General features: G+C 42.9%; 1 protein-coding gene across 1 annotated transcript; it reads right to left on the reverse strand.

Moving 5' to 3' along the window:
* Window positions 1-7,757: 7,757 nt before the first annotated feature.
* ZC3H15 (zinc finger CCCH-type containing 15) lies at window positions 7,758-33,240 on the reverse strand. The gene is made up of 10 exons (XM_007529546.3): window positions 33,028-33,240; window positions 24,016-24,117; window positions 17,780-17,891; window positions 15,965-16,117; window positions 15,085-15,176; window positions 13,255-13,437; window positions 11,918-12,064; window positions 11,635-11,736; window positions 10,453-10,576; window positions 7,758-8,559 (listed from the first exon to the last, which is right to left on the reverse strand). The coding sequence occupies exons 1-10, from the start codon at window positions 33,100-33,102 to the stop codon at window positions 8,369-8,371; spliced, it is 1,281 nt and encodes a 426-aa protein (XP_007529608.1). The 5' UTR covers window positions 33,103-33,240; the 3' UTR covers window positions 7,758-8,368.
* Window positions 33,241-72,089: the final 38,849 nt, after the last annotated feature.

Raw genomic sequence — 72,089 nt, forward strand, 5'->3', positions numbered from 1 at the left:
CCCTGGAATTCTACTCAAGAAGAATGAGCAGTGATGTCTCAGTCTGTGCACTGAGAAATCTAACTGAAACCTAAGAAAATCTATGCTTATCTTGAAATAAATGGTAGTGTTCTGGACAACACACAAAACCATTTCATCTGAATAGGTATCGTGGCCCGGGAGGTGGCACAGTGGTTATAAAGCACTGGCTCTTCAAACATTGATTCTGAAGTTCAAAGCCCACCACTGCACGTGCCAGTGGTGATCTGGTTTTCTCTCATTAATAAATAAATTAAATTTAAAAAATCTTTATTTATTTGATAGAGACAACCGGAAATTGAGAGGAAGGGGGAGATATAGAGAGAAGAAGATAGAGAGACACCAGCAGCCCTGCTTCACCACTTGTGAAGCTTTCCTCCTGTAGGTGGGGACGGGGGACTGGAACCTGGGTCCTTGCGCACAGTAACATGTGTGCTCAACCAGGTGTGCCACCACCCGACCCCTAAATAAAACTTTGTTGAGGTATCATTTCTAATAAAATTAGGTGATAAAGGACTTAAATGCTTTGACTACAAACTGTTACTTAAAGTTGCTAAGTCAGAAAGATCAAGACGAGGATGGGATGATCCCACTCATAAACAGAAGTTGAGAAAGAAGAACAGAGAGGGAAACTCAAAGCAGGATTTGACTGAATTTGGAGTAGGGCACCAAAGTAAAAACCCTGAGTTGAGGGTGACGGTGGATGTTCGGCTTCATGGGGTGGGAGGTGTGGGGGGGTGAATGGTGGGGGTAGTGGGATGGGACACAGTTGCTGGGAGCTGGCCCCGGTGAAAGTAATTCAGAGTCCCTGAAGGAAAGGAAAGGGGAAGCTAGCAAGATAAATGAAGCAAGAGACACCTCAGCTGTTTTAAGTGCAGGAGAGGCGTCTCTGTCCTCTGTCTGCAGAGGTTTTATTATTTCAACACTTTTTGCCCGGATATAGTTGACATTATGTAAGATTATTTTAATTAACATCAAGGACAGATGACATGTCTAATTGTCTTCATTATCATCAGGAATAACCTTAAACGACATTATTATTATTATTATAGGTATGTTTCCCTTAGAGAATTCCCTAGGTCTGGGGCATCCTGATCTCCCCTTGAAAGTTTCTTGGGTCTGGGGTAAGTCTAAATCTACCCTGGAAAGTTTCCTTGGTCAGGAGTAGTCTAAATTTTTCCTTGAAAGTTCCCTTGAAATGATCAACTGTGTTTTGACCATCTCCCTGCTCTGACCTTCCATATGAATAAACACTTTTCTCTGGAGCTAAGTCTAACAGCTTTTCTTCTTAACCCATTCTTGGCTGGGCCTAACTAGCTCATAGTGGGCTGTCCATCTGAAGAAATCCTCCGCTGCTAAGTAAGCACATGCCATGGGGGCTCCCCCCGGCCAGCTCCCACACATGTGAAGTTCACCAATCCCCAGATAATGAAAGTTCACTTACCTCTGCCCACACATCCCAACATTAGTTATTTAACGACACAACCCAACACTCATCACGGATGCCTGCAAGTGGAAGCAGGGTGTTTGTGGGTGAGGGCAAGCAACGGGGCCTCTTCACATCTAAATAGAGACCCCAGTCAGCCACTCATGGCGCAAGCCGCCCATAATTCTGGCTTTTGGTCTGAATCCAGCTGATTGAGAAGCTGTAGTGGAGATAAGTAGCTCCTTCTCTGAAAGCCTTTCAATGGGTACAGCAGCTTCTGCTCCTAGGCCATTTTAGTTTTGTGACACTCACTGCCATAATTGTTGTCACAATGTACTTCCCCCAGGGATCTCCTCTTATTGTCCCCAGGTATATTTGTGCCTATCTGTTGTTAAAATTTCTGAGGCTCTTGCCGGGCCGGCTAGCTTCACGGTGGTGAACAGAGACGCGGAGACAACGGCTGGGCAGGGAAGCTGTATTTCTTTATTCAGGAGAAACTATTCATAAACTAAGACAAACTAATCACCAAACAGAACTCTGCTGTCTCTTTGCGGCGGCGCAAGCACTCTTTCTTTTACTCTGGAACTCAGGAACCCTCTCCCTTTACAAGGCATTGTCGAAAGGGCCCATCAAACACTGAAGGCTCAACTAAATAAAGATAAAGGAGGAACATATCCCCCCAATATCCAGCTAGCAAAAGCCTTAACTACGTTAAATCTCTTTAATATTTACAATAACTCAGCCTTACCCCCTATTATTCTTCACTGGCAAACACCATCTACCCTCCCATCTATTAAGGTGAAATGGAGAGACCCACTCGATAAAGTTTGGAAAGGGCCTGACCCATTATTGACCATGGGAAGGGGTTTCGCATGCATTTTCCCTCAAAATTTCTCTAAACCTGTCTGGGTTCCTGCCCGCCATGTCCGACAATACCCGCAGGATGGCGCTGTTATTCCTGAAGAACAAGAAATACTACAAGAGGACCAGATGCAGGATACATCCCAGGACCCGTAATACGACATGGCAGAACCTGCAAATCTGGCTCACAGAGGGCTCTCAAGTACGAGAGTTTCAGAGTTCCAGAGTAAGAGAGAGTTCCAGTGTGCCAGAGTTTCAGAGGGTTCCCGAGTACGAGAGTTTCAGAGTTCGAGAGTAAGGGAGAGGGTTCCTGAGTTCGAGAGTGCCAGAGTTCCTGAGTTCCTGAGTTCGAGAGTTTCAGGGTTACAGAGTAAGAGAGAGTGCCAGAGAGACAGAGTTCCTGAGTTCCGGAGTTCGAGAGTGCGAGGGTGCGAGAGTTTCTGAGTTCGAGAGTAAGGGAGAGGGTTCCTGAGTTCCAGAGTAAAAGAAAGAGTGCTTGCGCCGCCGCAAAGAGACAGCAGAGTTCTGTTTGGTGATTAGTTTGTCTTAGTTTATGAATAGTTCCTCCTGAATAAAGAAATACAGCTTCCCTGCCCAGCCGTTGTCTCCGCGTCTCTGTTACCCGCCGTGAAGCAAGCCAGCCCGACCAGAGCCTTCCGAATTTTAACAACACCTATCTGATATAGCCAATAGGTCTTTAAATGATCAATGTAAGGAAAAATAGCTTCAGTTTAGTCCTGGGCTCCCTGCTTTGTAGTTAGCCCTAGCCCTAGTTTGGGAATGAGGAAGTGAGATTATCAGCAGCAAATGGAGAGAGAATGAGAGAGAGAGAGAGAGAGAGAGAGAGAGAGAGGAAAGGGGGGAGTCTTTGTGTGATGGATAGTCTGACAGGGGGACAGAATCCTGGAGACCGAGACCCCCTGCTCGACCCCTGGTGGGGGAGATGGACGGGTGACTATACCTCCAGGCACCCGTTTTTCCACAGACGGTCTGCACCACGCTCAATCTCAGCCTCACAGTTCCCTGCGGCCTGACTTTGCTCCTGCCGCACAGTCTTTTAGTGCTGGGAATAGTGTACAAAAAAAAAAAAATTGCCAAATATAGGAAATCTTTAGTTTTCTATTTTTGTTTCTCCTTCTCAAGTGGCATTTGGGGTCAGGGCAGAAGGTGGTACTGGTCCTAAATGTTTCCCATAATTCCTGTCTTCTCTCAACTATTAATGGTTTTCTATGAAAAATTCTAGGGTGCTGGCTAACACAAATCTTTTTTTTTTTTTTAATTTTTTATTTATAAAAAGGAAACATTGACTAAACCATAGGATAAGAGGGGTACAACTCCACACAATTCCCACCACCAGATCTTCGTATCATCCTCTTCCCTGATAGCTTTCCTATTCTTTATCCCTCTGGAAGTATGGACCCAACCAAGGTCATTGTGGGATGCAGAAGGTGGAAGGTCTGGCTTCTGTAATTGCTTCCCTGCAGAACATGGGCATTGACAGGTGGATCCATACTCCCAGCCAGTCTCTCCCTTTCCCTAGTGGGGCAGGGCTCTGGGGAAACAGAGCTCCAGGACACATTGGTGGGGTTGTCTGTCCAGGGAAGTCTGGTCAGCATCCTGCTAGCATCTGGAACCTGGTGGTTGAAAAGAGTTAACATACAAAGCCACATTGTTGACCAATCATGAACCTAAAGGCTGGAATAGTGCAGATGAAGAGTTGGGGGGAGCTCCTCCATTTTGTAGATAGCTAGTAGGCATACTTTAGTTATATTCCAAAGGGCCTGTGCCTATACTAGTGTTTTTGTTTGTTTGGCCTGAGCCTAGAATCTGATATGCAGGTGGATCCAAGTTATTGTCTGGGGAGGTGATGTCATGGCTGGCAGGACCAGAAAGCTGGATCAGGGGAGAGAGTAGCTCCCAAATATGGGAAAGGTGTATAAATATTGTTGACAATAAACCCCATTGATTTGATGTGATCTGGGGCCCATATTCAGCTTAGGGGCCTATGTGACCTCTGTCTCCCTGTAGATCTGAGCTCACATTCTGTGATCATGAGTAGGAACATTCCAAGCTGCCCCAATATCCACTTTACTACCCTGAAACTGATTCCTTTGAAAACTCAAACTTCCAAATTGTGATGAAACATTACCTGGTATTCTTTCTTCAACAAATGTGTACCCTATCTTAACCACTATTTCTTTCAATACTTGTGCATATATTATCAAATTGCGTGAAAGGGAAGAGGAGAAACAAAGATATTTGAACAAGGTACATTCAGGTCTTGTAATTTTGAAAACATTATTATTGTTTACTCCTCAGTGCAGACAGCTGATTAAAATGGCCAATTATTTTTGGTGATACTCCGTACATGTACTCTACTACTGAGCTAGCTGCCTTCCAAGCCCAAAACTCTTTTAAAGATTTTATTTATTAGTGAGAAAGAACCAGACATCACTCTGGTACATGTGCTGCTGGGGACTGAACTCAGGATCTCATGCTTGAAAGTCCAATGCTTTTATCCATGGTGCCACCTCCTGGACCACCCCAATTAAAAAAAAAAATTATTTTCCCTTTTGTTGCCTTGTTTTTCATTGTTGTTGTTATTATTGTTGTTGTTACTGATGTCATTGTCGGATAGGACAGAGATAAATGGAGAGAGGAGGGGAAGACAGAGGGGGAGAGAAAGACAGACACCTGCAGACCTGCTTCACTACCTGTGAAGCAACTTCGCTGCAGGTGGGGAGCCGGGGGCTTGAACCGGGATCCTTACGCCGGTCCTTGCGCTTTGAGCCTCATGCGCTTAACCTGCTGAGCTATCACCCTAGTCCCTATAGTCAGCATTTTACACTAATATCCCTGTTATCCCTCCTCAATACTAAATACCTTATTAGAGACAACACACCTGAATTTATACTTGTCACTTTTAAGATTCTGCTTTTTTTGGGTGGGTATTACCACTTTCATTCTTCATATGTATTTTTGACTTTGATAGAGACATTAGCCAGTGAAAATCTGAGCAATAAACCTACCCACTAAACAATCTTTTCCGTTATTACTACTGTTGCACAATTAAAAAGAATTCAAGGACTGGACTGTAGTGCAGTGGGTTAAGCGCATGTGGTGCAAGGCGAAAGGGCCTGCGTAAGGATCCTGGTTCGAGCCCCCAGCTCCCCACCTGCAGGGGGTTGCTTCACAAGTGAGGCAGATTTGCATGTGTCTATCTCTCCTCCTCTCTGTCCTATCCAGCAACAACAGCTTGACAACAATAACAACTATAAGCGCAACAAAATGGGAAAAAAAGGCCTCCAGGAGCAGTGGACTTGTAGTGCAGGCACTGAGCCTAGAGGCAAAAAAAAAAAAAAAGACAAAAGCATTCTTTACTGACAGAAATCTTCCTACAAGTGAAGAAAGGTGGTTGGAGTTTTCTGTAGACAAGCTATTCCATACACCTGAAGGTTGTTGAAGGATTCCTATTACATAGCTGTGGCTTTCTCGCAACTGAGGAAAAAAAAAATTCTCAGGGAATAAAAATATTCACAAAATCTCATTAACATTGGTTTGCAAAATTTTCACATCTCAAGAGTACAGTTTCACAACTATATAAATACATGTGCACGTGTACAAGTCACTGCACACACCCACTAGCAGTGTACTTGTTTTCCGAAATTCAGAAATAAATTTTGTTACATTCTGAAGAACAAGTTGGACCCAGAAATTTCTAAATGAGTCTGGAAGTCAGGGAGACTGACATTTTAGTGTTTTTATACTTGCTGCCTTAATATCCATTTATATTTGCAAATTGAAAGCACTGCATTTCGTCTGAAAATATACTTACAGAAGTGATAAAAAGTACAGTGAGGGTTGACTTGTGGCAGGCTGGGTTGAGCGCACACATTACGATGCACAAGGGCAGTTTAAATTTCCCATCCCTACCGGCGGGGGGGGGGGGGGGGGGGGGGGACGGGGAGAGGGGTAGCATTCCCAAGTGGTGAAGCAATGCTGCAGGTGTCTTTCTCCTTCTCTCTCTCCCTCCCCTCTCAATTTTTGTCTCTATCCAATAAATCTCTCTCTCTCTCTCTCTCTCTCTCTCTCACACACACACACACACACACACACACACACACACACACACACACACACACACACACACACACACGGTGTTTAATTACTACACTAATACTATGTCATTAGCATGTCCATTTGAAAGGTATCAACGTCAAAATTCCTCAGCTCAGTTTTCTGGTAGAATTCTTTACTGTACGGACCATTATAACACAGGTCTCTACAATGGTATTAAGTAGCACTTTGGCTTAACTGAAGATATTTAAGTTCATAATCTATCAATTGCCTTTCACGTCCTTATTTCACTAAGCACGGTCACTGCTCGGCCCTCCACTAGTCTCAAAGGTCACGTTATAGTCTTTTTCCAGTTGCTGAGTAATACTCCACTGAGCCTCCGTCCCATGATTTTTCTTTGTATTTCTGACTCAAATGACTGCTACTTTCATCCTACTGTTACAGGATTTCCCCACCTCCTAACTCAAAGTATTCCCCAGAGGCTCCCTCTATTTGAAACTTTTCATCAGGAGAATGAACCGGCGCACACACCAGAGCAGCACATGGGCCGCCTGGGCAGATATGGCTGACGCCTGACTTTCCTCACTTCTACGGCCCTGCCTTTACTTCCTTTCTAAGCCACACGAACGACTCCACAACTTCCAGGTGTCCTTCCCTTTTCCTTTTTCTTTGCTGCTAAGGGAAACAGCCCTGACTTTCTTGGGTGTTTTCCAGATTCTCTTCTCTCTCAGTGAGGGTGCAAAAAACGCAAAGATTTCTGGTCACAGAAGTTCTGGGTCCTGGTGGAATTGGGGTTTACAGCTCTCTTAAAACATTTCCCCATCTGGGAGTATGAAGCAAAAGTCTTTTAGGGTGCAGAGGAAGGGGCTTTTTTTTTTTGCGCCCCCAGGGTTATTGTTGGGGCTCGGTGCCTGCACCATGAATCCACTGCTCCTAGAAACCATTTTTTCCCCCTTTTGTTCCATCATTGTTGTGGTTATTATCATTGTTTTTGCTGTTGTTGGATAGGACAGAGAGAAATCGAAAGAGATGGGGAAGACGGGGAGAGAATCTGCTTCACTGCCTGTGAGGCGAATCCCCTGCAGGTGGGGAGCAGAGGGCTCGAACCGGGATCCTTATGCCGGTCCTTGTGCTTTGTGCCACGTGCGTTTAATCCGCTGCACTGCCGCCCGACTCCCAGAAGGGGCTCTTTTTAAGGTGAAGCATTAGTATTACTAAGCTCATCAGAGCACTGCCATTACTCTAGGCAGTTCTGTAATGACTGAGAACCCTCTGCCTGTGTCTTCTGTCATAGTTACATGCAACAGACATTTAAATCTTCAAACTAGAAATACTAAGATAGCTTTCACAGAGAAACTTAAAAAAAAGAGGCCTATTTGGATTGTAATGTTTGATGTTCTTTATTTACAACTTTATTGGCAAAAGGGGAAAGTTTTGAAACAATTTAACACAGGGCATAGCAGCTGATCCTGCTGAAGTAGAGAAGCTTCATTATCAACGTCCACCTAAATGCCCAAAGATAAACTTCCTCTGTGCAGGACAGCGCTGACTTTAGGCAGCCTTTTACACGTATAAATACAGAGGAACTGAAACCACTTACTGAAAACTGCATCGAATGATTCCTATTCGATTAAACAATTTATGTTGTCCTTGTCGTTAACACATGCCCAGTGGAAATCAAACGGTTGGATAAACAATTACACTTCCTACTTGAGTGAAGAGGTACATCGACCAATCATTTACTGCAATGACCATTATATTTTCAATTTCTCATGAACTACTCTGTCCGAACTTACTATGAGATATAGCCAAAGTCAGAAGACAAGACATAGGGAGAATTTTTGGTGGGAGAGTAAGCCCTCCAGAATCAGCATGGGAAATAAACATCTGTTGAAGAATTCTAGGTGGGGGGGAAAAAAAAAAATCAACGTAGTCAATTTCAACTCGTGCTGAGCTGCCTTAATTTTTTCACTGCCTTGCCGGGCGTCATTCCTCTAGGTCAAGTGTGTTTAACTCTTCTTCTAGCTCGTCCAAGTCTTCCCCAGTGAAAAGGTTCTCGTCCACAGGAACAGCATCCACAGCTCCAGTTTCCTGTTCCTCTCCTCCGCTGTCCTCTTCCAGATCACTTCTTTCACCATTTTCAGCCCTGCCTCCAGAAGCTTCACTTAATTTGTTTTCTAAAAACAAAAATGAAAATCAACATGGCCTAGAAATAGGGAACCCTCTGCCATGAGCAACTGACAAGCACTGACTGGTGACACACGCTCTCTCCCTCTCCCTTTAGCTGTAAAAAGCGCCCTCCTCCCCGTTTAGCCCATGTGACTTTGGGTTCTATATATGACCTGGCAATTCCTCTCCAATAGACTATTTTGTTTGGATCCGAAATAAAAACAAAAACTGTTTATAAGCAGCTACTTAGTATCTGGTTCTGTGAATGAGTCGAAGTCTATGACTTCTTCTGTGACACTTTACATGAGTGTATGTTCAGAACCAGGGTCTGGTGAGTGTTGATTCTCATCATTCCTGCGTAGCCTTTTGTCCAAACAGAGACACTGAAAACCGGGAAGACAGCAGAGCCGGGCTGCGTATGGCAAAGCCAGTGCCCCATCTAGTGACCGCCTCGCTTCCTAGCCCTCCAACCTCAGATCCTCTCTTGAACCTGCAGACATATTTAGGGTTTCAATATCCAAATTCCTTCCCACACCGTGTCTCCTCCACACACAGACAAGTTCTTGAGAACTCTGAAAGATCTATTTCTCCGACTCTTCACACTGCAGTGCTGATGAAGACTGGCACCCTGCTTCCACAACTCCTTTCCCAGCTGCAACCAAGAAATCACCTGTGACTGTAACTACGTGTGATTTTTCTTACATTTTTGTTCTTAAAAAATTCTCTCTCATTCACAGCACTTTTCCCACAAGTTTTCCCTTTCCGTCTACTCTGACATACTGATGCTCACGGCTGGGTGGCGGCCCATCGGGTACAGTGCACGTGTAAGAACGCACAAGGACTCTGGGTCAGGCTCCTGGTCCCCACCTACAGGGGTAAAGCTTCATGAATGGGGAAGCAGTGTTGCAAGTGTAGCTCTTTCTTTTTTGTATTTCTCTCTCTTTATTGGATAGAGACAGCCAGAAATCCAGAGGGAAGGGGGTGATAGGGAGAGAGACAGAGAGACACCTGCAGCCCTGCTTCACCACGTGTGAGACCTTCCCATTGCAGGCGGGGACCGGGGGTTCAAACCCGGGTCCTTGCGCGCTGCATCATATGTGCTCAACCAGGTGCACCGCCACCCAGCCTTCTACCTGCTCTTCTTTCTCAATTTCTGTCACTAGCCAAAACAAATAGAACAAAATTCAAAATACTGATGCTTGCACTGTGTTCTAGTATGCTCTCAGCTACCCACTGGGTCTGGCTGAGCTAGTCACCACTCATTCTCAGTTCCCAAGGCCGCTGAGTCTTTAAATGATTTCTTGGGAGTCGGGCGGTAGTGCAGCGGGTTAAGTGCATGTGGTGTGAAGCGCAAGGACCGGCATGAGGACCCTGGTTCGAGTCCCTGGCTCCCCACCTGCAGGGGAGTCACCTCACAAGTGATGAAGCAGGTCTGCAGGTGTCTGTCTTTCTCTTCCCCTCTGTCTTTCCCTCCTTTCTCCATTTCTCGCTGTCCTATCTAACAACGATGACAACAATATCTACAACAGTAAAACAAGGAAAACAAAAGGGAATAAATAAAAAAATATTTAAAAAAATGATTTCTCCCGCAAACATGTCTAGCATCCTAGAAAAAAAAATCACTTATGTGAAACATTAATTTCCCAATAAAGAAATTAAAAAAAAAAATCACTTTTGATAGCCGAAATATCTAAACTTCATGAGGGCCTGAATTAAACCCATCAGCTGTAACTCCAAAGTCATTTGTTCTCTTCTAGTTAAGTTAAGGGCTCCACTAGCTCCTTTCATAAAAGGTCACATCACACAAGTAAAACAGACTGGGGTCTGAGTATGCCCAGGCGGACCTAACCAAAAAGGATCTGATTATTTTCTTATGATCACACACAAGTCAGCATACTCACCGTCCTTTGCTGAAGCGCACACGCTGAACCGTTCAAGACTGGCTACAGTGATACCTGTCTCGTCTACGTCTCTGGGGACGTAGAGGCTTAGATCTATGTCATTTACGTTCACTGAGTCGTCAACCTTGACAAACATAGAACAGAAAGTTATTATCCAGTAAGTTTTCATAAACTGCTAGTCTCTTACCTCTGACCTACTTTCTTTTTTCATTAATGATTTAATAGAACTTTACAACATCACAAGATTTCAGAGGTGTCATTTCAGAGGTGTCAATGGTCAGTATAAATCACTATACCTGCCACCAAAGTTCTGTGCACACCTATGTCTGACATCTTAGTGAAACAAAATTATTATTAGTGACAAGAGAAGCTAACCAACTATGCCAGATTTCACTTCTCCTAAGTATGAAAAACAAAACAAACAAAATAATGCCAGCTGAAGCTTCTTCCTCTAGCATTAAATTTTTAGAGTACAATCTCACCATTCAACTCAAAGACAAAATTTAATTTTAGGGGGCTTGGTGTTAAGTGTGCATGGTGCAAGGTGCACGGACCGGCCTAAAGATCTCCCAGTTTGAGTCCCTGGCTTCCCACTTGCAGGTGTCTGTCTTCCTCTCCCCCTCTCTGTCTTGCCCTCCTTTCACCATTTCTCTCTGTCCTACCCAACAGCAATAACAATAAATACAATGACAAGGGTGGTCCAGGAGGTGGTGCAGTGGCTAGGGCACTAGGCTCTAAAGCATGAGGTCCTGAGTTCAATCCCCGGCAGCACATGTACCAGAGTGATGTCTGGTTCTTTCTCTCTCTCTCCCCTTTCTAATAAACAAATAAATAAAATATTTAAAAATAAACAAACAACAAAGGCAACAAAAAATGGGGAAAAAATGGCCTCCAGGAGCAGTGGATTTGTAGTGCAGGCACCGAGCCCCAATGATAACCCTGGAGGCAAAAAAAAAAAAAGTTACTTTTATAAATCTATATATGACAGTTATTTATTCGCTATTACTCAACTGGCCTACAGCTAACTGCTGTCGGCCTACTTCCCCCATATATGCTATCCTCATTGCCGGGCTAGCGTGAAGGCTCAACAATTCATCAGGAACTAGTTTTTTTTTGAGAGTAAAAGTGTTTTAAGGGTTGGGCTGAATAATACAGAAGAGCTGAGGCTACAGGCCCTCTTACCTCGTCACCACCTGTGCCCTGGACATAACGGGTGTCATCGGCCTCCTCATCATCATCGTTAACCAACTCAGGACGAAATTCAAACACCTCACGACCACTGATCTATAAAACAAACAAACAAAAAACCAAACACACACAAGCTTATCAATTCAGTACGAAATTCAAATGTTTCTGGGCCACTGATTTTTTCTGGGTGCGCATGTAATTAAGAGTAACGGGACACATAAATTATGAAACGAAGAAGGAATAATAGAAATTATTTGTGTAAGAGTCTGGGACATACCACGAGCGCTTTCCCTGCCTTGAAGTCTGCTTTCCTTCTTTCCATGTCTTGTTCAAGTTTCTCAATCTTTTCTTGTCTTTTCCTTTTTTTCCATGCAAGAAAAGATTCTAACGTGATTTTGGTAACATTTGGACCTAAGGCAGACCGCTGCAAAATGAAAGAGTTAATTTTTTCCCCTTAATAAACACAGTCATTTATAACTACATTTAATAGATTTCTCTTAATGTAATCAAGTCCTTGCCCTGTGACTATTATTACGAAGTTCTTTAGAATAAACGGATTAAGAAGGTTTTTTACATGCAAGGCACAAAAATGAGTGTTCAGAGATCAGAGTATTTCTAAACATAGTTAAGACTTAATCTGAGACAGACTTCACTTCAAAACTGAAGGTGAGTTAAAACTTGTCCCAAGAAATGAACATCAAACAACTACTGAGAATAATAAACATGAAGAATGCCATGACACACACAAGTTTCATGGGGATTTCTCAGGGGACAGGAATTGAAGAAACCCCACTTGCTTTTCCGGGCCCATAATAAACATACAGAAAGTCAATGCTGCTCAACACTGTCAAGTGTTGATTGCAGGGGCGCCACCACCGTGACTCACACAAGTAAGGGGCCGCTAGGCAGCCACCGCGCGGCAGAACCAGGATGTTATCTGACCCCGTGGTCTGCGTTTCAGTCCATGCACACCGCCTCTTGCATACCAACAACGCATCTGCTTAAGAACGGGTCTTATCATCCCCTCTCACCAGGATGCTTTGAATTCGGTAACAAGAAAACAAAAATCAGAAGAGCTGTAGGAGTTGTCTTCTCCACACATGAGTGACAAAACAGGGAAAGCACCTCAAACTTCAAGTTCGGCGTCTGAGACACGGGTCAACTGGTACGGAACAGAACTTACATGTCTGAGGCTCTTGGTTCAATCCCCAACACTGCACGTACTAAAGTGACACTATGGCTTCCCTCTGTTTCTCCCCGTATCAATCTCTCTCCCTCTCTTTCATACGAAATAAATAAACTAAACTTCAAATTCAAATTCATAGCGATAAAGTGTTTTCAAGACTGGTATACTAGTATATCCATCTTCTGTAAGCAATTTCTTTTCTAAGCCAGGGGCTGGTACTTTAAAGGAGATAATATTCTACAATCCTAAAGATCAATGCCATGATTGGTTAGTGGTTGAGAACTAGCTTTCCATTACAGAAAAGTAAGAACGATGCCCACAAACGATCATCCTCCATTCACAGCAACAATACTGCCCCCAAGTGGTAAATGCTAGAGTTCCACAATAACTGATCTGGGTTCTTACAGTGGGGAAAAACAATCGTTTACCTCTCTCTCAATTAGATCTTCTAATGAAATTTCATCCTCTTTCTCTTCTTTCTTCTTATCTTTTTTCAATACAAATCCAGGGGGAAGTGCATGGCGATACATGCAGTTATCACCCCCGCCGGGGCAGACCCAGAACCAGCCGTATTTGTTGTTTTCAATGGCCTCAAGGAAATGCTTGCAAACCTGCAGAGACAGTATTGATCACAGGTGAATACGTCCACATACGAAAAAAGCACCTTCTTATTCGCATGCCCAGGATAACCACAAATACATACAGAGCACACTTCTATGCGAAAGTGTACATATAAATTCATTTAAAATACACAACACAATGACAAATTCTCTTTAGGAGGATCTAAATGTCTATTTTCACTACTGTTCTCAATTCTTTTCTTTTAGTTCTTAACTATAATCCAAAAATGAGTTCTGTCAGTTTAGTCTGTGTAATTATAATTCTAAAGAGAGATTTCTTAGTGAGAAACCGTAAACTGATCATGAAAGGTAAAAACCAGTAATTTGGTTTTGATCTTTCCTTACAAGTAATCACACAGAGTGATGACATAAACACTATTTCAACTACCTGAAATTACAGGCAATTGCTCAGTTCTACGGAGCAAAAGGAATACCAAGTACAGAGACCCTTCAAAACAAAGGTGGGTAACAACATGCAGTCGTACTGGAGCTTTAGACGATTTTTGCAAACTGAAGGGAAATTAAAAAAAAAAGTTACTTTCTGGAAAAGTATAACAGACACTAAATGAAATTAGGGTTCAGAATTTTCCCTCATGTGACGATGATCTTGCAAACCACCACTTCCCCCTAGTGCAGCAAGCTTCTTACTTCAACTGCAGTACAGGTTAAGCACAAAGCCACGAAAGCAGGGCAGGAATAAGGCAACCCTTTTCAAAAACACACTTCCTAGGATATTAAGAACCTCTTCCGGGCGGGGGAGACAGCATAGTGGTTATGCAAACAGACTCGCATGCCTGAGGCTCCTAAGTTCCAGGTTCAATCCCCCGCACCACCAGAAGCCAGAGCTGGGCGGTGCTACGGTGTTTCTCTGTGTGTCTCTTTCTCTGCATCTCTCTCAAAAGTGAAATTAATAAAATAAAAAGAATCTCTCCCATACCATTACAACAGAATCCTAGGATATTAGGAATCTCTCCCTTACCATTACAACAAAATCATCGAGTGAGTGACTTTAATAATTGTCGCCTGGAAAAATAGCTCACTGGGCAGGGCGCTCGCACCAGCACCCAGCATGGCACAGGAAAGGCTATGCTGGCCTGGGGCAGCTCTGCGGCAGTGCCTTCTGTCTCTATTAACTACAAAGCTGGCTGGGATGGCTTATCTACACAGGTGCAAGGCCACTAAGCAAGTTCTTTGGAGGTGTGGTTATATCCACCCGTATCGAAGACAAGCTCGCCTCACAAAATGGCATCTGAGAACTTGTCACAGAGGATTTTTTTAAAAAAAGATTTATTTTTCTTATACTTGATGTAGAAGAGAGAAATTGAGAGGCGAGAGGAGACAGGGAGACACCTGCAGACCTGCTGGTGAAGCTTCCCTCTTGGAGGTGGGGACTTGAACCTGGATCCTTCTGTGTGGTAACGTGTGTGTCAAAGTGTTCCACTGTCCGTGCCTGCGCACCCCTCCCCATAGTTTTTCGAACACAAATCAAATTTTGCATAACTCACACTTGCAAACTACAAATGCAATGCTCGATGCACCGTATTAATCATGAAAAGATCCAGTGACTCCAAATACCTTGCCACACAACTGACCCTAATGATAACTATCACAGCAACTCGATTCAAGAAAAGGACATACTATTTGAGTTTTTGGTTTTTTCTTTTCCGCCTCACCGTGCTTCTTGTTCACTACTTCTTCCAGTTTTTTCTCATCCCAATTATCCATAGTGTCTGTAAACAAAGAAATCTATATGAAGACATGATACTGTTCACAAAATATTCTACACATCCCCTCAGATACTGGGAGCCTCGTGGGCTGACTTGTTTACGTGAGTCAGAAGACCCAAGACGGGGACAAATAGTTCTGTGAAATTATTTATCAAATTCCTGAGAAGCCACAGCAAGTAAGAAAAGCAGTACTAGGGGAAAGGTGAAGAGACAAATCCAAAATAAGTCATGAGTTTAAGCATTTTCTTTGCTCGCTCTCTGTCTCTCACCACAGCATTGTTCATCAGCTCTGGCTTATGGTGGTGTTGGGGATTGAGGCTGTGAGGTCAGAGCCTCAGGTATGAAAAGTGGTTTGCCTAAACATTATTGCTGGGTTCCTAGCCCAAGTTAAGCATTTTTACTTACAATTAATCCAAGGACCTAATGTAGTAAATTCAGACCTGACTGAAAAACAATTACTTTTGGTGTACTGCTCCAGAATAAAAGACTCTGGGGTGGGTGGGATGGGGTTCAGGGTTCAGGTGCTGGGACACCATGGCAGGGGAGGGCCCAGTGGGGGCTGAATGGAAATGTGGAAACTGAGAAATGTTACTTACACATGTACAAGCTACTGTATTATACTGTTGACTGTAAACCAGTAATCCCCCAATAAAGAAGTTAAAAACCAGCCAACAAAAACAGTTATTCTTTGTAAATATAATCCCAAGACTAAGATATCCTTCAAACTACCAAATATCTCAGAAGTAAAGCAAAACAGGCATCTATTTTTAAGCAAATCTTTGTAAGAATACCCTTTTCAAGTTCTTCATCTCTCGCATCGATGTAAACACTTCGCTTTTCACACTTTCTCTCCAGAGTCAAGTCGTGAGAAAATTTGCACTTATCTCCTTTAGTGCACTGTCCTTGCTTGAAGAACGCACATACCACAGACTTGGGGTCTGCACCTGTAGCAAACGATATGTGGGATTTTCATTACAATTTGCTCTATCACCCAATATAGTCTCTGAGACATAATTAATCGCCTTAGGCTAGCTAGTGATTGATTTCGCATTGTGCCATTCACAGATTTGAGAAAACTATCACTGGTGATGTACACATTTAAAGTCCCTTCGATAGCATTTTATACGTACTGCTGTTTATTTACTTATTGTTTATTGCCGCCAGAGTTATCCATAAGGGCTCAGTGCCCGCAAGATGAATCCACTGCTCTTGGGGGGCCATTCTGCCTTTTCTTCCTCTTTATCAGACAGGACAGAGAAAAGTTGGGAAGGTGAGGGGAGACAGAGAAGGAGAGACACCTGCTCCCGAAGCTTCCTGAACCCTGCAGGTGAGGAACAGGGGTTCAGACTGGGTCCTTGTGCAAGGGAATATGTGAGCTCAGCTGGGAGTCCCCATACTGTTGTTTATTTTGCCAACAAAATGGGGAGGATGGGAGCCTGGTTGAGAGCATATGTTAACGAACACAAGTAAACGGATTTAACTCCCTGGCCCCCACCTGCAGGGGAAACTTTCAAAGAGAGGTATCTCTCTCTCTCTCTCCCTCTTCTTTTTTCCTCTAGGGTTATTGCTGGGGCTCAGTGGCTACAAATCCACCGCACCCGGCGGCCATTTTTTCCATTTATTTTTTTATTTGATAAGACAGATTGAGAGGGGAAGAAGAGACAGAGAGAAAGACAGACACCTGTCGACCTGCCTCATGATACCGCTCATGAAGTATCCCCGCTGTAGGTGGGGAGTGGAGGTTTGAACCTAGGTCCTTGTGCACAGTAGTGTGTGTGCCACCGCCAGGTCCCTCCCTTTGTTCCCTTCCCCTCTCAATTCCTGTCTCTATCCAATACAGTAAAAATCACATAAGTAAATAAATGAACGAAGGGAGGAAGGGAGGGCACGGGGAATCCAGCTAACAGCTTACTGTGCAGACACCTGCTGCAGGCAGTGAGAGAGGGAAATGGATAGAGAGGCACTAGCACGAGGCTGGGACAATCCTGGGTCTATATTTCAGAGATCAAATATTGGAGGTCAACTAGTGGATGGTTCCTTTATTTTTGGTTGTCACTGGGCTTTCACTGCTCTAGGCTAAGTTTTTTTTAGACAGAACGAGACATCGCAAAAGACACTTTGGCACTGAAGCTCATGGCAAAGCCAAGCCATGTTGCCAGCCGCAGCGGCTGCCCTGCAGGCCCGAGCAGACTGACCGGACACCTGGCCCCGTCTCTGTGGAGAGGCAGCAAGCAGGCCCCGGAGGCCGGGACTGCGGGAGTCACTGGCACACTGTGTGCCCCACCCGCACGGCGTCCTGATTCAGAACCCGGATGTGATCAAGTGTGCACACAAATGGAAACACAAAGGCTTCTGTTAAAAACAGCAGCACTGGGGTGGGTGGGTGGTGTACAAGTCCAAAAAGGCTGACAGAGGACCTAGTGGGGGTTGTACTGTGATGTGGAGAACTGGGAAATGTTATACATGTACAAACTAATGTATTTACTGTCGAATGTAAAACACGAATTCCCCAATAAAGAAATTAAAAAAGACAATAAAAAAGAAACAAAACAAAACAAAAAAAAAAACAGAACAAAAAAACAGAAGCACTGAAATGTAAATTTTACCTTTGCTTATTTTTTGAGCAGCAACTACAGGTTTGAACAGCTCATTTAGCTCTTGTAATTCCTTCTTCTTATCATCTTTCTTCAATTTCTTTTCAGCTTCACTTTGTGCTACCTATAATGTTCCCAGGTAAATATGGAGATCTTTAAATTCTGTATAGAATATTGTTCTCACTGTATTTCATGTAGTAACATGTGACATCACAAACACAAAGATATTTGCATATTTATATGTATATAGTGCTTACCTCTTAATATCAACATTACAATGGTCTTGCAGTATACAACTGTATGGTTGAACTAATAAGTAACTTCACTAAACCCTGTATTGACTTAAAAAATAAAAGCAACTCAAAACTATAGTACCATGCCAAGTTAAATGCAAATTCAAAAGCTTATAGCAATAAGCTCTTATTAAGCATCTGCTACATGCCCAGCACTTAGGCAAATGGTTCTTAATAAGATACTCTACTTCTGACAATAATGAGCTCCCCAGAAGGGTGTGGGCACATCCTCAAGAGAAGGGAAGTGAGCACCCAGCAAAGTTCGCCCCCAGTGGTCCAGAGTCCACTTGCAGAGAGACCGAGTCAGATAAATGTGGGAGTTCCAAACAGAACAACAAGACGTATCAGAGTCTGGTCACACAGTTTACATACCTAGTATGATTAGAGGATTCAGCCAAACATTTAAATGTCAGGTCCTATGTTAGATGACAGGGAACACAAAGATGGAAAGACCAAGATGTGTATTTAAAGAAACTCAGAATTTAGTGGGAAGACAGACATATCAACAACTACATAATAATACCACAGGGTGATCTGGAACAAGCGACGCCTGCCTACATGACTAAAAAAAAATCAGATTATGGTAACAGCACATGGATGAATCTTCTGATGTCCAAGGAAAAAGAATTCAGAGCGCTAGCCAACGCAGAGATGGCAGAACCAGAAGGAGAAAGGAGTGAGAAACACAGGAAATGTCTGGATTGCATCATCAGTAGGCAACAGGGTAAGATTAAGAGACTTAACAGCCAGTCATGACAGAATCAATCTGAGACGGCGATTTTGTGAAGGGAAAACTATCAACAGGAGGAGTCCGGTAAGCAAGGGGTGAGAAGTCAGGAGGCTACTCCTGACCTGTCACGGCAAGAAAATCACAAGAGAATAAACGGGTGGGGGGGGGGGGAAGAGGGCACTAGCAGAAATGACGGAGAAACAGGGAGAGGAGAGAGGGCTTTAGAAAGCACACCGGAAGGGATTAAGTGATTGCACATGAAATTACATGGAAGGGAGGAGTCTCGGACGGTGATATGCTGATTACTGCTGTTACAAGAAGTACAGGAGAAACAGGTTTCAGGGCAGGAGGCGGGGATGAACCGGATTTTGGAATCACGTAGAAGATGGTATGTTTAGGGAACAACTGGGTACGGATCTTGATTCCTGGACAGAGTGTCCTGACAGAGAAAAGAATTTAGAGTAACTACAAATGGTTAAAATTTTGGATGTGTATGAGACAGCATTCAAGGGCAGTAGAACAAAGAAAAAAAAAAGTGAAGTGGCCCAGAAGATGGAATCTCAGACATGAGGCCCCACGCTGGGTCCTATATGCGCACGGACTGTCCCGGGAGGTGCTAGGGTTCATTTTCTTCCTCCTTTCCTTGTTATTAATTTTTTTTTTTTTTTAAAGTGGTGCATGTGACGTAAAGTGCAAGGACCAGCGTAAAGATCTGGGTTCAAGCCCCTGACTCCCCACCTGCAGGGGCGTCGCTTCACAGGCAGTGAAGCAGGTCTGCAGGTGTCTGTCTTTCTCTCCCCCTCTGTCTTCCTCTCTTCTTTCCATTTCTCTCTGTCCTATCCAACAAAGACAAAAACAAAACAAAACAACAACAAAAACCAAGGGCAACAAAAGGGAATAAATAAATATTTAAAACATATATATAAAGTGAAGTGTTCCAGGAGGTGGCGCAGTGGATAAAGCTTTGGATCCTCAAGCATGAGGTCCCGAGTTTGATCACCTGCAGCACATGTACCAGAGTGATGTCTGGTTCTTTCTTTCCTCCTATCCTTCTCATGAATAAATAAATTATTTTTAAAAAAGTGAAGAGGAAAAAGAGAAGGGACTGGGGGAAGAGGATGAGAGGAAAGTTCTCCCTGAGAATACTTACATTCAATTATTAAGTCAACAGAACCTTGTTTTCACTTAATTTTCATTTATTTATTGGATAGAGACAGCCAGAAATTGAGAGGGAAGGGGGTGATTAAGAAGGGAGAGAGACAGAAAGATATCTGCAACATGGCTTCACCACTCACAAAGCTCTCCCCCCTACAAGTGGGAACCGGGGACCTGAACCTGGGTCCCTGCACATTATAACATGCGCACCACCACCCGGCCGCTCGAGTTAACAGAACCATTAAATAAGCAAACCTACTGGAGGGACCAAGAAATGTCAAAGAAATAAACAGAAACAACAAACAAGTATTCAAAAATAAATTATCCTCTCTCCATTTCTCTGTCCCATCTAACAATGATGACATCAATAACAACAAGTAGAACAAGAACAACAACAAAATGGGCCAAAAAAGGGAAAATAAAGAAAAAAAATAATGGGGGGGGTTTGCTTCACAGATGGTGAAGCAGGTCTGCAGGTGTCTGTCTTTCTCTCCCCCTCTGTCTTCCCCTCCTCTCTCCATTTCTCTCTGTCCTATCCAACAACAGCAGCAATGACAACAACAATAAGCAACAAGGGCAACAAAATGGGAAAAATGGCCTCCAGGAGCAGTGGATTCATAATGCAGGCACTGAGCCCCAGCAATAACCCTGGAGGTAAAATAAACAAATAAGTAAATAACAATCATCATTATTATTTTTGCCTCCAGGGTTATTGCTGGGGCTCGGTGCCTGCACCATGAATCCACTGCTCCTGGAGGCCATTTTCCCCATTTTGTTATCCTTGTTGCCACTGATGTTGTTGCCCTTTTTACTACAGCCCTTGTTGTTGTCATAATTGTTATTGCCATTGATGCTGTTGGATAGGACAGAGAGGGGGAGAGAAAGACAGACAGCTGCAGACCTGTTTTACCACCTGTGAAGTGATTCCCCTGCAGGTGGGGAGCCGGGGGCTCGAACTGGAATCCTGAGGCTGGTCCTTGCGCTTCACGCCATGTGCACTTAACCTGCTGTGCCCTCAAAAATAAACTATTAAAGAGGGAGTAGCCTCTTTAATAAGTCACAGGGTTAAAGAAACTTTAAATCCTGATCATGACCAGGTAGATGTCTGGACAAAAAAATGTAATGAAATATAAAAGAAAAAATGGAGGCGGGGCTATAGAGCAGCAGCTGTGTGTCTCTCCTCTCCTCTCTTTTCCCCTCCCCTCCTTCTCCTCTCCCCGGGTCAACTAGGAACACCAAAGCAGACAACCTGGGACCACAACAAGGCAGGACTAGAACGACTCCAGGAGCCCACCAAATCACCAGTGAGTGCAAACACGTGTGGCTCGTGGACAGCGAGGAGCCTAGGGAGAGATTAAGTGGCTGGTGACTGTCCGGCAGTTTGCCAGTTGAGACACCACCTCGTCTGTTTCACCAACAAGGGGACGGCTGAAGGGAGGAGAGGACTCTCCTGGGACTCACCAAATGCAGCTGTGAGTCTCCATTGCTACTGCCCTCGGAATCTGCAGCAGCAGGGAGGCCCTGTGCTGCCACCAGAGGACAGAGAATGAATCAGGAAACTCAGGAGAAGAGCTACACCTCCGTGGCCTAGCGGTAGGGCTGTGTGGTGGGAACCTTTCCATGCTGTTCTCCTGATGGTAACACGGTGAACAGTTGCCTCAAAACCTACAGGCTATAAACAGGACTTGCTTATAAACTCACAGGACCCAGCAGTGCTGCCCGGCTTGGCAGAGAAGCTGAATTGAGCCTGAAACTTTGGATCCTTGGGGTGTTGAGTCTCTTGGCATAACCACTGTGCTATCTCTCCCCCACCCTGCTTTATCTCTTGGTCAGGAGTGAGGGATTAAGCTAAGAAGCCTACTTACAGTTTAAAAGCCCTCAGGCTCCCATAGCCCACAGGGAAGAAAAAGAAAAAAAAAGAGGCTTTTAAAGCCACTGTGCTCCAACTTGGGCATTAAAAAATGTAGGTGGTCAAGAAATAGCTTGTACACCCTGCAGAGTGTGTACTTCCTTTCCATGTGTGTCTTGAGACCCCTGGTCCAAGCCCAGCAACTACTCTGGAGACGCCATGGAGCGGGGGGTGGGCTGGGGGGATGTGTGCTGTGTGGTACCTTTCCCTGTCCCTTTCTGAGTAAGACTACCAAACAAAATCAAAATCAGCCCAAGTGGTACCATGTGAAAAACTCTAGCAAAAAAAAACACACACACACACACACACACACACACACGGGGCTAACTTTGTTTTTTAGTCTACGCACTCAAGGATGTAAGACACAATCCTGAATGTGCTATCAAACCTAGCTACCACCACAAATTTTACGGCTTTGTTTTTAGGGCTGAAGGCTCCTTTTAAAGTGAGTTTACATTTCTCTGCCTAAATATGGTACACTTTTAAGATAGTAACTATATTTCAACAGCTCACTGCTTTTCAGTCATGATAAAGTATTTCCGGAGGTCCTCCTCACCTATGTCAGCATCACTTAGCACAACGTCTTATGTATACAGTGACTCAGTAGACATTTACAGGGTTAACTCATTTAACCATACAGTTATGAATATGCAGTAGGCCTTTAACGGAAGGTTGAGAACTATTTTACACGTGTATCCATTAGAACGAACATCTGTATAGTACTTAAGACAGTTCAACTTCACATCTGTCTCCAGACACAGATAAAATTCTTCAGTATGTGCGGTCTGAAGATCTCTAATGTTAATTTAGGGCAAGTCCCGTTGGTGCTTTGCCGGTTAGCCTTTCAGACGTTAAGGAACTAGCAGGCTGAATCAGTATTTATGCCTTAAAGAAAAGTTTATGCATTTACAAAAAAAAAAAAAAAATGATCTCTGTAAAATCTTGAACTCATTAATGTCAAAGAACTAAAAAACCTGAAGACAATGGGAACAATTCAAAAAATTCATATGGGAAAATAAATGCCTAAGAGTAATAAAGGGAAAACATGAAGTAACATTTTGGGAAAAAGATTTACCTTAATAGCTAATGGCATAATAAGTGACTACATCACTACCATTAAAGAATGTGATACTGATTAGAAATAAACAGAATAAAAGAAAATCTGGAAACAGATCCTAGCATACTTGAGTCTGTAATGTGTGCCTATATTCAGCGGGATAAAGCACGCTGACATTAAGCGGGTTTTCATTGGAGCAGGTCCCTGCAATTCATACTATGCACATTCAATCTTGTCCGGACCCCCCAGTAGTTATTCATTTGAAAGAACCTAAACTAAAGACAGAAAGTGAGTGTACTTTATGTGTTAAAGACTGGAAACATGAGAAGGTGAAACATAAGATAATAAGGAAAAAAAGTAATTTAGTAGCAGGGGAGATCTTTTAACCAAATTAGAGAGCAGTCAGGCAGATGCTAACAAAAGAACTAAAAATCAATTCGGAGCAAAAGATAACTGGAACAACATCACAAGTAAACCGTAATGCGAGCAGAGGGTACCACTTATAAGCTAGATAAAAAATCCTAAAAAAGCAAGATTTGAATAAGGAAGCCAGAGAAGTGCAAAATCAACACACACACACACTCACTCTCCCTCAAATAAAAATGAGATCTTACTTTAGACTTCAAATTGACAAATATCAAAAAAGAACTTTAGTACCTATTACACACTGCAAATGATAATGTAAAATATATTAGAAGTCTACTTCCCTTTATCTATGTGTCAACAGTTAATCTGAGCCACAAAAATAAAAACACACATATGAACACAAGCTTTTTTTAAAGGTAGGAAAGGCAGAGTGTGTGAAAGACACGGACGTTTCTTATAATGGTTCTTCGTTTCAGATGACTGTAAACACAGGACCATTTATAAGCTGAATGAACACAGGATACCCATACTGTGGAATAGCACTCAGTCATATAGTTGTATCAGGATGGCTTGGAAGGAAATCAAAAGTATTGATGAGTAACAAAAGATGCCAGAAGGTTTTAAGAGTACGATTACTATCTGAAAGCTACATTACCAATATTTTCCTCTGTAACAGATAAACATGCCATAGAAACATTATATCCGTATGATGAAAATGCAGAAATCCATGGTATTTACCTGACGTGGATTTTGTTGGCCAAATTTAACTTGATGGGTGACAGCTTTGATAAATTTCTGTTGCTTTGCTCCTTTCTTGTTTTTTAGACCAAAAGTTTTGTCCTGAGTAAAAGAGGATTAAAATATCTTAGCAATTTATATTCGTTATTCTGTATCATCTACTTTCTAATATCCCAAATGCTCCTCATTCATGGGTGAGAAACAATTCTTTTTCAGGCTGAACAGACATGCACAGCACTAGAACATCAAGTCAAGGTGATACATAATGTTCAAACATTACCCAGATTTTCTTTTCTTAACCAGAGCACTGCTCAGCTATGGATGATGGTGGCGTGGGGCACTGACCCTGGGACCTTGGAGGCTGAGGCATGAAAGTCTTTATGCATAACCATTATGCTGTCTCCCCAGCCCTTGCCCAGAATTCTTCACAATTCAAGGTAAAAGCTATTATCAAATCCATTATTCTTTTCTTTCTTTTTTATAAAAAAGAAACACTGACAAAACCAAAGGATAAGAGGCGTACAATTCCACACAATTCCCACCACCAGAACTCGGTATCCCACCCCTCCTCTGATAGCTTCCCTAGTCTTTTATCCCTCTGGGAGCATGGACCCCGGGTCATTACTAGGTGCAGAAGGTGGAAGGTCTGGCGGCTTCTGTAACTGCTTCCCCGCTGAACATGGGCGTTGACAGGTGGATCCATACTCCCAGCCTGTCTCTCCCTTTCCCTAGTGGGGCAGGTAAACCCGTTATTCTTAAGATTTTTCCCCCGAAGTGTGTCTTGGAATGTCAGTTCTGTAGGATATGCAGAGTTGTTTTATTAGGATAAGAAACCCTACAGTCAAGCATCTTTAGGAAAATGCCTAGTTGGTAGTATTTTTTATTTAATTTTTTTCTTTTGCAGAGCCAGGACTCTGGTACACGTGATGGTAGGGATCCAACTTGGGATTACTGAATACTTTACCCATTGTTCAGCTTCCCGAGCTGTTGGACCTACTTTCTTTACCTTTTCTTTCTTTCTTTCTTTTTCTGCCGTTAAAGCTATCTACTCAAATTTAAAGAACTCAGTCCACCGAAATGTACTGGGTTTTTGGAAAAGTCATGATATATATTTTTTTTTTGGGGGGGGGGGGGCAGAGCACTGCTCAGCTCTGGTTTATGGCGGTGCTGGGGATTGATCCTGGGATCTTCAGTGCCTCAGGATTAAGTCAGTTTGTATACCATTATGCTATCTCCCCAGCCCTGGAAAAGTCATGATATTTTTGCAACAGATGACGAGTTCATTTTTTGGAAGTACTATAGTCATTTGCATCTGTTGTTGCTGTCAATTAACAGGTGACTGTTCGAACCTCATTAAAAAAGTGATATGGGGAGTTGGGCGGTAGCGCAGCAGGTTGAGCAAAGTGCAAGGACCAGCGTAAGGATCCTGGTTCGAGCCCCCGGCTCCCCACCTGTAGGGGGGTCACTTCACAAGCGGTGAAGCAGGTCTGCAGGTGTCTTTCTCCCCCCCCGCCCCCGTCTTCCCCATCTCTCTCCATTTCTCTGTCTTTGCCTCCTCTCTCTATTTCTCTCTGTCCTATCCAACAACAACGGCAACAATAATAACTACAACAATAAAAACAAGGGCAACAAAAGGGAATAAATAAATAAATTAAAAAAAAGTGATTTGATGGAATTTTGGAGATTTTTACAACAAATTGAAGATGGGAGGCCAAACTGCATTTTACTTCTGTAGATGGAAGAGTGTCCGTCACCAGGCTTGTAAAGAGTCACGTAGCTGTTGGTGACATCAGTGCCGACGACGGTTCATGAAGCCCCGGGCTGGTGATTCTGCTGTCCACAAGGCCCCTGGCTCAGGGAGGCCCACCGCGCGGCTGATGACAACAGAAGCAAGGTCCCGATGGAGTCAAACCCACATCACACTGCAGGAGAACGCAGAAACACGCAGCATCCAGCACCACCGCGTCCAGGCCGGCCGAGAAGCTCTTCCGGGACACAGGAGCCCATCGCATGGGACGGGATGGGAAGCTGAGTGCTGACAGTAAGTGTCCTGATGCCATGATTCACCTCAAAGGACAGCACAGCGGACCCTCACAGAGGAAGGCTCTGCTCTCAGTGTGGTAGGATTTTAAAGGTGTCTCTCTCTCTCTCTTTTTCCAGCTCTGACCAAGGAACCAAACTGTCAATTTGAATGTGCACTGCTGGCAAACAGACTGTCTGAACAAATCCCACGACTAGAAACTCCAGAGCCCGTCTGCTGTAAAGAAAGTCTGTGTTCCTTCACAACGTGCCACCACACCCACCACACTGTGACCTCCACCACCAGACGTCCACTCGTTTCGCCTTCTTTGGACTTTGTGTTCAGCTCAGGCGAGGCTGCAAATCAGCATCTAGTTTATTTGTGGGTAAGGATAGGCCCACCCTTCTGTGAATGAGCAATTATGAAGCTCACTGAAAGATGACAGGTCATCCGGCAAAATGGGGAATGCACCACTGATACCTACTGTTTATATAAACAAGTGATCTTTGAAAAACAGAAAAAATACATCAGAGGACTTTTCCAACAACCCAATTATACTCCTGACTGCCGATAAAATGGAATTAAAATTGATGCATGCTTACCTAAAAAGCAGCACTTTAGAAATCTGAAATATTATTGGTAATTTGGGTAAGCTATTACATAATAATTACTGTTTTCATATTTGATAAGTATGCATTTACAAGTCACCGACAAGAATGTGTTTTAGTAGAAGGAACAGAAGCACCTCGTATCTGTCCTGAATCTCAGAATGTGATTTTATTTAGTAAGAGGTCCTTGTAGATAAAAACCAGAAGCTGCATTGGGCTAGGGTGGCCCTAAGTCCAAGGGCTGGAGTGTTTATAAGGGGGGGAAGGCCGCAGAGACAACCCCAAGAAGCCACAGTTTTCAGCTACATGCCCCAAATGCCAAGCACTGCCAGGAGCCAGAACAACAAGGAAAGGAAGGACGGACCTTTCTTAGTGCATTCACAGAGAGCCTGGGCCTACCTACAACTTGATTTCAAGCGGTCAGCGCTGACATTTGTTAGAAAATAAATGTATGCTGGTTTAAGTCCCTGAGGTTATGGTAACTTGCTCTAGTAGTCCTGGGAAAGTCTCAGCAATACAGGTTGGTTGACCAGTGGGCTCTGTCTTAGGTAAACGGCAGTGAGGCTGTCATACCAACTACTGGTATCCAATCTCCTTTTCAGTCTTTCTGTTTTTTGTTTTTTTGTGTGAGAGAATCCTCTAGCTGGCAGAACATTAAGTCCGGCTACAGAACTGGAGTGAGGGGGGTGGGAGACAGATTTACTGCAGCCTTCTTGGTCGCTAGTTTCAAGGTCACAGTGGGATCTTCCCTCCTACTATCTCCTCAGATACTGCAGAATTACAGAAGCGGAGACAGCTCTTGAATTATTCCTTTCCCAGCCCTCTCCTCACTCCAGGTATTTGCAGAATCAGTACCTGGCCAAATGGTAGCAGTTCAGGACCGTCACATATCCCTGGATATTTACTCTTCAGCTTTCAGTTTCTCATGCATTGTACTAGCCTAGTACCTCCTGCTGCTACTGAGCCTTTACAGAGCAGATGCCCCTGCTTTTCAAGGGCGTAGCTGTGTGTGGGTGCACGGGACCGTCCTCTGACTCCCTCATCCACTAGCAGAATAGGACGAGGTTCAAAATTACAGATGACCCTAATTTCAAGATGGAAGAATCTGACTCTCATTTTCTGTTTATGGACAGTTTCAGATATAGGTAAGCTGGAAATGGAAACAACACCGACAGTACATCTGAAGACATTTACTGCAACATAATTTTACAGCACCAGAAAGCCAATAAAACAGATCTTTCAGTGTTCATAGAATCACAAGGTACAAAGGGCCTTAATGCTAGAAAATTATTTTTCACTGTGAAGTCTATTTATCACATCTGTATCTACCTGATATGCCAAAATGTTACTTTCTGCTAGTCAAACTTACGTGATAATATCTCATATTATAAAATTATAACATTCTCCAAGAATTTTCTTTTTTTTAAATTAAAAACTATTTATTATTGGACAGAGACAGAGAAATTGAGAGAGGGAGAGAGACAGAGGGCTACCAGCAGCCCTGCTTCACCACTCATGAAACTTTCCCCCTGTAGGGGCTTGAACCCAGGTCCTTGTGCACTGTAATGTGGGCACTGAATCAGGTGCACCACCTGGCCCCATGAATTTTCTATGTATATAAAATGAGGAGAGGTGGTACATACAAGCTGAAATTCCTGCACACGAGAGAAAAGTTGGAACATTCTGGCGTCTGCAAAGCAACAGACAGAAGTTGGCACTGTGTGTGCAGCTCTGACACTCCAGCCACTCAAGTCATCCTCATGGCTTCCCTTGTTTTTAGAGAGAAGAGAATTTAACACTCAGAAACAGGTGGAAACATGGTCAAAGGTAAGATGGCAGACGGACAGGTGGTCCTAGGACAACAGCCAGGTGAAAGGCTCCGCTTTTCTAAGAAGCTGGGTTCTCCTGGGGTGCAAGGAGAACTCTAAATAATTTTTTGTGTACACACACACACACACACACACACACACACACACACACACACACACACACACACACAATGACGCTTCCTACTGTATGTCAGGGGGCGGGTTCATATCTGAGTCACCGGCATGGCAGAGCAGGAACCCTCCCAAGTGAGCTGTAATATCTATACCGTCGTCAGCCCTCTTAAACAGTATTAGCATTAAAGTGTAACAGCTTTTATACTAGGCAGGGTCCAGCTATGTCACTATAGTGAAGCACATTATGAACAAGTAAGCCTAAGCAGTATGACAGGTAGCAGACGCAGGGAAGATCTTCTAGAAGAAAGGGTCTTTGGGTCAGCCAGGAGAAAATGACAGATAAGACGACAGTTTCTGACAGAAGTGTAAAAGCCCCAGAATAGGAATGGGACATTCTGGCTCACAGTCTTTTTGGCGTCTGCAGTCTATAAACTGACCGGGCTGTCACCTAGAGCTTAGGCAGGGCAGGGGACACCGCAGAATGGTTATGCAGAAAGACTTTCGTGCCTGAGGCATCAAAGACCCCAGGTTCAAACCCCAGCATCACCATAAGCTAGAGCTGAGCAGTATTCTGGGGAAAAATAAAAGTTTTTCAGGTTTAATTACATGCATAATTTAACGAGTCTAAAGAGATCATGTATAAGTCGTGTTTCAAAAATCAAATTTAATTATTTTCAGATAAAGTGGGCATACTTTTCTAGCATTTATTAAATAATTCTTGAATATAAACTTTGCTCAATCTTGTTAACAATGTTATGATATACTGTCTCATTCTGTATACATGATATTGAAATGTAATGGTTCAACAATACCTCTGTAATAACATTACCATCAAGGAGTAAGACTGAACAGTGCAGTGATGTAAGAGTCCAAAGTCTTAAGTCAGACCACCAAGTTTCTCACCCAAAGGAGAATTTAGCAAATTCTGTCATTTTTGCCTCTGTTCTCATTTGTGAGATAAGAACTACCTCCTAGGATAGTTGTGAAAGTTAAGGATTGATTAGACGGGCAGTTTTTTTTTGTTTTTTTTAAAGCAGTAAGGACACGAGTCAGATCTTCTGAGTATGAAGCCTGACACTTGACAGTTTAGTAGCCCTGGGTAGATTATGTAAATTGTAAAGTCTCTTTTCTCAACTGCAAAATGGATTAGCACTACTTATTTCAGTGAGAAAATTAAAGGAGTTCTACGACTACAAAGAGTTAAATATTCAAGAGATACACATATTTAATTAAGCCAAGGTGTATCTGATCACAGGCAAATCCTTATTCTTTTTACCATGAAAATATCACTTCCCAGAGACACAGTTATATTACTGGTCTGGTAGGTACACAAAAAAGCACTGAAAACAGTAGGAAATTGTAGATCTGGGATACTAACAAAACCTCTGCAAACCTGATGGTTTTCAATTCAGTCCGCTGTAGTTGCAGTGCAGAACAGACGCCTACCTAAAGATCAGAGGGCTTTGGGGTTGAATGAATCAGGAAGACCGGTTACAGTAAAACCCCAATCATGGGTAAAATAAAGCAGGAGAAACTGTAGTTCTCATTGAATCGACATGGCCTGCTAAGTCAGATTGTAAGGAAGTAAACGTGCTTCACACTTGGAACAGATCACCAAGGAGCTCACAATACAGGTAGCAACTCTAGGAAAAAGATAAGCTTTCTTAGGGGGGAAAAGTCTTTTAACACTTCATCAATTCTAGATTTTACTTAAAATCAACTGCTTCTCTCCATTAAGTAACCTTGCTTCTTTTACAAGTCAGCCTACATATATGAAATAAAGACACCTGGGAGGTGGGGGAGAAAAAGGGTGGGAAAGCAAATCATTATATGAACGGTAGCTTGAAATAACTGGGATCTCCTTCTTGGGTCAAGGGCTAGTGTTCTTTTACGTCCTTAAACCAACCCTCCACAAACCCCCCTCCAAGTCTCAGCCCTTTTTGTTATCCGCAGATGCAGTGCAGAGCTGCTAATCTATCCGCCTATGCACTGCAGCTGCTAATCTAGCTTCAAGTACCTGCTAATCTCAACCTCAACTTTGCTTCATCAGTTGATAACTGCTCTTCCCACATGCTTCACGTACCTGGATCCCGTCATCTTTATCACTCAAAAAAAAAAAAATCCTAGATGCTACAAATTCAGAGCTGGGCATTATCTTGGGAGATGATTTCACTTAATGAAGCTCAAGTTCCTTTTCGTCACCTTACAATAACCTGTTCTAAGAAATGAAGTCCTAATATGCCCGTCATTTATGTGGGTGTACGACTTTAAATCATTTTCATTGATAATCTTTCTGATAAACATGTTAGGTCTACCTAAAATAAAATCGTGTACAGTAAAAGCAAACTCTGCCCCATAGCACCAGATGACACCAGGTCGTCACATGCCCGGGGAGCAACCCAGCTGCCTGAACTCTAGCTGGCTGCAGGGATGTGACGGTGTCTCCAAAATGACTTCTTTTGGACAGAGACAGAAATTGAGAAGGGAGGAGGAGATGAGAGAGAGACCCCTGCAGCCTTGCCTCACCACTCGTGAAGCTTTTTCCCCCTGCAGGTGGGGACCAGGGTCTTGAACCCAGGTCCTTGCACAGTGTAACGTGTGCTCTCAAGCAGGTGCGCCACCGCCTGGCCCCAATCTGGCAGTAAGGACACAGATGGCTGCGTCAGAATTGCGATTTGGCCGAGACTACCGGGCGTCTTCGTAGTCCAGCTACTGAAATCAATCATCTTCCAAGAGCCCAGCTCGAGGCCCCGGCTCCCCACCTGCAGGGGAGTCGCTTCCCAGGCGGTGAAGCAGGTCTGCAGGTGTCTGTCTTTCTCTCCTCCTCTCTGTCTTCCCCTCCTCTCTCCATTTCTCTCTGTCCTATCCAACAATATTATCCTATTGTTGGATAATATTATTATTATCCAACAATAATAACACGGGCAACAAAAAGGAGAAAGAAAGAAAGGAAGGAAGAAAGAAAGAAAGAAAGAAAGGACCTCCAGGAGCTCTGGATTGTAATGCAGGCACTGAGCCCCAGCGATAAGCCTGGAGGCAAAAAAAAAAAAATCAATAAAAAAAATCGGGGGGAGCCGGGAGGTAGCGCAGCGGGTTAAGCGCATGTGGCGCAAAGCGCAAGGACCGGCGTCAGGGTCCCGGTTCGAGCCCCCGGCTCCCCACCTGCAGGGCAGTCGCTTCACAGGCGGTGAAGCAGGTCTGCAGGTGTAAGAAAAAAAAAAATCATGTTCGTGGAGCCAGGTGGTTAAGCACATACATGGCAGCGCACAAGGACCCGGGTTCAAGCCCTGGTCCCCACCTGCAGGGGGAAAGCTTCACGAGGGGTGAAGCAGGGCTGCAGGGGTCTCTATCTTCCCCTCCCCTCTCAATTTCTCTGTCTCTAGCTAATAAATAAATAAATACATACATACATTTTAAAAAAAGGGGGGCGGGAGGTGGCGCACCTGGTTGAGCGCCTATGTCACACTGCGCAGGGACCCAGCTTCGAGCCCCCCGTCCCCACCTGCAGGAGGAAAACTCTGCGAGTGGTGAAGCAGGGCTGCAGGTGTCTCTGTCTCTCTATCAGCCTCTTGATTGCTGGCGGTCTCTATCCAATTAAATAAAGATAATACAAAAATTTAAAATAAAAATCATGTTCGAATGGGCAAAAAAAAAAAAAAAAAGAGCAAGTTCAAAACCCGGCCGGTCGTTCCTTAGACTTTAAGCAAGATGGTGGTCGGAGACACCCCCAACCCCCAGCACCCCCGGATCTGCAGACACTGGAGACTCACTCGGCCGGCGCAGCAAGACAGACAGGAGCTGCGGGACAGACAGACAGACAGACAGACAGACAGACAGACGTGCAAACGGAAGGCGGCCCTGAAAGTGGGGGATGTGGGCGTGTAAAAGCTCAATGCACAACACGCATTTATATGCACTTGCACACATACGAAACACAAGCGGCATCACGGCTCTGCAGAGATTCTCCCGCCTGAGGCTCCCGAGTCCCCAGGTTCGAGTCCCCCCTCCCCCCAGCAGTGCTCCGGTTAGGGTTAACAATAATAATAATAATAATAATAAGGCACCTGAAACGAGCCCTGTCGAAGTGTATGGTCCCCAACGCTGCTAAGGGCAGCGAGGCGTTGGTAGGCCCTTAATTACTATTATTATTATCATTATTATTATTTTTAAAGCGTTTCTGCCCCGTTTCACCCCCGCATGCAGGAACCCAGGGCGCGCAGGAAGCTGGACGGACTAGACGGACGGACGGATGGGACAGAACTACTGGCCCCGGGAGCCTCCCCCCACCCGCCGCTCAGACTCGGGTCCGAGGCGGCGCCGCGATGATGTTTGTGTCACCCCCCCCCCCCCCCGGGCTCAGCGGCGCGGGGACACGTGGTCCCGGCGGCCGGGGGTTCGCGGCCCGGGTGGGGCGCAGGAGAAAGGCCGGCCGGCTACTCACTTCGATGATCTTCTCCTTCTTTTTCTGCTCCGCCTTCTTGCTGCCCCCGGCCTGAGCCTGTTTCTTCGGGGGCATCGCGGAGGCGGCCCGGCGGCACCGGCCGGACTTGGGCGCAGCTGGACACCGTCCGGGGACGCCGCCCCGCGGGAGAAGGAGCTGGACGCCGGCCGCTGTCCCGGCCCCGCCGCCGCCGCCCCGGCCCCGGCCCCGGCCCCGCCGCCGCCCCGGCCCCGCCGCCGCCCGGGCCCCGCCGCCGCCCCAGGAAAGCGGGAGGTTCACTCGCCGCCGAAACGCGGCCTTTGCGACAGGTCGCGGCCGCAGAGCATTGTGGGCGGCGAGGAGCGGCGCCCGGAAGCGGAACTGCGCCTGCGCGGGCGGCGCTGCGGGCCCGGAGGGGGCGGGGACTGGGCGTGGGAAAGTAGTGACGTCATGCGGGGCGGGGCGGAGAGGGGGAGGCGCTCGCGGCGGCTGCCGGCTTGCGGGGAAAGTTGGGGCGAGTTTTTGTGTCATGGCTGTTTTTGATAACTGTCTTTTAAAAAACTATTTATTTATTTTCCCTTTTGTTGCCCTTGTTGTTGTTTTTTTTTCATGGTGGTTGTAGTTATTGTTGTTGTTGTTGATGTCGTCGTTGTTGGATAGGACAGAGAGAAATGGAGAGAGGAGGGGAAGACAGAGAGGGGGAGAGAAAGACAGACACCTGCAGACCTGCTTCACCGCCTGGGAAGCGACTCCCCTGCAGGTGGGGAGCCGGGGGCTCGAACCGGGATCCTTGGGCCGATGCTTGCGCTTTGTGCCACCTGCGCTTAACCCACTGCTACTGCCCCCGCCTCGCCCCCGGGACTCTTTTTCTGTCTGTCTTCACCTGGACTGGAAGCTGGACTTACTGTCAAGGTCGCCATCCGAGTCCCCCAGACCTGCTTTACCGCGGTGAAGCGACCCCCTCCACCTGCAGGTGAGGAGCCAGGGCCTTGAACTGGGATCCTTGCGCTGGACCTTGCGTTTCGTGCTATGTGCGCTTAACAACCACTGTACTGCTGCCCTCCTAAACAGATATTTAAAAAAAAAAAAAATCAGTGTTAAGGGAATGAAATTAGGAAACCTATGCCTTCTGCTATCTTTCTTTATAGTTAGAAAATAAACTTTTACAAAGCAAAGTTTAAAGGTGTGGTCTAGGGATTACAAATTAAACCGCCCTCAAGAATATAAAGTTTGGTGACAGTTAAGTCAAATACACGGCGGAATAGTGGAAGAAGGGTCATTCCTGATGTAGGTGCTTATGGTCCAAGAACTAAAATCAGCACGGACAACAATAACGACAAATCCTGCCAAACTTGACTTAGGATTCAGAGTTTACAGCTGCTAGCCTGGCATTCAGCTAAAAGTAAAGTCCCTGATCAAGAAGAGGAAAAGCCCATGGTTGCCATTTCTCATGACTGGAATGGCTTCTCAATTGCTTGTTTCATGTTCTTATAAAAACAATTACATTTCTTTAACCCAGTGAAAAAAAGACAGATAATGCAATGTGGGACTATGTGAAAGCTCCAGGGGAGAAGCTTCACGAGTGGTGAAGCAGGTCTGCAGGTGTCTGTCTCTCTCCCTACCTCTTCCTCCCCTGTTCTCTCTGTCTCTATCTGATAACAAATAAAAGGTATTTTGATTTAAACAGTGAATACTTCAAAAAGCTTCTGACATGTGCACAGTTTCTGTTACATTTTCTCTCAAAAAGTAATATGCCATCACAAAAGATTTGCTAGTGTTTCCACAAAAGGTATAAAAACTCTTTTAACTTATCAGTTTGAGTTTTGATTCTGTAAATCTTCACTTCAACCTACACTGACATAAAATTTTCTTAAATTGGTGACTTAAGTGAGTGGCTTATCTATTTCTATTTGAAATATTTCCTCATGCTGCTCTGATAATCATTATTATGGCATTTGTCAAGAAATCAAGTTGTACAATTTCCAAATATTTTTGTTCTTCACTGAAGCTAAAACCATTTCCCATGATTCCCATCAATCATGTCATTTTCCTAGTAATGGCTTTCTTAGGATTTCCCATGTCTCTCTTACTGTAAAGATTTTCACACCTTTCTCAGCTTAATAATGTCTGCTTTCACTTACTTATGTTATTAATGGAAGGGGGAGAGAGAGATAGAGAGAGGTTATGAGAGCATCATGCTGGCGCACGTGATTTTGGGGATCAAACTCAAGATCTGATGCTTGAAAGTCCAACACTTTATCCACTGTGCTATCTCTTAGGCTGCAATAATGTCTGCTTTTACTCTGTTATTTCAGCTTATCCTTTCCTATTCTCACTTCCATACTTGTTCCATAGTCTTATATATGTAACACACACACACACACACACACAAAATCATTAATCTTCATCTAGGTACCAAAATAGAGACTTTGGTGTTTTATCTTAGATTCCCCCTTCAGCTTCCAAATTCAGCCAAATTCTTGTGACTGAGACCTTCAATAGCTTTCAGATTTTGCCCTTCCTATCTCACTGCCTCATTTCAGACCACATCTCCCCCTTGGAACTTTCAAAAAAAAAACAACATATATATAACATACTTATTTATCTTTGCACAGAGCTACTCTCAGTTCTGGTTTATGGTGGTGCAGTTGTTTTGAACCTGAGACCTCAGAGTCTCAGACATGAAGGTTGTATGCATAAAAATTATACTACTTTTCTATCTCAAGAAACTCTTATTCTCAGGGTCAACTAGGAATACCAAGGGAGACCACCTGGGATGGCAAAAAGACAGGACGAACAACTTCTGGAACCCACCAAATCACAGGTGAGTGCAAACACGTGTGGCGCGTGGACAGAGAGGAGCCTAGGGAGAGATTAAGTAGCTGGTGACAGTCTGGCAGTTTACCAGTTGGGACACCACCTCCAGTCTGTTTCACCAGCAAGGGGACGGCTGAAGGGAGTAGAGGACTCCCCAGAGACTCACCAAATGCAGCTGTGAGTCTCCATTGCTACTGCCCTCAGAATCTGGAGCAGTGGCAGAGAGGCCCTGTGCTGACACCAGGGAACAGAGACCTAACCAGAAAACTCAGGAGAAGATCTACACCTCTGTGGCCTAGCAGTGGGGCTGTGAGAGTCTCTTTGCATAACCACTGGATAATCTCTGCCCCACCTGCTTTATCTCTTGGTCAGGAGTCAGTGATTAAGCTAAGAAGCCTACTTAGAATTTAAAAGCCCTCAGACTCTCATAGCCTCCAGGGAAGAAAAAGAACAAAAGAGGCTTTTAAGCCACTGAGCTCCAACTCAGGGATTAAAATACTATTGAGACAACTGTCAATTTCCACAACTGTGAGCCCTTTAACTACCTTACTTAGACACAGGTCAATCCAGGCAAGAGTTATCAGTAATTTGACAAGTACTGAGAGAGGGCCCTCATAACATACTATATAAAATGATTAAACCAATAAGAAGGAATATTGGGGAAATGAACCAGGACAGGAGTCCAGCTAAAAGCTCCCCAAAGGCTGAAGCACAAAACAATGAGATCAACATCCAAACACTAGTTAAGGAAATAATCACAGGAGTGAGTAAAGAATTTGAAAGTATTGTCATCATAAATGCAGAAACAACAAATGAGAAAACATTAACTCAAGGTTATTAGAGAGCTGAAAGCTGAAATAGCTGAACTAAGAACACAACTAGCTGAACAAGCTGGTATCAGAACAGGGTAACAAAACAGATGAACTCTAGAAAACAGTAGAGGGGATAGAGAATAGAATAAAATGAGGTTGAAGACAGAATTAGCAAGATCGAGGATGAATTAGAGACAACTAAAAAAGAAGTAGGAGATCTGAAAAAGAGATTAAGAGGGAGTTGGGCGGTAGCTCAGCAGGTTAAGCGCACATGGTGCAAAGTGCAAGGACCGTCATAAGGATCAACTTTTGTTGAAGTTGAATTTAATAATGTGTCTGTGCTGAGATGTTGTGGGCCCCCAGATCCACCTGAGGACTCTTCCGATGCTAATGGGACCAGACTGTATGTCACAAAGTATCAGGCTTCTTCCGGTGCTAATGGAATGGTCTGTATGTCACTAAGTATTAGCCTTCCACAGGGAGAAGGCAAAGTTATGGCTGGAACTTATTAAGAAAATGGCCTTTGGGAGTCGGACAGTAGCGCAGTGGTATAAGCACATGTGGTGGAAAGTGCAAGGACTGGCCTAATATTCCGGGTTTGAGCCCCCGGCTCCCCACCTGCAGGGGAGTCCCATCACAGCAGTGAAACAGGTCTGCAGGTGTCTTTCTCTCCCCCTTTGTCTTACCCTCCTCTGTCCATTTTTCTCTGTCCTGTCCAACAACAATGACATCAATAACAACAATAGTAACTACAACAACAATAAAAAACAAGGGCAACATAAAAGGGAAAATAAATAAATAAATATTTAAAAAATGGCCTCTAACTACATAGACAACCCCATTTATAAAATATCTTTATTTCACTTTTCCTGATGACACCCAAGTTTCTTACGGAACATAATGTGTAGTTGTGTGCTGGACATTGTGATGGGTGGACTAGCGTACTGGAGAAAGGTAGAGATGTTTGCTTGTGCTTTGGGTTTGACATGATATTTCACTTCATCAGTGATGTAGCATAAAAAACCAATTAAAATAGTTTGAAATAAATGTATTCTTCTAATAGGACAACACCCCCCCCCCCCATAATTTCCAGAGTGGATAAGTAGTCTAGCAGTTGTATTTTTTTTTTTTTTGAGTTAAAAACTGGGAATCAGAGTGTCAAAAGTGCATTTGTATTATTTATGAAAATGCCAGGAGAGAGATTCTGGGACTCGTGGTGGAGTGGGAACACAATGCAACCACTTCTATTGATAAAAAGAAACAAAAAACAAAAAACTGCCTTTATACCTTCTGAGGCAGAAGTGGCAGGCTGGAAAAAGGAAATGGGTAAGAGAGCAGGTGGAGAGAAGAGAAAGAAGGGGAAGATAGCAAGCTTCCATCTAAGCAGTGGAGATTAAACCAATGCCCTGCAGGCAGGGCAGGTCTCCGGCTGTTGGGAAGGTTATAAGCAGTGGGGAATAAACCAATGCCCTGCAGGCAGGGCAGGTCTCAGACAAAACAGTGATTATGTAACTAGACCATAGTAATGCAGGGGATCTGGCATAATGACCAACATGAAAACAAAAAGATGGGACATTTAAAACTTAACCCTAAAAACAGGCATGACACATAGCTGACACAAATGTGCTATTAGCATATGCAAAGGATGCTCCATCATGGTAGATAAAAAACACTTCTTTTTTTTGTTTTATTAAAACAGAGAAAGGACATTAGAAGTGGCTCTATTGAGTTGTAAACTGAAGTGTTTACCAGGCATAGTGGGGAGTAGTAGGTACTTCAGGTGAAGAAATTACAACATAAAAATATATGAATAAGGGGCCAGGTGGTGGTGCATCTGGTTAATCGCACACTTAACAGTATGCAAGGACTCGGGTTCAAGCCCCTGGTCCCCACCTGTAGGGGGAAAGCTTCACAAGTGGTGAAGCAGGTCTGCAGGTGTCTCTCTTCCTCTCTATCTCCCCTCTCAAATTTTCTGTCTCTATCCAAAAATAAATAAATAAAAATATTAAAAAAAAATACATATGAACATATGAAAGTACATATTTTGGGATCATGCAATGATTTCATGAAGGTGCACCGAGACAGTGACAGGATTAGGATCCAATTTATTATATATACTATTTATTATATATTTTATATATTATATAGTTATTTGTATATTAAGATCAGATTTACAAAGCATTTCATGTCATTTTAAAGAATTTAAGCTTTAGACTGAAGGTACTATTGAACCATTCAAGGTTTTCATAGAGATATAAGACCTCAGATCTATATTTTAGCCAAGATAAATATGAGAAAGAATAAATTAGAATAAGAAGAGACTAGACATCGATATCAATTATTAAGCTGTGGCAGTGTTCTTGGAGACAGATGATGACAACCTGTACAAAGATAGTGATGGTGCTGAAAGGAAATAAAATAAGAGTTATCGTCTTGGAGAGGTATAGACAATGGGGCTAAATCTATATTAAAGAACATGAGAGAAGGAGGAATGCAGGAAAGTAAAATGATTGCATGTTTTTAAAGAAATATTTATTTATTTATTGCCTCAAGGGTTACCACTGGGGCTGGGTGCCTGCACTCTGAATCCACTGCTCCTGTGGCCATTTTTTCCCCATTTTTATTGCATAAGATAGAAAGAAATTGAGAACGGAGGGGGAGAGAGAGAGAGAGAGGGAGAAAGACACATTCAGACTTGCTTCACCGCTTGTGAAGTGACCCACCCTGCAAGTGGGGAGCCGGGGGCTGGAACTGGGATTCTTGTGTGGGTCCTTGAGCTTGGCTTAACCCGGCGCGCCACCGCCCAACCCATGGATGTTATTAAACAATGGGAATAACTGAGGTCACCCAGAAAGAGAGGATAAGAGTCTGACCTGTAGGTAATGTCACTGTGACAGGTGGCTTTTTCACTCAGAGAGACACAGTGGCAGAGGGAGACAGGGACAAAGGAGACATCCCAACCCAGACTTCCTCAGATGCCATAGCACTTCCTATGTGGTGTCAGCATTTCAAACAGTCCAGTGTACATGGAAAAGAACTTACTCTGCCTGTGAACTAGCTTCCTGAGCCGCAAACAGTTACATTAAGGGATTAAATGTAAAATTCTCTGGGAATAGAAAAACAGGTCTAGAAATCATCTAGTAGTCTTTGAAAAGCAGAGCCTAATTCCTCTTCAGTCTTGAGCTACATTTTAGTCACTTGCATTCAACTAGTGAAAAAAAAAAAAGGAGCACAAAGTGCAGTGTCAGAGAGCAGGTCATAAAAGTCACTGCAGATTTCCTCTTCTTCTTCTCCTTCTTCTCCTTCTTCTCCTCCTTCTTTTTTTTTTTTTTTAAGAAATTTCTTTATTGGGGGATTAATGGTTTACAGTCGACAGTAAAATACAATGGTTTGTACATGTGTAATATTTCCACAAAACAATACTGTTATGCCCAGAAGTTCTAGTCCTGATCTCACGCAAACAAGATCAGAATCACATGCAATAGCAAGAACCTTTATTAGCAAGCTTAAGCTTGGGCCGCCGACACCCTTCCAAGCAAGGGGAAAGTCTGCGACCCCGATCATTTTTCATTCCATCTTTTTATAATTATCACAGGGTGGGTACAGGTGGAAATATTTATGCAGAACAAGGAACAGTTGGTTTCGGGTTAACGGCTGTTCTCAGTATTTGAAACTTTTTTCTGACCTCACAAATACAACCCCCACTAGATCCTCCTCTGCCGTCATGTCCCAGGAACTGAACACACACCCCCATCCCTGCCCCAGAGACATTTCCTTTGATGCAAGGTTTTCTTCTGTCTGCTTCTCTCTGTGTTGGATCTTGGGGGATTTATCTGCCGTGTTGTGAATGTGCTCAGTTAATTGTTGGAGAATCCTGTGCAGTGAAGACCTGAGACTTCTCATAAACAGATGGTGAGAAGCCAAGACATTTGTAAAAAGTAGAGGACAAACAGATCTTTTGTCAAGAGCCATGTGGGTAAACTCTAATGGACATGTGTCCTCCTGTCCTTTATGTTTATGCTTTTCAAAATATGCTTTATTATTTTAATGAGAGAGATAGAACAGAGCACTGTTCAGCAGGTCTGATTTACGGTGGTGTGAGTAATTGAACCCAGGACCTTGGAGCCTCAGGCATGAAAGTCTTTTTGCATAACCATTAGTTGTCTCCCTGTGCTGTCTAAGCTTTGTCCTAGTCGGTATCTTGACAGCAAACTCGAGACTGTGAGCCAGAATGCTTCCATTTCCTCTTTCACCAAATTACTTGTTATTTTTATTTTATTTTATTATTATTTTTTTAACCAGAGTACTGCTCAGCTCTGGTTTATGGTAGTTTGGGGGATTGAACCTGGGGTTTTGAAGATTCAGGCATGAGAGTCTGTTTGCAGAACCGTTATGCTCTCTACACCCACCAAATAACTTCTTTTTTTTTTAATTTTTTTTTTTTTTCTTTCCCACCGCCCAATCTCCATATCCCACCCCCTCCCCCAATAGCTTTCCCATTCTCTATCCCTCTGGGAGCATGGACCCAGGGTCATTGAGGGTTGCAGAAGGTAGAAGGTCTGGCTTCTGTAATTGCTTCCTCGCTGAACATGGGCGTTGACTGGTCGGTCCATACTCCCAGTCTGCCTCTCTCTTTCCCTAGTAGGATGGGTCTCTAGGGAAGCTGAGCTCCAGGACACATTGGTGGTGTCTTCAATCCAGGGAAGTCTGGCCGGCATCCTGATGATACCTGGAACCTGGTGACTGAAAAGAGAGTTAACATACAAAGCCAAACAAACTGTTGAGCAATCATGGACCCAAAGCTCGGAAAAGTGGAGAGGAAGTATTAGGGAGGTACTCACTGCAAACTCTAGTATACTTCTGCTTTCTTACTTTGGTGCCATACTCCAAACTCAGTCAATTTCTGCTTTGCGTTTCTACTTCTTTTTTTTTTTTTTTTTTACATGCATAACATTCCCCAGATTCCCATTTAGCAATAAAACCCCCACTATTTCATTCATCATTTTTCATGGACCTGTATTCTCCCCACCCACCCACCCACCCCAGAGTCTTTTACTTTGGTGTAATACTCCAATTCCATTTCAGGTTCGACTTGTGTTTTCTTTTCTAATCTTGTTTTTCAACTTCGGCCTGAGAGTGAGATCATCCCATATTCATCCTTCTGTTTCTGACTTATTTCACTCAACATGATTTTTTCAAGGTCCATCCAAGATCGGCTGAAAACGGTGAAGTCACCATTTTTTACAGCTGAGTAGTATTCCATTGTGTATATATACCACAACTTGCTCTGAATGACTCTGAAAATGTCCAATAGTTCTAGGTTATCTATCTCTTCATTTAGCTCCCTTATGTCTTTACTGATTTTCTTCCTGGATGATCTGTCAAGTTGAGATAGTGGGGTGTTGAAGTCCCCTACTATGATTGTGTTACTGTTAATATATTGCTGTAGCTCTTTCAGTAGAAGTTTGATGTATTTAGATGGCTTCTCATTGGGTGCATAGATATTAATAATTGTTAAGTCCTCTTGATTGACTGATCCTCTGAGCATTAAGTAGTGTCCATTCCTATCTTTCTTAATCTTATCTATTTTAAAGTCTATCATGTCAGATATGAGAATAGCTGTTCCTGCCCTTTTTTGTGGGCCATTGGCTTGAATGATAGTTTTCCATCCTTTCACTTTAAGTCTGTGTTTGTCTTGTTGCGTTAGGTGAGTTTCCTGTAGACAACATATTGTTGGGTTGTGTTTTCTGATCCATCTTCCTACTCTGTGTCTTTTAATAGGTGAATTCAGGCCATTCACATTTATTGATATCAAAGATTGAAGATATTTTAACGCCATTCTTGTAGAGTTTTAGAGTGTTTTGATATATGTTCTATTTGTGGTGGTCTGGTTGTTTATAGGAAACCTTTCAGAACTTCTTTCAAGGCAGGCTTGGTGATGGTTGCTTCCTTCAACTGTTGCTTGTCTGAGAAGGTTTTGATGCTTCCATCTAGTCTGAATGACAATCTAGCAGGATATAGTATTCTTGGCTGAAAGCCTTTCTCATTGAGCACTCGATAGATATCTTGCCATTCTCTTCTGGCCTGTAGTGTTTGTATGGAGAAGTCTGCTGCTAATCTTATGGGTTTTCCTTTGTAGGTGACTCTTTGTTTTTCTCTTGCAGCCTTGAGGATCCTTTCTTTATCCTTATTCCTTTCCACTCTAAGTATGACATGTCTTGGTGTCTTTAGGTCTGGGTTAATTCTGTTTGGGACCCTCTGGGCTTCTTGAATCTTTATGTCTTTGGTGTTGTCTAGACTAGAGAAATTTTCAGCTATTATGGCCTGGAGAACGCTTTCTTCCTCCCCTTCTCTTTCTTCCTCTGGTAAGCCAATAATGCGTATATTGTTTCTTTTGAAGTCATCCCATAGGACTCTGTTGTTGTTTTCAGCATCTCTTAATCTCTTTTTGAGATCTCTTACTTCTTCTTTAGTTGTCTCTAATTCATCCTCAGTCTTGCTAATTCTGTCTTCAGCCTCATTGATTCTGTTCTCTCTGCCCTCTACTGCTTTCTGGAGTTCATCTATTTTGTTGCCCTGCTCTGATACTGTTTTAGCTTGTTCAGCTAGTTGCCTTCTTAGCTCAGCAATTTCAGCTTTCAGCTCTCTAATAACCATGAGATAATTGGAATTTTCTTCCATATTCTCATTTGTTGTTGCTGCATTTCTGATTACAATTTTTTCAAATTCTTTACTCACTCCTGTTATTATTTCCTTAGCTAATGTTTGGATGTTGAACTCGTTGTTTTGTGCTTTGCCCTCTGGAGGACTTTTAGCTGGACTCTTGTCCTGGTTCGAGTCTCTATTATTTTTTCTTGTTGTTTTAACCATTTTATATAAGTTAAGAGGTTTTTCAATCCCTGAGTTGGAGTTCAGTGGTGTAAAAGCCTTTTTTTTTCCCCTGTAGGCTATGGTAGCCTGAGGGCTTTTAAACTATCAATAGGCTTCTTGGCTTAATCAATGACTCCTGACCAAGAGATAAAGCAGGGTGTGGCAGAGATAATCCAGTGGTTATGCAAAGAGACTTTCACAGCCCTTCAGCTATGCCACCGAGGTATAGGTCTTCTCCTGAGTTTCCCGGTTAGATCTCTGTGCCCTGGTGTCCCTCCCTGTTGCTGCTCCAGATTCTGAGGGTAGTAGCAATGGAGACTCAGAGTTGTACTTGGTGAGTCTCTGGGGAGTCCTTTCCTCCCTTTAGCTGTCCCCTTGTTGGTGGAGCAGATTGGAGGTGGTGTCTCCACTGACAAACTGTCGAACTGTTAGCAGTCACTTAATCTCTCCTTAGGCCCCTCTCTCCTCTCTGTCACCAGCCACGCGTGTTTGTACTCACGGGTGATTTACTGGGTTTCTGTGGTCATTCTAGTCCTGTCTTGTTTCGGTCCGGGTGGTCTCCTTTGGTATTCCTAGTTGATCCGGGAGAGGAGAGGAGAGGAGAGAAAGCCCACCAAATAACTTCTGAATCTCTGAACAGCGACTGATTTGAGATAATCAATGTTTGTTGTTGCGGTCATTGCATTTTAGGCTAATTTGTTACCTAGTAATAGATGGCAGATATAGAGCCATAGTAGGTGGAAAGGAAACAACTTGAGAGGAAGGTTAATTAAAACTAAGGGAGGGGGTGGGGGGTGGTGGTAAATACATAATGGATATGCAAAGAGACTCTTATGCCTGAAGCTCCAAAGTCCCAAAGTCCCCTACCACCATAATCCAGAGAAGAGAAGTGCTCTGGTAAAAATAAAGAAGGAGGGATTTTAGGAGGAGGAGTTACGTCAATTGTATGGATGAGAGACATAATTACAACTGAGAAGGTCAGTGGGTTTGGTGAGGGAGACATTGGTGATGGAAATAAAATTTTATTAGAACTGATAGGAAAGAAATCCATGTGCTGAGAATCAGCAAGTGTGAACAATATGTACAAATGACTCCAGGATATTGCAGTAAAAGAAAATAGAAAGAATTGGTCTGGGGCCCATAGTCAGCTTAGGAGCCTGTGTGGCCTCTGCATCCCTCTAGATCTGAGCTCACAGTCTGTGGTCATGAGTAGGAATGTTCCAAGCTGCTCCAATATCAGGACCCATGTTCCTCAGGTGTAGTAGCATAGAGTGTGTTGTACATCCTCCCTTCAGAGGATGGAACATTCTCTACCATTGTTGATCCAGGTTGAGGGCAAGGTCCTATGGGGGCCCACAAAGGGGTCTATTGTGTTGTTCCTGATAGGAGTGACCAGTAACAATGGAGAGAGGGATTTATTTGAGGTCTAGGCCCATCATGTCTGTTTGGGAACCTCAGGACTCCCCAAATAGGGCCCCAGCCGATGGGGTGGCCTGACAGTGACTAAAGAGTCATTGTTCAAGTATGCCAGTCTCTTGCCCTTATTCAGCTTTTGCAGTCCTTGCTTTGCTAAGGTTAGCTTTGGAGTGAGTGAGAGAACTAAAGTAGGTGAGGAGGGTATCTAAGTCTAGTTAGACACTATTTCATTAGGAACTTTATGCTGACTCACTGCAGACTATTGTGTACTTTTGCTTTCAGGTATATATTTTGCCCTAGTTTATGGATACGTGTGAACATATGCTGTATCTTACGGGACCTAGTCTCTATCTAGGTTTTGGACTTTGTTAGTAAGTGAACCACCTGGGATGGAATTAGAGTATACTATGAAAGGAAAGGTCTCACCCGACTAATGAAGCTGAAGGGTTGTCATTCCACACGTGAAGTCTCTGGACACAGTCTGAAATGGAGCATGCTGGGGTGGCACTCGTTACATTGATTAGGTTGGAATCAGTGGATATATTATTTGGTATGAATTGAGAGAAGCATGCAGGGAAGAGAGAGGCAGGCTGAGAGTATGGATCGACCAGTCAACACCCATGTTCAGCGGGGAAGCAATTACAGAAGCCAGACCTTCCACCTTCTGCATCCCACAATGACCCTGGGTCCATGCTCCCAGAGGGATAAAGAATAGGAAAGCTGTCAGGGGAGGGGATGGGATACGGAGATCTGGTGGTGGGAACTGTGTGGAGTTGTACCCCTCTTATCCTATGGTTTTGTTCATGTTTCCATTTTTAAATAAATAAATTAAAAAAAATAAAAAAGACAGAAAAAAAAGAAAATAGAAAGAATTGGGAGTCGGGCTGTAGCGCAGGGGGTTAAACGCAGGTGGCGCAAAGCGCAAGGACCCCCATAAGGATCCCGGTTCGAACCTCTGGCTCCGCACCTGCAGGGAGGGTCGCTTCATAAGCGGTGAAGCAGGTCTGCAGGTGTCTATGTCTTTCTCTTCCCCTTTCTGTCTTCCTCTCCTCTCTCTATTTCTCTGTCCTATCCAACAACGATGACGACATCAATAATAACTACAACAATAAAACAACAAGGGCAACAAAAAGGAATAATAAATAAATATTTTTGAAAAGAGAAAATATAAAGGGTGATAAAAATAACAAGATAATGGGGCTCGGTGCCGGCACTCTGAACCCACTGCTCCTGGTGGTGATTTTTTTCTTTCAATTTTATTTGATAGGATAGAGAGACGTTGAGAGGGGAGAGGGAGATAGGGAGAGAGAAAGATAGATACCTGTGGGCCTGTTTTACCACTCCTGAAGCATTTGCCCCTGCAGGTGGGGAGCAGGGGCTTGAACCTGGGTCCTTGTGCATGGTAATATGTGCTCTTAACTGGGTGTAACACAGCCTGCACCCCCCACAACGGTCCACTTTTAAAAAGAGATTTATTTATCTATTTAGAGGGGCCACTCTGGTACATGCAATGCTTGGGATTCAACTGGACCTTGTGATTTGAGAGTTCAATGCTTTATTCATTGCGCCACCTCCTGGACTGCCGCTGTACACTTTTCTCTTGCTAAACCATCATTAGTTAAAGACAAGAGGTGAGAAACGGGTAGATAAACTTGTGAATTCAAAGGGAGAGATTCTGTACCTTATCGGATGAGTCTTTTGCATTTGCTCTATCTTTACAGATGTCACAATTTCTCTCCAGTTCATCTCTGACTGAGAATTGCTGAGAATGTCATAGTAATTGATTGTTTTTAAAATTTGTTTAAAAAAGGAGACATTATAAGCTGGGGCCCTATTCGGGGGAGTCCTGAGATTCCCAAACAGACATGATGGGCCTAGACCTCAAATAAATCCCTCTCTCCATTGTTTCTGGTCATCTCTATCAGGAACAACAAAACAGACCCCTTTGTGGACCCCATAGGACCTTGCCCTCAACTTGGATCAACAACGGTAGAGATTATTCCATTCTCTGAAGGGAGGCTGGACAACATACTCTATGCTACACCTGAGGAAGATGGGTCGATACTGGGACAGCTTGGAACGTTCCTACTTATGACCACAGAATGTGAGCTCAGATCTACAGGGATGCAGAGGTCACTAACTGATGCAGAGGTCTCCTAAGCTGAATATGGGCCCCAGATCACATCAAATTGATGGAGTTTACAGTCAATAATATTTATACACCTTTCCCATATTTGGGAGCTACTCTCTTCCCTGATCCATCTTTCTGGTCCTTCTGCTAGACATGATGTCACCTCCCCAGACAATAATTAGGATCCACCTGCATATCAGATTTCAGGCTCAGGCACAAACAAACAAACAAACAAACAAACACACTAGTATAGCCACATGCCCTTTGGAATATAACTAAAATATGCCAACTAGCTATCTACAAAATGAGGACTCCCCCAACTCTTCATCTGCACTATTCCAGCCTTTAGGTCCATGATTGGTCAACAATTTGTTTGGCTTTGTATGTTAACTCTCTTTTCAACCACCAGGTTCCAGATGCTGGCAGAATGCTGACCAGACTTCCCTGGACAGACAGCCCCACCCATGTGTCCTGGAGCTCTGCTTCCTTAGATCCCTTCCCAACTAGGGAAAGAGAGAGACAGGCTGGGAGTATGGATCCACCTGTCAACACCCATGTTCATCGGGGAAGCAATTGCAGAAGCCAGACCTTCCACCTGCTGCATCCCACAATGACCTTGGGTCCATACTCCCAGAGGGGTAAAAAATAGGAAAGCTATCAGCTATGAGGTGGTGTCTCAATTGGAAAACTGCCGGACTGTTACCAGCCACTTAATCTCTCCCTAGGCTCCTCTCTGCCCAGGAGCCACTCGTGTTTGCACTCACCTGTGAGTTGGTGGGCTCCTGGAGTTGTTGTCGTTCTGGTCCTGCCTTGTTGTGGTCCCAGGTGGTCCCCTTTGGTATTCCTGGCTGACCCGGGAGAGGAGAGGAGAGAAACATAGCTGCTGCTGCTCTGTAGCCCCCCATTTTTTTTGAAATAATGTATTTAAAAGTTATTCCTTCCTGGGGTGGGGGAGTATTAAAAAAAAGAAGAAAGAAAAGGAATATATTATCACATTTCTATGAGGAGGTAGAAAACGTCAACTGCTTTACTGAGGCTTGCAGAACGGTGTGCAGGCAGTGACACGCTGATTCACTATCCGTTGTCTTACTGAATGTTACAGCACCATTTTCTGTGCAGCTTTTTGACTCCAACTTGCCTCAGAAGATTAATGGCTTACTAAATCACAGTTTATTATCTCACTTACCTACAGGTTTCTTTTTTTAACCAACCATAATAAACTCACAAGTAAATTGCTAGGAGAATTGGAATATATTAATTCAAATGTCAAGTGCAAACAAACTCCAAGATCCAGAGAGCGAATGGTATCTATCCTTCAGCAAACGGAGATCAGCAGACACTGTAAGGTGAAGGTAGTGCGCGGAAATCTGGGAAAGCCTCAGTGTAGAAGGCACTATAAACCCAGCAGGCATTCTTTCTTTTTTTTCTTTTATATTTTTTCCCTTTTGTTGTCCTTGTTTTATTGTTGTATTATTGTTGTTGCTGTCGTTGGATAGGACAGAGAGAAATGGAGAGAGTAGGGGAAGACAGGGGGAAAGAAAGACAGACATCTGCAGACCTGCTTCACTGCCCTTGAAGCGACTCACCTGGGGGGCTCCAACCGGGATCCTTCCGCCAATCCTTGCACGTTGTGCCATGTGCGCTTAATCCACTGTGCTACCGCCTAACTCCCTAGCAGACACTATTTCTTTTCTTTGATCAAGCTATTTATTTCTTATGGGAATGCAAGAAAGAGCTATGAAATAAACTTAATGTGCAACACCTGAATCCCCCCCCCTCTGAAATTTATGTGTGAATTCAGTGTGTAACTAATGCTTCATTATCCTATGCCAAGACTAAAATCAAAACATATTTTTTCTTGGTCAACTAAACTGGAACTTTTTATTATTTGCTGCCAGGACTTGGTGCTCGTTGGTGCTCATGCAGTCCCACTGTTTCTGGCATATAAACTTTCATTTTATTTTTTTAAAATTTTTTCTTAGTGATTTAAAAAATATTAACAAGATTGTTAGATGACAGGGAATTGTATACAATTCCACACACTTCTCATCACCAGAGTTTGGTGTTCCATCCCCTCTAGTGGAAACTTCCCTGTTCTTTATCCCTCTTGGAGGATGGACCAAAATTCTTTATGGGGAGCAGAAGGTGGGAGTTCTGGCGTCTGTAATTGCTTCTCTGCTGGACATGGGTTTTGGCAGGTCCATCCATGCCCCCAGCCTGTTTCTAGGCAGATATATTTTCTTTTTCTTTTTTTGCAGATGGAGGATTGTGACACAGAGGGAGAGAAACAGAGAGAAGACTTAGAGTACTGTTCTACCCTCAGATTGCTTCCCTGATGTGTGTGATTCTCCCATGAGGTTACCACGGGCTTAAACGTGGGTTCTTGCACATGGTGTGATGTATATTCTACTGGCTGAGTTATCTTCTGACATCCCAAAACACAATTTTATGTTTACTGTTCCTTTTTTTTTCTAAATATTTATTCCCTTTTGTTGCCCTTATTGTTTTATTGTTGTAGTTATTGTTGTTGTTATTGATGTCATTGTCGTTGGATAGGACAGAGAGAAATGGAGAGAGGAGGGGAAGACAGAGAGGAGGAGAGAAAGACAGACACCTGCAGACCTGCTTCACCGCCTGTGAAGCGACTCCCCTGCAGGTGGGGAGCCGGGGTTCGAACCGGGATCCTTATGCTGGTCCTTGTGCTTTGCGCCACCTGCGCTTAACCCGCTGCGCTACAGCCCGACTCCCCCTTTTCTGTTCTTCTTTTTCTTTTTATTTATTTATTTTCCCTTTTGTTGCCCTTGTTTTTTTAATTCTTGTTGTAGTTATTATTGTTGTTGTTATTGCCAAGGGTTGGGACCAGAATCCCTACGCTGGTCCTGGCGCTCTGTTTTTGTTTTTCAACCTCACTCTATCATCCTTCTCCTCCTAGCTTAACTCACTTACCATGAGTCCTGCTAGCGTTGTCCATATTAAAGAGGAGGTAAATTCATTATTTTTAATAGCTGACAATATCCTATTGTGTATATATAACACAACTTTCTCAGTCACTCATCTGTTGTTGGACAGCTAGTAAGCTTGACCTTTTTAGGCCAGCCCGGTTATAAAGGAAAAAACGTCACCTACAAGTATTTCATTTCTTCCTTGATTCCATAGAAACCTGTGTGACTGCTTCTTGTATAACAGATCTGATTGACGACCACTTTTTCTGCTTTCTTAAATATTTTTAGAAAATCTTAATAATAGTTGGTATTTGAAAAATCTTGCATTAAGCAGGTAAAACAATCCTGATACATAAGAAAACTAATATATTTGAAATGAAGTTGGAAGTACAGTTGCATCAATTAATTGGCAACCCATAGGGATAGAAATTGTTTTTAGGGGAGTCCGGCAGTAGCGCAGCGGCTTAAGTACACATGGCGCAAAGCACAAGGACCAGTAAGGATCCGAGTTCAAGCCCCCGGCTCCCCACCTGCAGAGGAGTCGCTTCACAGGTGGTGAAGCAGGTCTGCAGGTGTCTATCTTTCTCTCCCCCTCTCTGTCTTCCCCTCCTCTCTCCATTTCTCTCTGTCCTATCCAACAATGACGACAACGATAATAACTACAACAATAAAATAACAAGGACAACAAAAGGGAAATAAATAAATACTTAAAAAAAAAATTCCCCACACCACTGTAAGCCATTACTTGGCAGTGCTCTGAGAAAAAAAAATAAAAAAAAAAAGAAATAGTTTTTAGTGTGGGTGGTGGGGTGGTAGTTGGTGGCATGCCTGATTGGGCGCACATGTTATGGTTAGCAAGGATCCAAGTTTAAACCCTCAGCCCCCGCCTGCAGGGGGAAGGCTGCACCAGTGGTGAAGCAGTGCTGCAGGTGTTTCTCTGTCTCTCTCCTTCTCTATAGCCCCCTTCCTCTTGATTTCTGGCTTTTTCTATCAGATAGAGATAATAAAATAAAAATTAAAAGAAGGCAAAGATAAACCAAAAAATAAGAAATAGTGGCTTTCTACAATCCTCTGAGGTCCTTTTGTTTTTTATAATAAGGCAAAAATAACAGTTCAATCAATAAGAGTGACTTGGTTCTGAGATAAGTGTTAGCCTTGGACTTGAATGATTTTATTGATTGGTCTTTATGAATCTAAAGCAGCATTGCAACTAAGGGTTGAGGTGTCCTTTAGTTTAGAATGAGTGCTACTTAAGTTGATGGCAAAAAGACTACAATTACCAATAAACCTGGTTAAGACAGGCTCAAACAATAGCTAAGCTCATCCAAAGATAACTCAGAGAGCTACAGGAGTCACAAAATGTTCACGTAAGAAAACTCTTTCTACACTGTAATTATCAAAATAAATATCACAAGTGATGAAAAGTGAACGTAACCAAATGCCTTAAGGCTATTCATGACCTTCAGTGTGGAAAACAGCATTTGGTTTTAATTTTCATAAGGTTGATGTCCTTCCTTTCACCTCTGTTGCTTCTATAAATTGTAACATCAAATTCACCTATAGTAAACTCACAGTTTTAAATTTAAAAATATATTTATTTTATGAGAGAGAGGGAGGCTAGAACATAGCTTCTGTTAGGCATATGTGATGCTGGAGAGCTAACTTGGGGGTCTCAGGCGTCCAAGTCCTGGGCTCCTATGCTGAATTGTCTCCCAGGCCCTAAAAAGTCACAGTTTCCCTTGTCTTTCCTTCCTTCTGTCCTTCTCTCTCTTTTGCCCTCCAGGGTTATGGCTGGGCCTCAGTGAATTCACTAGGAATCCTCTGCTCCTGATGGCCAATTCTCATTTTTAATGGATAGGACACAGAGACATCAAGAGGGGAGGACAGAGAGGGGGAGAGAGACAGAGAGACACCTGCAGACCTCCTTCACTGCTTGTGAAGCGACACCCCTGCAGGTGGGGAGCTGAGGGCTCGAGCCGGGATCCTTGTCTGTGTCCTCACTCTTGGTACTATGTCTGGTTAACCCAGTCGCCGCCATGAGACTCCCAATTTTATTTCCTTTTCTTCTTTCTTTTTACTGACTCTAGGGAATTAACCAAGGGCCTGTGCTTAGGCTATATTGCTAAAAAGCATTCTTGACCCAACTTTTTTTTAAAAAACATTTTGTTTTATTTTTGCATAAAGAGAAATTGAGGGAGGAGGAGGAGATAGACACCACTTCACTGCTTGTGAAGATTCTCCTTGGAGGTGGGTTCTGGGGGGCTTGAACCAGGGTCCTTGTGCATAGTAACATGTGCTCTACAAGATGGACCATCACCCGGCCCCTTGATCCAGCCTTCGCATTCTGTATCCTTGCGGAGAGACAGGAGTGTGAGAGGGAGGTTCCTTATCACATGAGATTCCCATGTGTGATCCCAGTGATCCCATCTAGGTCCTCACACACGGTGAGATGTATGTTTTACTGAGTTATCTCCCTGTCTCCCTGACCAGCAGTCTTTCTCCCTCCCTCATTCTCTCTCTGTCTCTGTCTCTCTCTTTTCTCACTTTACTGAGGGAATGTTGGTTTACAGGATTATTGCTGCCACAGTCATACAGGTCCGTATTTCCCCGAGATAGGTGTCAGTAACCCTCAGCAAAACCATCTTCTTCCTCCACTGCATAGGACACTGAGTCCCCAGTCCCCCTCCTTAACCTCCTTTCCCTTGCCTTCTCTCTGAGGTACCTGCCGTGTGTGAGGTGAACTGGTATTTGTCCTCTTCCTCATTTCTTCCGGTTAATGGATCAGCAGTCTCTTACTCATCAAGCAGTTCTGACTTCAAACCTTGGGAGAGTGCTCATGGTTAAGTCAATGTAGGAAGCGAAGAAGGAGGAGACAAAAACAGCTCCAGCCTCATGCCTGGCCTTCCTTTTTCCTGCTCACCATCTACTGCACAAGACCTTTGGCAATATGAGTCAGCCAACTCAAACCTCTGATTAGTGCAGAGGGAAGAACGTTTACTCTTAGCTACAACCTGTGTTTGCTTTAAGTGTTCAATTAAGCTAAGTTAGATATTAAGTCTTAGTTTTATTTTGTTGTTTTCCAAAGATTAAGGATGAAAGGTCAAATAAGTCACGTTTCCTGTTCCTGGTTTAATGGATATGGGGGTGGAGTGGTTACTACCCAACATAGTCATTTCGGTGACAGACATCTGCACAGTGTTCTGAAATGAAATTGCCCAAGAGTAATTAACTCTATCTTAGAGTGACGAGAAATGTAGTATGATACAAAAACAAGTTTTACCGGGCCGGGTGGTGGTGCACCTGGTTGAGTGCATGTAACTATGCCCAAGAAACCAGGTTCAAGCCTCCGGTCCCCACCTGCAGGCGAAAAGCTTGGCTGCAGGTGTCTCTCTTCCCCTCTCCCTATCATCTCCAGTTCCATCCATTTTTGTCTCAAAGAATAAAATGTCTGTTTTTAGTTGTAGAGTAGTGTTCCGTAGGATATTTATCCCACAATGTCTTTAGCCAGTCACTGGTTGAAGATGGTTGAAGATGGATCATGTAGGCTGCTTCCACTCTTTGGCTGCTGTGAACAGGGAGGGGTGCATATGCCCCTTCTAATTAGTGTTTGAGTGTTCATTGAATACATGGTGTTGCTGGATCATAAAGCAGTTCCATTTCCTTCCAGTCTTCCAAAGGGGCTACTCCAGGTTTCCCTCGCACCAGCAGTGTGACAGAGTTCCCTTTTCTCCACAGCCTCTCCAACATCGTTCATTTCCTGGTTTGTTGAAGTAAGCCATTCTCTCCGGGAAACATATATATTCTATATCATATGTGATTGCCTTACAAAAATAAGGAGATGCAATTATTTGTGAGAAGGTGCATGAAACTTCAGTGCCTTATGCAAAGTGAAATAAGTCAGATAAAGCAGGTGTATCGTCCTGATAAGTTGTTTTGCCAGCTCAATAAAATATGTCTTTCAAAAAGATTAAAAACCACAAAGCATAGAGTTGAGATAATGTATACATTATCTTTTGCCTTTTTCTTTTCTCCTCCTCCTCCTCCTCCTTCTCCTCCCCCTCCTCCTCCTCCTCCTCCTTCTCCTCCTCCTCCTCCTCCTTCTCCTCCCCCTCCTCCTCCTCCTTCTCCTCCCCCTCCTCCTCCTCCTTCTCCTCCCCCTCCTCCTCCTCCTCCTCCTCCTTCTCCTCCCCCTCCTCCTCCTCCTCCTCCTTCTCCTCCCCCTCCTTCTCCTCCCCCTCCTCCTCCTCCTCCTCCTCCTCCCCCTCCTCCTCCTCCTCCCCCTCCTCCTCCTCCTCCTCCTTCTCCTCCCCCTCCTCCTCCTCCTCCTCCTTCTCCTCCCCCTCCTCCTCCTCCTCCTCCTTCTCCTTCTCCTCCCCCTCCTCCTCCTCCTCCTTCTCCTCCCCCTCCTCCTCCTCCTCCTCCTCCTCCTTCTCCTCCCCCTCTTCCTCCTCCTCCTACTCCTCCTTCTCCTCCCCCTCCTCCTCCTCCTCCTCCTCCTCCTCCTCCCCCTCCTCCTCCTCCTCCCCCTCCTCCTCCTCCCCCTCCTCCTCCTCCTCCTCCTCCTCATCCTTCTCCTCCTCCTTCTCCTCCTTCTTCTTCTCCTTCTTCTTCGTATTTGGACAATCTCTCTCTTTTTATGTAGTGCTGTGCAATAAATTCAGGGACCTGCATCTATGTAACACTAGTTAATGATCTCCTGGGGCCAATATTTTCATTTTCTTTCTTCAGAGAGATAAACTGAGAGAAAAGGAGAGGCACATAGGGGAGTAAAATGATACCACAGGACCACCCCCTTATTCACGGAGCTCCTCTGGGGCCTTCCACATTGCTCCCATTTGGTTCCTGGGCCTGACCAGGGTCTCATGCAGTCTATTTTTAAAAATATTTTTAATTTATTTATTCCCTTTTGTTGCCCTTGTTGTTTTATTGTTGTAATTATTGTTGTTGATGATGTTGTCATTGTTGGATAGGACAGAGAGAAATGGAGAGAGGAGGGGAAGACAGAGGGGGGGAGAGAAAGACAGACACCCGCAGACCTGCTTCACCGCCTGTGAGGCGACTCCCCTGCAGGTGGGGAGCTGGGGGTTTGAACCAGGATCCTTATGCCGGTCCTTGCGCTTTGTGCCACGTGCGCTTAACCCGCTGCGCTACTGCCCGACTCCCTTCATGCAAAGTCTGTTGAGTGGACCCTGAAAAACTTCTCTAAACACATCTCGGAAGATGTAACCACATACATGAATGTTTTATAAATTAGTTCCTAATAAGCAAGTACATTCCGTTTTCTAACCCCAAACAACACACACACACGCACACGCACACGCACACGCACACGCACACACACACACACACACACAATTTATATATTTGTCGCTCAGTTCTTTGCAATCTTCTCTGTTTTTTTCATGAAGGAATTTGTGCAACGCAAAAACACTGAAGGCCTAATTTGCTTGCTCTTTTCTTGTCTGACACATACTCAAATAGTCCAAGAGATGGCAGTCAACATCCTTTGTAACATACACGATTAACGTCGCTAGTCTATCATGGTCATTTAAATGTGATTTCTTTATTTTCATAATACGAGCACTAAAGCATTCATTTGAAGAACCAAAAATGTTGAACTACTAAATGTGGCTGGCCATTTCATATAAATGTTCTGTAAAGAGATTTTTTTTTTTTTTGGTAGAGTACTTTACAGGCAGACTGAATTGATTTCTCTCTTTATTTTCTCCCCATGTTTTCAGAGCAGTGATTTCTGCCTGAATATTAACTTGGAATTGCATGTGGAGTAGTAGGATCAAAGAATACATGGTAGTCTTAATGACTGTGGCAGAAGTACTAAGAATTGGACATGTAAAATAATAGTTACAGTGTCATCTAGATAGTGTCTCAGATCTAATAAGATTATTTTTGAATGCCATCTTGCATTTTTGATTAACCTGTGATTAAAAGTAACCCTTTACTTTTTTTTTTTTTTGTCAGCATGGTTCTATTTGGGGCCTCGTACCTGCATCACTCCACTGCTTCTGGCAGATAGATCCATATATATATTTTTGGAGGTCGAAGGACAGAGAGAAATAGAAAGGGGGAGGGAGAAAGAGAGAGAGAGAGAAAGAGAGACACGTGTGCACTGTCTACTGCTCATGAAGCTTCCCTCCTGCAGGTGGGGACCAGGGCCTTCAGCCTGGGGCCTTGTGCATGGTAGCACACAGTTTACTGCGTGAGTCAACCCAGCTCCCTAACCTAGCTCCTTTTAAAGATTCACAGGACTAGGACAGATTTAGGATATGTCCCCCATCTTTAGGTCAACTGATTTAGAATGTTAGTTAAATCTACAACATGCTTTTATACCAGCACTTACATGAGTGTTTGAGTAAATATTGAGAGAAACTATGGGAATGCACTCAGGGTTGGGAATCTTGATGGTCATTTTAGAATTCTGTAGACCACAAAATACTGTATTTATTATGCTAGCCATCACTATCTTGATTTTCATATAGAGGTAATTGGTTTATATTGTAACATGTCACCTAAGGGACGATATGGTGATGCCCCCATCTGAGTACATGCTGCTGTGTACAAGAACCCTGGTTCAAATCCCCTGTCCACACCTGAGTACATGCAGCTGTGCACAAGAACCCTGGTTCAAATCCCCTGTCCACACCTACAGAAGGTTTGAAATAAGCATTGTGGGTGTTGTCTTTCTCTCTCCCTATCTTCCTTAACCCTCTCAATTTCTCTCTGTGCAGGGAAATAAGAAGAGAACCAGGTGTACTGCACTAAAGTAAAAGACTCTGGGGTGGTGGGGAGGGTTCAGGTCTTGGAACATGATGTCAGAGGAGGACCTAGTGGGGGGTTGAATTGCTTTGTGGAAAACTGGGAAATGCTATGTATGTACAACTACTGTATTTTACTGTAACCATTAATCCCCCAATAAAGAAATAAAAAGAGAGAGAGAACCAGGGAGAACATTTTATTTATTAGGTGCTAATGCAGCAGTGACCTCCTACATTTAAAAAATACATAAATAACTCACTGAAGAAAAACCTGATATGGGGGGAAGGGAGGTGGCACACGCACTTGAGTGCACATGTTTAAGTGCGCAAGGACCCAGGATCAAGCCCCCAGTCCCCAGCTGCAGGGGGAAAACATTTTGAGAGGTAAAGCAGTACTGCAGTTGTTTCTCTCTTTCTTCCACTCTCTCTCTCCCCCTCCTCCTCCCCTCCTGATTTCTCTCAGTCTTTACCCAATAAAAAGAAAAGACTGGGGAGTAGGGAGGTAACGCACTGGGTTAAGCGCACGTGGAGCAAAGTGAAAGAACCTGTGGAAGGATCCCAGTTCGAGCCCCTGGCTCCCCACCTGCAGGGGAGTCGCTTCACAGGCGGTGAAGCAGGTCTGCAGGTGTCTATCTTTCTCTCCCCCTCTCTGTCTTCCACTCCCCTCTCCATTTCTGTCTGTCCTAGCTAACAACAACGACATCAACAACAACAATAACAGTAACTACAAAAATAAAACAAGGGCAACAAAAGGGAATAAATATTTAAAAAATTATATAAAAAAGAGAAGACGGATAACAAGGAAAGTTGAGCTATATAGATATCCTGATGAAGAGTTCTGACCCTAGGGACGCTCACCTAATTAAGAGTAACAGTGATGGAAGATTGCAAAAAAAAAAAAAAATCAGCGATAATGAAAAAGTTTATAGAAAAGAGCAAAAAGCACCAAAACAAATGAAGAGGATCTGAATGATATGAGAGTATGGGGCAGCATCCAAGGAATTCATTAGCACTAAACCACAACATCTAGGAAACAGTAAGGAGACGGATATAAAATGATGATTAAGAAGGACCTCACCCACAGGGGGGAAAACAAGCAAGCAAACAGACAAACAAACAAGAAAATAAAGCCCAGTGAAGACCTGGAAATACAAATCGCAGAACTGAGGCTGACAAAGCTTTGGGGAGAGTGTAGCCCCCTGGTGGCGGGGAAGGAGGGAGGATCCATTTTGAAGACTGGAGAAATTCTGCTTTAAAACATTTGTAGGCTTGGAAACCAAGTTTACCTCAAGAACAAAAACCATGACTGGAAAGGAAATAATAAAATGTTCTTTTTTGGGGGGTACTACCTCTGGTCTGCCAAGAATTCATTAAAGAAAAAAGAAATCATCAAGCAAAATCTTCTGTAATACTTCTTTAAAAACTTTTTTTGGTATTTTAATTTATGTTATTATTCTTTAATTTTATTTTTTGCCTCTAGGGTTATTTCTGGGGCTCTCGGTACCTGCACTATGAATCCACTGCTCCTGGAGACCATTTTTTTCCTTTTGTTGCCCTTGCTGTTTATCGTTGTTGTTGTTATTACTATTGTTGTTATTGGTGTCTTAAAAATTATTTATTTATTTCCTTTTGTTGCCCTTGTTGTTTTATTGTTGTAGTTATTGTTACTGATGTCATTGTTAGATAGGACAGAGAAATGGAGAGAGGAGGGGAAGACAGAGAGGGGGAGAGAAAGACACCTGCAGACCTGCTTCACCGCCTGTGAAGCGACTCCCCTGCAGGTGGGGAGCCGGGGCCTCGAACCGGGATCCTTGAGCTGGTCCTTATGCTTTGTGCCACATACGCTTAACCTGCTGTGCTACTGCCCGACTCCCTATTACTGTGGTTTTTAAGAACCAAATAAATCCACCAATTTTAAGTACCCTAAAAATGTCCTACCCCAAAATAAGCCTTTTAATTTTTTTCTAGATAAACAAAATGACTGTGTTGAAGATATCTTTACTCCTTTGTTCACTGCAACATCGCTTATGGTAGCTAAGACATTGAGCAATGCCAATCATCTTCAAGTTTAATTTGGAAATAATCTAGTGATCACACATCCTTATTAAGGAATCATTTCCACCACATCAACAAAAGCAAGACCAAAAACCACATGGTCATATCAATAGATGCAGAGGAAGCCTTTGACAAAATACAACATCCCTTTATGATCAAAACACTACAAACAATGGGAATAGATGGAGAATTCCTGAAGATAGTGGAGTCTATATATATATCAAACCTACAGCCAACATCATACTCAATGGTGAAAAAATGGAAGCATTTCCACTCAGATCAGGTACTAGACAGGGCTGCCCACTATCACCATTACTATTCAACATAGTGTTGGAAGTTCTTGCCATAGCAATCAGGCAGGAGCAAGGAATTAAAGGGATACAGATTGGAAGAGAAGAAGTCAAACTCTCCTTATTTGCAGATGACATGATAGTATACATGGAAAAACCTAAGGAATCCAGCAAGAAGCTTTTGGAAATCATCAGGCAATACAGTAAGGTGTCAGGCTATAAAATTAACATTCAAAAGTCAGTGGCATTCCTCTATGCAAACACTAAGTTAGAAGAAATTGAAACCCAGAAATCAATTCCTTTTACTATAGCAACAAAAACAATAAAATATCTAGGAGTAAATCTAACCAAAGTGAAAGACTTGTATACTGAAAATTATGAGTCACTACTCAAAGAAATTGAAAAAGACACAAAGAAGTGGAAAGATATTCCATGTTCATGGGTTGGAAGAATTAACATCATCAAAATGAATATATTACCCAGAGCTATCTACAAATTTAATGCTATCCCCATCAAGATCCCAAGCACATTTTTTAGGAGAATAGAACAAATGCTACAAATGTTTATCTGCAACCAGAAAAGACCTAGAATTGCCAAAACAATCTTGAGAAAAAAGAACAGAACTGGAGGCATCACACTCCCAGATCTCAAACTGTATTATAGGGCCATTGTCATCAAAGCTGCTTGGTACTGGAACATGAATAGACACATTGACCAGTGGAATAGAATTGAGGGCCCAGAAATGAGGCCCCACACCTATGGACATCTAATCTTTGACAGAAGTGCCCAGACTATTAAATGGGGAAAGCAGAGTCTCTTCAACAAATGGTGTTGGAAACAATGGGTTGAAACATGCAGAAGAATGAAACTGAATCACTGTATTTCACCAAATACAAAAGTAAATTCCAAGTGGATCAAGGACTTGGATGTTAGACCACAAACTATCAAATACTTAGAGGAAAATACTGGCAGAACTCTTTCGCATAAATTTTAAAGACATTTTCAATGAAACGAATCCAATTACAAAGAAGACTAAGGCAAGTATGAACCTATGGGACTACATCAAATTAAAAAGCTTCTGTACAGCAAAAGAAACCACTACCCAAACCAAGAGACCCCTCACAGAATGGGAGAAGATTTTTACATGCCATCCATCAGACAAGAGTTTAATAACCAACATATATAAAGAGCTTGCCAGACTCAACAACAAGACAACAAATAACCCCATCCAAAAATGGGGCGAGGACTTGGACAGAATATTCACCACAGAAGAGATACAAAAGGCTGAGAAACACATGAAAAAATGCTCCAAGTCTCTGATTATCAGAGAAATGCAAATCAAGACAACAATGAGATACCACTTCACTCCTGTGAGAATGTCAGACATCAGTAAAGGTAACAGCAGCAAATGCTGGAGAGGGTGTGGGGTCAAAGGAACCCTCCCGCACTGCTGGAGGGAATGTCAGTGGGTCCAACCTCTGTGGAGAACAGTCTGGAGAACTCTCAGAAGGCTAGAAATGGACCTACCCTATGACCCTGCAATTCCTCTCCTGGGGATATATCCTAAGGAACCCAACACATCCATCCAAAAAGATCTGTGTACACATATGTTCTTGGCAGCACAATTTGTAATAGCCAAAACCTGGAAGCAACCCAGGTGTCCAACAACAGATGAGTGGCTGAGCAAGTTGTGGTCTAGATACACAATGGAATACTACTCAGCTGTAAAAAATGGTGACTTCACCGTTTTCAGCCGATCTCGGATGGACCTTGAAAAAATCATGTTGAGTGAAATAAGTCAGAAACAGAAGGATGAATATGGGATGATCTCACTCTCAGGCAGAAGTTGAAAAACAAGATCAGAAAAGAAAACACAAGTAGAACCTGAAATGGAATTGGCGTATTGCACCAAAGTAAAAGACTCTGGGGTGGGTGGGTGGGTGGGGAGAATACAGGTCCATTCTTCTTCTTCTAGCGTTTGCCCTTCTTCCGTAGCCAGTCAACAGTGTCAGGTCCATGAAGGATGATAAATGACATAGTGGGGGTTGTATTGTTAAATGGGAAACTGGGGAATGTTATGCATGTACAAACTATTGTATTTACTGTGGAATGTAAAACATTAATTCCCCAATAAAGAAATAAATTATAAAAAAATAAAAAAAAGAAGTGTCAATAGTGACAATAAAAACAAATCTTTGGGTGGGGTAGATAGCATAATGATTATGCAGAGAGACTCTCTTGCCTGAGGCTCCAAAGTCCCACTGTTCAATCCCCTACACCATCATAAGCCAGAGCTGAGCAGTGCTCTGGTATTTCTCTTTCTCTGCATCTCTCTCAAAAATAATAAAATAAAATATTAAAAAAGACAAATCATCATGGTAATGTTGTAAGGACTATGATATGTCTAATATATTAAAACACTTAGAATAGTAAGCATTAAAGAAAGTCTACAAAGGACCATGGGAATATAAACGAGGTAATAGTTAATTTTGTCTTGATAATTTGAGGATATAGAAAAGAAAATGTCAAAATGTCCAGAAAAAAACTTAGGCATAAAACCATGTAGGGACATTTATATTGAGTCTTAAGTATAAATAGCATAAGCAATGCTCTAATTGCAGAAAGAAAAAGACCAGCCTGAATCTCACAGCTTAGGCAGAATTAAATCCTTAGGCACTTACAAATCGTTTAAAATTGCTGGGAAATATCATCATAGAAATGACAGTGAGAAAGCTGGTATCAGCCCATAATGAGTACCTGACATTATGCATAATAATGTGTTGGACTTGTAGGGTAGCAAAAGTTAATTTCATAGGAGAACATCTACAGGCAAAATGAAGATTACCTTAGAGTTAAAGTTTTTTTTTTTTTTTTTTTTCTGGAGAGGAACATATTTGTAGAGAAAGTAGAAGTTAAGTTATTGCTTACACCATGAGTTTTTTTAAAAATATTTTTATGGGGGCCAGGCAGTGGCACACCTGGTTAAGTGCTCATATTATAATATGCAAGGACCCAGGTTCAAGCCCCTAGTCCCTACCTGCAGGGGGATAGCTTTGCAAGTGGTGAAGCAGGGTTACAGGTGTCTCTCTCCCTATCTCCCCCTTCCATCTCGATTTCTGGCTGTCTCTATCCAATAAATAAATAAAGATAAAATATTTTTAATATTTTAATTTTTTAAATTTATTATTGGATAGAGACAGAAATTGAGAGAGGAGGGGGAGATAGAGAGGGAGAGAGAAAGAGAGACACATGCAGTCCTGTTTCACCACTTGCAAAACTTTCCCCCTGCAGGTGGGAACCAGAGGCTTGAACCCAGGTCCTTGCGCCCTGTAATATATGTGCTCAACCAGGTGTGCCACCACCCGGGCCCATACCATGTATTTTCTGGAGAGAGGAAGTGTTTAATTAACTCTCTTACTTTTCTTTAATTAATTAACTAATTAATTAATTATTTCCTTTTGTTACCCTTGTTGTTTTATTGTTGTAGTTATTGTTGTTGTTACTGATGTCATTGTTGTTGGATAGGACAGAGAGAAATGGAGAGAGGAGGGGAAGACAGAGAGGGGGAGAGAAAGACAGACACCTGCAGACCTGCTTCACCGCCTGTGAAGCGACTCCCCTGCAGGTGGGGAGCCGGGGGGCTCGAAGCTGGATCTTTACACCGGTCCTTTCACTTTGCACTGCCTGCACTTTACCTGCTGTGCTACTGCCTGACTCCCTTCTTTTTTTCTTCTATTTGATAGGACAGAGAGATCTTGAGAGAGGAAGAGGTGATAGAGAGAGAGAAAGACAGAGTGACTCCTGCAGACCTGCTTCTCTGCTCATGAAGCTTCACCCCTGTACAAGTCCTTGCACCTTGGCGCTCAAGTGGGTGCACCACTGCCTGGACTCGGGGAAACGGAACTGAATTCAGAAAATTCGTTTTATTTATTTATTTATAAAGGATTTTTACTACTTACTAGCACAGCATGGGGAGGAAAAGAGAACCAGAGCATCACTCTGGCACATGGGGTGCTTGGAATTGAACCCCGGACTCCATGAATCCAAGTTCATCACCCTACTCAGTGCAGTACCACCTGGCCCCAACGCATTGTTTTTATTACTAACTAACTAGAAGTGATAGACAGTGGGGGATACAGACAACTAGGTTTCTGGTTCAAGTGACTATTGTGGTATTCCGACAGGGTACAAGATAGACAAGTTCAGTTCAAAATCAATTGATGGCTTCATCAATTGATTTTGAAAAAGCTGAATTTGAAATATTTGTAGGAATTCTAAAAGAAATAGTTTAGTGTAGTGAATATGTAACCATATATATGATGGAATGTGTGAATGCAAAAGCATGCTAAGAATGAAACGTATGTACACGCGTGATAAGAAGTACCATATGTTTAGACACTTAACGTCAACCCGAACCTGTTTGGCTAATGGTGATAAAACCTAGACACAGATGGCAAGTTAGTATAAATAGAGGAAGGACATCCAGTCAATCGAAGCGTGACCAATGACAAACGGAACAGACGACCTCAGCTAGCGGAGAGACGTGGAGTCGCTTCCCCAGCTATCCGGAGACCCTCGTTCGTTCCATCGCCTCGTACCAAGCGCTTAGCCAGCCAGTTTCTCGTGCACCCCCTTTCCCTTCACTTGTGGGTCTTCCTAACCGTCCGGGCCTCCTCGGAACACTCCTTTCAGCAGTTGCCCTTCCAGGTGGTAGGTAATCGGGTCTAGATTTCTAGGTCTCCAGCCTAAATCTCCCGGTTTAGAACGCAGGGTTTCCCCTTTGCTTGTGCCTTCGCACAGATGGTGGACACTGGAAGCTGAGATCCTAGCGACCTCTGTGTGTGGGCTGTAATTCCCATTCCAGCTCCAGAAGCTTAGCAGAAATCTCAAACTGGCTAATTGTCGCGCCAGCACTTCTGATCATCTATGTGGATGGTGTAAGGCAGTAACTTAAACCTTATCCAGTCCTGTATCCTGCCTTAACAGGACATCCTGCCCACTACGCCAGCTGTCGTGAGCAGCCTTAGTGAAGGACTCACTCGGAGAGCGTGTTGGCGCTCAAGTGCAATTTATTCTATACTTATTACCATGCCATAGAAGAGTCACACACACACAGTCAACCCAATACCTCTCCTTACTTTGTTATTGGATAGAGACAGAGAGAAATTGAGAGAGAAGGGGGAGATAGAGAGGAAGAGAGACAGAGAGACCTGCCTGTGAAGCGACACCCCTGCAGGTGGGGAGCCGGGGGCTGGGATTCTAACCTGTCCTTGCACTTTGCGCCACATGCGCTTAACCCGCTGCAATACCCCCTGACTTCCCCATGCGTTTCATTCTTATCATGCTTTTGCATTCACATATTACATCATGTATGTGGTTACATATTCACTACATTTAGTAACCAGAAAATACAGGTCTGAGGCTGAATATAGATGGGGATGAAAACTCTGTAAGTGGTTGTGAACACGTCATACAGTCTACTTCTCAGAAGCACAGGAATAGTATAGACATTAAGGCTAGATACAAGGAGAACGTTCTGACCTGTTTGGCCAGTTTTATTTTAACTATGTGGCTAGGAGTGAATTCAGAGTCTTGCACGCATATGATAGTGTTAAGTTCTCTCCTGATCATACTGTTATATTGTCTATTTTAATTAATTAACTAATTTGATGGGGACACAAAGAAACCGAAAGGGAAGGAGGAGATGGGGAAGAGGAAGAGACACACCTGCAGTCCTGCTTCACTGCTTGCAAAGCTTTTCTCCTGCAAGCAGGGAGCAGGGGTTTAAACTCACGTCCTTGAGAATTGGAACATATATGCTCATGCAGGTGTACCACTGTCTTAACCCTAATTGACATATATTGTTTTTTCCTGAGAAAGAGACAAAAGGATGGGGCAGGGGGAGGAGAGAGATCCACCAATCACCATTCTCCCATCCAGAGAACTCTTTTGATATATTACCTTTGGTACTTCCAACTTCCAAAGCATGAACAAGCAGCCATTCTACCTGCCTAACCCCCTCCCAGATAAAGGACATATATATTTTTAAAGTCGAATGTAAATTCTTTAAATGTGTATATTGCCTTTTGGATTTGTGCCCCTTTGCCTTAACATGGACTTATGTATCTTAAGTAGTAGAAAAATTAATTTGAAAAAGTATCCAACTAGGAATAATGTAATCTTTGCTTTAAGGCATATTTTACAACTATAAATTGAAAAGTGAACTCTGAAACAAAATTTGTGGATAAAAATTATCACAAGTTTCCTTAATGGGATTAAAGGATATGTTATTGTAGCTTGGGAAGTCTACATAACAAAGTTGTATTCTACATAAGTTTTATAAGGGTAAAAAATATTTCCAACTATACTCCCAGAGGGGGGGAAATATTAGGGGAAGATGACCAGAGGGTTCTGAACTCTTAATTCCATCAGGACCCAGAGAGAGAAGAAGGAAAGGGCACTCAGAAGTAGTAGCAAGTGTTATTTAGAAAGGAAGAGAAGTCAGAACCATAGGAAAAAAGGGCAAATACACACACACACACACACACACACACACACCGTTATAGAAATAACAGTCACTCTGCTTCTGTGATCTTGGAAAAACACTGCAGTTTTCAATGGAGAGAATGGTGACACAAGATTCTGGTGGTGGGATCAATGTGGAATTATACCCCTGTTATAACAGAAAATTGAAGAAAAATATTTCCAAGAATACAATTTAGAATTCTATTTGTTGAATAACCTCACGGTTGCTAAGTAGTATAGCTGGTAAATACCTGCATTTATTTCCTTTTTTTTGTTTGTTTTGTTAACCAGAGCACTGTTCAGCTCTGGCTTGTGGTGGTGCAGGTCATTGAACCTGGGACTTTGGAGCCTCAGACATGAAAGTCTCTTTGCATAACCATTGTGCTATCTACCCCTGCCCCATTTATTTCCTTTTTAAAGATTTCTGTTTGGTCTGAATTGAATGTCTTTTCTCTAGGTTCCATGGAACACTGAGTAAGCTTTTTTTTTAAAAAAAAAAATCATAGGATTTAGATCAATAAGTTTCACTATATATTGCTACAATATATGAAAAATGCTATCCTCAGTCTATTATTGTAACCACTCTTTTACATGTCTATTTCCCAAATCGTCCTTACCCCAGCCAGCATTCTGCACTATACAATTTTAGAATGGTATCTTTCAAACGTTGTTACCTTCAGTCATTGTAAGAAACCTATTTTATGATTTTTCACATAAAGCTTAAATCAAATTTCATGAAACCATATTTATATTTATAATGGGTAATAGGCTGTACTATTTTCCTTCCTACTGCATTTTATCCCACTCTATTCCACTATGTCCTCATATCCCATTCCATTTCTTTAGCAATATTGGTAGTGTGAGGTTAGAGAAAAGCCCCGAATACTGAGAACAGCCGTTAACCTGAAACCATCTGTTCCTTATTCTGTGTAAATATTTCCACCTGTACCCACCCTGTGATAACTATAAAAAGGTGGGATGAGAAATGATCGGGGTCGCAGGCTTTCCCCTTGTGTGGAAGGGTGTCGGCGCCCAAGCTTAAACTTGCTATTGCATGTGATTCTGGTCTTCCTTGAGTGAAATCAAGACTCGAACCTCAGGGCATAACAGGTAGAACTCAATATATTGATTTAACAAATCTCCAATTGGTCTCAAGCTGTGGTTTAAAAATAACTGCTTCAAGGCATATCTTTCAGATGCTCATCTCTCTGGTGTTCAGCATAGGATCTGGTACAGTTGGCTGAATACAGAACTACTTCTTTTTCTTTTAGTGGTGCTGCAGACGTGAATTTGAATGTAAGAAAAATATGCTGTTTCCACTGTGCTCAAAGTAGGAGTTTCTAAAGTCACATTTTAAGAAGTAGCATATGCTGGGAGTTGGGTGGTGGCACAGCGGGTTAAGCACAGGCGGCATGAAGCACAAGGACCGGACTAAGGATCCTGGTTCGAGTCCCCGGCTCACCACCTGCAGGGAAGTCACTTCACAAGCAGTGAAGCAGATCTACAGGTGTCTATCTTTCTCTCCCCTCTCTCTCTGTCTTCCCCTCCTCTCTCAATTTCTCTCTGTCCTATCCAACAACAACGACATCAATAACAACAACAGTAACTACAACAACAGTAAAAACAAGGGCAGCAAAAGGGAAAATAAATAAATATAATAAAGAAATTTTAAAGTAGCATATGCAATAAGTATGAATTTTGTTGATAGGCTGAAAAGTCTTATTGTATGATATTTTCGTTATTCTATTATTAGCGTGACTGATCCACAGGCAACTGTGGTTTACAAAGGGGTAGATTCTAAGCTCCTGGCAGGCACTTGTCTGGTAGAAAGCTTATCACATTATATATGAGAGCAAAAGAGCTAAACTTAGAGAATATAAGTAGTTCAAAATGTTATTTACTATTGCTTAAGTGTTGGAAAAAGTTGTCCGTTTAAAGTGACTACCTGGAGGCGGAGCTACGAGCAGCAGATCGCTTTCTGTCCTCACCTCTCCTCTCCTCTCATCTCCCGGATCAACTAGGAATACCAAAGGAGACCACCCGGACCGAAACAAGACAGGACTAGAATGACCACAGGAACCCAGTAAATCACCCGTGAGTACAAACACGCGTGGCTGGTGACAGAGAGGAGAGAGGGGCCTAAGGAGAGATTAAGTGACTGCTAACAGTTCAACAGTTTATCAGTGGAGACACCACCTCCAGTCTGCTTCACCAACAAGGGGACAGCTGAAGGGAGGAAAGGACTCGCCAGAGACTCACCAAGTGCAACTCTGAGTCTCCATTGCTACTACCCTCAGAATCTGGAGCAGCAACAGGGAGGGACACCAGGGGACAGAGATCTAACCGGGAAACTCAGGAGAAGACCTATACTTCGGTGGCATAGCTGAGGGGCTGTGAAAGTCTCTTTGCATAACCACTGGATTATCTCTGCCACACCCTGCTTTATCTCTTGGTCAGGAGTCAGTGATTAAGCTAAGAAGCCTATTGATAGTTTAAAAGCCCTCAGGCTCCCATAGCCTACAGGGAAGAAAAAAAAAAGAGAGGCTTTTAAACCACTAAGCTCCAACTCAGGGATTGAAAAAACTGTTAAATTCCACCACGGTAAACCCTTTAATTAAATTACTTAGACACAAGTCAATCCAGGCAATAGTGATCAATAATTTGAAAAGTACTGATAAAAGGAACTCATAACATAATATATAAAATGGTTAAAACAACAAGAAAAAATATTGGAGACTCGAACCAGGACAAGAGTCCAGCTAAAAGTCCTCCAGAGGGTGAAGCACAAAACGAGTTCAACATCCAAACATTAGCTAAGGAAATAATAACAGGAGTGAGTAAAGAATTTGAAAAAATTGTAATCAGAAATGCAGCAACAACAAATGAGAATATGGAAGAAAATTCCAATTATCTCATGGTTATTAGAGAGCTGAAAGCTGAAATTGCTGAGCTAAGAAGGCAACTAGCTGAACAAGCTAAAACAGTATCAGAGGAGGGCAACAAAATAGATGAACTCCAGAAAGCAGTAGAGGGCAGAGAGAATAGAATCTATGAGGCTGAAGACAGAATTAGCAAGACTGAGGATAAATTAGAGACAACTAAAAAAGAAGTAAGAGATCTCAAAAAGAGATTAAGAGATGCTGAAAACAACAACAGAGTCCTATGGGATGACTTCAAAAGAAACAATATACGCATTATTGGCTTACCAGAGGAAGAAAGAGAAGGAGAGGAAGAAAGCATTCTCCAGGCCATAATAGCTGAAAATTTCTCTAGTCTAGACAACACCAAAGACATAAAGATTCAAGAAGCCCAGAGGGTCCCAAACAGAATTAACCCAGACCTAAAGACACCAAGACATGTCATAATGAATGGAAAGGAATAAGGATAAAGAAAGGATCCTCAAGGCTGCAAGAGAAAAACAAAGAGTCACCTACAAAGGAAAACCCATAAGATTAGCAGCAGACTTCTCCATACAAACACTACAGGCCAGAAGAGAATGGCAAGATATCTGTCGAGTGCTCAATGAGAAAGGCTTTCAGCCAAGAATACTATATCCTGCTAGACTGTCATTCAGACTAGATGGAAGCATCAAAACCTTCTCAGACAAGCAACAGTTGAAGGAAGCAACCATCACCAAGCCTGCCCTGAAAGAAGTTCTGAAAGGTCTCCTATAAACAACCAGACCACCACAAATAGGACATATATCAAAATACTCTAAAACTCTACAAGAATGGCGTTAAAATATCTTCAATCTTTGATATCAATAAATGTGAATGGCCTGAATTCACCTATTAAAAGACACAGAGTAGGAAGATGGATCAGAAAACACATCCCAACAATATGTTGTCTACAGGAAACTCACCTAACTCAACAAGACAAACACAGACTTAAAGTGAAAGTATGGAAAACTATCATACAAGCCAATGGCCCACAAAAAAGGGCAGGAATAGCTATTCTCATATCTGACATGATAGACTTTAAAATAGATAAGATTAAGAAAGATAGGAATGGACACTACTTAATGCTCAGAGGATCAGTCAATCAAGAGGACTTAACAATTATTAATATCTATGCACCCAATGAGAAGCCATCTAAATACATCAAACGTCTACTGAAAGAGCTACAGCAATATATTAACAGTAACACAATCATAGTAGGGGACTTCAACACCCCACTATCTCAACTTGACAGATCATCCAGGCAGAAAATCAGTAAAGACATAAGGGAGCTAAATGAGGAGATAGATAAACTAGAACTATTGGACATTTTCAGAGTCATTCATCCCAAGAAACTGGAATACACATTTTACTCAAATCCACATGGATCATTCTTAAGGATAGACCATATGTTAGGCCACAAAGATAGCATCAGCCAATTCAAGAGCACTGAAATCATCCCAAGCATCTTCTCAGACCACAGTGGAATTAAACTAACACTTAACAATCAACAAAAGATTAGTAACAGTCCCAAAATGTGGAAGCTCAACAGTACACTTCTTAACAACTTCTGGGTCAAAGAGGAAATCAAGGAAGAAATCAAAATGTTTCGAGAGTTCAATGAAAATGAAGACACAAGCTATCAAAATATTTGGGACACAGCTAAAGCAGTCCTAAGAGGGAAGTTCATAGCTATACAAGCACACATTAGGAAACAAGAAAAGGCACAAATAAACAGCCTGATTGCACATCTCAAAGACCTAGAAGAAGAACAACAAAGGAATCCTAAAGCAACCAGAAGGACAGAAATCACTAAAGTTAGGGCAGAAATAAATAACATTGAGAATAGGAAAACCATACAAAAGATCAATGAAAGTAAATGTTGGTTCTTCGAAAGAGTAAGCAAAATCGACAAACCTTTAGCCAGACTCACAAAACAAAAAAGGGAGAAGACCCAAATAAATCGGATAGTAAATGAAAGAGGAGAAATCACAACAGACACTGCAGAAATTCAACATATCATGCGAGGCTTCTATGAACAACTATATGCCACCAAGCTAGAGAACCTGGAAGAAATGAATGATTTCCTAGATACCTACCAACTTCCAAAACTAAGTCAAGAGGAAGTGGATAACATGAACAGGCCCATCACAGCTAATGAAATTGAAACAGTTATCAAAAATCTTCCCAAAAATAAAAGTCCTGGACCAGATGGTTTTACAAATGAATTCTACAAAACTTTCAAAGAAGAACTAATACCTCTACTTTTAAAAGTCTTCCAGAAGATTGAAGACACTGAAATACTCCCTGCCAGCTTCTATGAAGCCAACATCACCCTGATACCAAAAGCAGACAGGGACACAACCAAAAAAGAAAACTACAGACCAATATCTCTGATGAACATAGATGTGAAAATATTGAACAAAATTCTAGCCAACCGGATACAGCAGTATATCAAAAAGATTGTTCATCATGACCAAGTGGGGTTTATCCCAGGCATGCAAGGTTGGTTTAATATACGTAAATCAATCAATGTGATCCACCACATCAACAAAAGCAAGACCAAAAACCACATGGTCATATCAATAGATGCAGACAAAATACAACATCCCTTTATGATCAAAACACTACAAACAATGGGAATAGATGGAAAATTCCTGAAGATAGTGGAGTCTATATATATCAAACCTACAGCCAACATCATACTCAATGGTGAAAAACTGGAAGCATTTCCACTCAGATCAGGTACTAGACAGGGCTGCCCACTATCACCATTACTATTCAACATAGTGTTGGAAGTTCTTGCCATAGCAGTCAGGCAGGAGCAAGGAATTAAAGGCATACAGATTGGAAGAGAAGAAGTCAAACTCTCCTTATTTGCAGATGATATGATAGTATACATGGAAAAACCTAAGGAATCCAGCAAGAAGCTTTTGGAAATCATCAGGCAATACAGTAATGTGTCAGGCTATAAAATTAACATTCAAAAGTCAGTGGCATTCCTCTATGCAAACACTAAGTTAGAAGAAATTGAAATCCAGAAATCAGTTCCTTTTTCTATAGCAACAAAAACAATAAAATATCTAGGAGTAAACCTAGCCAAAGAAGTGAAAGACTTGTATACTGAAAATTATGAGTCACTACTCAAAGAAATTGAAAAAGACACAAAGAAGTGGAAAGATATTCCATGTTCATGGGTTGGAAGAATTAACATCATCAAAATGAATATATTACCCAGAGCCATCTACAAATTTAATGCTATCCCCATCAAGATCCCAAGCACATTTTTTAGGAGAATAGAACAAATGCTACAAATGTTTATCTGCAACCAGAAAAGACCTAGAATTGCCAAAACAATCTTGAGAAAAAAGAACAGAATTGGAGGCATCACACTCCCAGATCTCAAACTGTATTATAGGGCCATTGTCATCAAAACTGCTTGGTACTGGAACATGAACAGACACACTGACCAGTGGAATAGAATTGAGAGCCCAGAAATGAGGCCCCACACGTATA

This window comes from Erinaceus europaeus, chromosome 18 (genome assembly GCF_950295315.1).
Source record: "Erinaceus europaeus chromosome 18, mEriEur2.1, whole genome shotgun sequence".
Taxonomy (NCBI): Eukaryota; Metazoa; Chordata; class Mammalia; order Eulipotyphla; family Erinaceidae; genus Erinaceus; species Erinaceus europaeus.

Excerpts from the sequence above, each read along its gene's own strand:
- ZC3H15 (XM_007529546.3), bottom strand. The coding sequence starts at position 33,102 with ATGCCCCCGAAGAAACAGGCTCAGGCCGGGGGCAGCAAGAAGGCGGAG. Across the intron at positions 10,577-11,634 it reads AGGGCACAGGTGGTGACGAG|GTTGACGACTCAGTGAACGT; the intron begins GTAAGAGGGCCT and ends ATGTTTGTCAAG. Across the intron at positions 8,560-10,452 it reads GTGCGCTTCAGCAAAGGACG|AAAACAAATTAAGTGAAGCT; the intron begins GTGAGTATGCTG and ends TTTTGTTTTTAG.